General features: G+C 56.3%; 1 long non-coding RNA gene across 7 annotated transcripts; it reads left to right on the top strand.

The window, feature by feature from the left end:
• The first annotated feature begins 45,589 nt into the window (after window positions 1-45,589).
• LOC124234357 (uncharacterized) lies at window positions 45,590-64,387 on the top strand. 7 transcript variants are annotated; one of them, XR_006887282.1, is made up of 7 exons: window positions 46,579-48,116; window positions 58,238-58,974; window positions 60,132-60,272; window positions 60,374-60,474; window positions 60,697-60,814; window positions 61,258-61,621; window positions 61,960-64,387. It is a non-coding gene; the product is annotated as an uncharacterized LOC124234357 (long non-coding RNA). The 7 variants fall into 7 exon arrangements; XR_006887283.1 differs by having other exon boundaries at window positions 60,374-60,814; window positions 61,960-62,153; window positions 62,469-64,387; XR_006887281.1 differs by having other exon boundaries at window positions 60,374-60,814.
• Window positions 64,388-70,683: the final 6,296 nt, after the last annotated feature.

The raw sequence follows: 70,683 nt of genomic DNA, 5'->3' as shown, positions 1-70,683 counted from the left end.
AACGCCGCTATGAACATGCTCACACAACTCTTCCGGCGTACGGAACTGCTCATTTCTGTTGGCTGTGGGCCCAGGAGCAGGGGCCTGGGTCTTTGGATGTTTGTAGGTTTGGCCTCAACATATAGCGGCCAGCCCCGAGAGTCGGTTGTCCCATTACACACTGGTCGACGGTGTGGGGGAGCCCATTTCCCCACGGCCTTTAGATTTTAGCCATTCTGGTGGGGAGGCGGGTGTGGCACCCCCTCATCCTAGTTTTAACTGGCATGTCCCAGACTACATAGGTGTTGAGTAGTTTTTGGATATTTATTGGCCACTTGGACAATCTTTTTGGGGAACTGGTTTTTTAAGTCTTTCACTCATTTATTTAAACTTGGGTTCTCAGGCTTTTTTCTTCTTGGTTGGTGGGAATCTATTATTCTGGATGTAAGACTTTCGTTGGGTGTGACCTGGAGTTGGCCAAACTCAGGCTTAAGGGTGCCATTCTCAATGACTTCCCCCACTTCAGACACCAGCTCGGGGTCTCCAGGGCCACCCTCGCTTTTGAGCTGCTGGCTACAGATTCGGGGGTCCCCACGGACTCTCTCAGGTTCCATCATTCACCACAACAGCTCATGGGACTAGAGAAAGTGCTGTACTGATGATCACAGCAGAAAGTTAGTACAACAAAAGCTTACACATCAGGACAGCACAAGGGAGAGAGGCACGAGGTGAGGCTGGGAGGGTCCCACACTGGAAGCTCCTGTTGTCCTCCGATGCACGTCCCTCCCAGCTCACCTGTGCATGACCGTGCTCTGAGGACTGCCGAGCGGGGAGGCCTGCCGGGTTCCAGGGTCCGGGGTTTTCATCAGGGTTTCGTTACAGAGCCGTGATTGATGGAATCACCGCTGCGAGCTTCACCCCAGCCTCCAGCCCTGCCCCTCTCCAGAGGGCGAGTGCTACCAGCTCGGCTCAAAGCCCCAACTGCCCCTCTAATCCCGTGGTTGGTCTTCTGTGACCAGTCCCCAACCTGAGTCACCTTGTTAGCACAAACTAGCAGATGTGGTTGGTACCCAGCACTGTGGGACCCCCTCAGCATCCCTGCTGCTTCCGGAGGCTCTGGTGGCCTCTCCTCCAACCCTACCCTGAGGCCAGAGAACACCATCAGCCATGGGGGTGGGGGGCACAGACAGGAGGCTGCCAGTAGGGGCACCACCCTGGTCCTGGCAGCCAGCATCCTTCTCCTGATGCATCGACGGCCTGTGCCTGCTGCCCCTGAGCTGACTGCATGAGTCGCTGAACTGAACCCTATGTATTTGGGAGGCGGGGTGGGGTTGGAAGGGTGTGATGTGCTGGAACTCGCCCCGTTAATCCTAAAATGCTCCTTCCCCTTCCGCCTGTTTTTAGCGCCTGCACTCATGTCCCTGACGAGCACACCCGTGGAGAGGCCCCGCTAACTGGTCAGCGCACAGATTTCCTGCAGGTGCGGCCGTCCCTCCCCATCCTGGCCGTGACCGGCCACAGCCACCCACCTGCTCCCACTGTGGGGATCTGCAACGCAGAGACTGTGGCTTCGCTCTGCCAGAGCCTGGGGCAGCCTGGGGCGGCAGGCTTGACCCCAGGGGGATTTGGGCTCTCATACCCGCTCTGCCCCGGACCTCTAGCCCACGATGATGACTTCTGGGAGGGAGAGGCCCCCAGACACCTCGGGGTGGGGCTGAGAGGTGGGCGCCCTGGACCTGGGCTCAGTGCCCCAGCAGAGGCGTGGGTGGGCTCTGCCTTTGGTACATGGCCCCTGGCTCCCTTCATCCTGATGACAGACCCCCTCGGGCTAGCTCTGGACTGTGTGGTGAGGGGACAGGGCTGAGGGCTCCAGAGGCACCTGGGAGAAGCTGGCCTGGCTTCCCCACCATGTGCCTGCTGGCTGACCCCGCCTCCTCTCTAGTGTAGACGCACACAGTGGTCAGACGTGGTGGAGGAGGGACTGTGTGGGGACTGACAGAGGCAGGAGGGATCCCTGTACACAGGGGCTCGGGGTCCCTCCCTGTGAGTTGCCATCAGGCCTTGCTGTTCCTCAGGAACCTGGGCTTGGCCAGCCACCAAGGGCTGGAAATTCTCCCCGTGGGGGTTTTGGGGACACTGCCAATTCTCTTTGGAAAAGCACAAGAAATACCCGTTGGCAGAGTTGGAATGGGAGAGTTTTTGTTCAATGGCCAGCTCTGGTCTTGGGCCATGGACGACAGGCCTTGTGTGCCACGAGGGGCTTTGAGGGCATGACCCAAAGTCCTGGGGTGGGAGGTGTGGAGCCAGGCTGCTGTGGCAGCTGACCATAGGTCAGCTGGCCAGAGGGCCAGCTGGGCTGCCGGTCGGCCTCCATTTCTGGGGAGAAGCATGCAGACACACACCCACACACGCTCTGGCTCCTGTGCATACCTGTGCACACCCCCTCCCACACTCATGCATATCTGCCATACACACCAGTACCCACACCCACACTCTTCCCAGTGAGGGGTCTCTCAGACTCGCTCCCAGCCCTGCTCCGGCCACAGCCAACAGCACCAGGACAGCAGGTGCACCCGACCTCTCCCAGAAGTACCTGTGGGGAGGGGGCTTCTTCAGTGGGCTCTGTCTGCCCTTCATTCCGACTGAGATCAGGCACCAAGGTGGGCATTGAGAGCTCCCAGCCGGGAGGGCTACTGGAACATGAGTAAACAGGTCTTGTCATCAGCTTTGGCTGAGGCCTCCTGCCTCTCCTGGGGTCCCCAGAGCTGCACATGAGGAGGGCGGGTCTCATGTCCACAGGGACAGCACCCGAGGCTCACCGGCTATCCTCACATTCTGCACTTTAAGCCCACAGAACCTGCTAGAAGGACCCTCAGTGCACACCCTGAAAGTTTGGGTCCCCTGGGAGCGCTGGGGAGGAACGTGGCCCTGACTGAACCCCCATCAACATGTGGACCCCTTTCCTTCCTCTCGCGCTCCACTCACCCGGGACCCTGAGGCTGCACCCACTTAACGTTTGTTTATTATTATTATTCGTAAAAGCACTTCTTTCCAATAATTCTACTGCACTGGAAGATGTTTTGATTTAAACTCTTGAAATATATTTACTTTTGGCCCGAGTTCAGGTGGATGACAGTTTCACATCGGAAGTGAGATCCTGAGGCTCTGAGTCAGGGGAAGCAGGCCTTGCTCAGCGTTTGCACACACACCTCCGGGCACGTGGGCGGCGACAGCCCTGCGGGAAGCGGCCGGAGGCCGAGCACAGCCCACGGCCCAGCTGCTTGGGGAAGTGTCTATGAGCTGGCTGCGCGAGGGGCCCCGGGCATGTGCCGACGAGAAGCTCAGACCCAACGTCAGGGAGCTGACAGCCTAGAAAAACATTCTTTAAAAAGAACTAGATAAGAAGTTTATTGTTCTCTCACATGAAAGAAATTTGGAAGCAGGCAGTCCCAGCCTGGTGGGCCTTCAATGCTATGGGGGCCTGGTTTCTTGCATCTTACTGTATCTCCATCCTAGTTCATGACTAAGATGTCATCCAAATGGCTCTGGGACTCCGGTCTTCCAAAGTCTGGGGCTATGTGGGTGGCTGGAGCTGGCCGCCACTGCACTCTCCTTGCCTCATGGTCCCCTCCTTAATTCACGGGTTCCATATGCCCTGGCCTCCAGACCAGTTTGTTCACCGTGGTGAACTCGGGGGCTGGCCCTGCCCTTTGCTTCTCTCCAATCGCCACCCAGTCCTCCCGGAGCCCATCAGGCCCATCTTAGACGCCAGTAGACAAGCAGCATCCTGTCCTGGGGTGAGATTTCGGGGGAGGGGTGTCTCCCCTCCCCATCGTTGCCCCCCAACAGGCAGCTGGTGGTTAACAGACAGCAAGCATTTGGTGCTAGGATAAGGGAGAGGTTTGCATGTTAAATGCCCCGAGAGAGGCATTTACTGACAACCTCCTACCTGCCCGGCACTTGGCCCGATTTCCTGACTTCCTTTCGTGAAGTCTTGGAGGGGTGGTGGAATGATCCCACTCTACAGGTGCAGAAACTGAGGCCCCCAGGGCCTGTGGATTCTCATGGCTGGTCAGGAAGGGTCAGGAGAGCTCAAAGCCCGTCAGGGCATAGGTGACAGGAGGGTGACCCTTTCCTGAAGGTAAACAGAGAGGGTGCCCTTGCCCCTGAAGGAGCTTAGCTCCTGGTCCCCTCCTGGCACAGCCTGCCTGAGCCTCCTCACGTATCCAGGGCCCCATGTGCCCCTGCAGAGCTATTGCAACACGAGAGAAACGCCTGCCCTCCTTGTCAGCATTCCAGTTCAGAGGCCCGTCATCCCCGGGGAGAGGAGTGCCTGCCAGTGCGGGTCCCACAGGAAGCCCGGCCGTCACTGCCCTGCGGATGGCGCATTCCAGAGGCCCCTTGGGGTGCTCCCCAGATCTCCCAGGCACGGCCGCCTTTGCACAAGGGCTTGGCGTCTCTGTGCCGCTACGTGACTGCCCGCGTGTGCACACGCCAGGCCTCGTGTGGGTGTGTGCCTGGGGGCCTGGAGGGAACAGCAGCGCTGCGCGGACTTGTCATCTGAAACAAACCAGCAGGCAGAGACGTCAAAGCCGGCAGCGGCGCCTGCCCGGTGTGGGCTGGACGCTGCTGCTTTTTTTAGCCTGACAACCTGTAAGCACAGGAGTGGGGAGAGGTGACGAAGGTGACGGTACTGCTCGTGCTGCCAGTCGGGGAAGGAGCTGGGGGCCCAGAGCAAAGCATGCTGATGGCTACTGTGCACGACCCCACCCTTGGAGCCTGGTCAGGGGTCATGAGGGGCAGGGGCAGCAGGGAAGAGCCACCCCCAGGAGGGCCTGCCACTCAGCCATCTGATTTTCAGCGGCTGGTATTGTTTTCAGTCTTGGGGTTTCAGTGACAGCCACGACATAGGAAAGCCTTGTCTTGACTTGAGGCACGTTAAGGTAAATGCATTAAACGTGGTGACGTTTGCCTCAGGGACTCACCAGGAAGTGGATAGGCACTTGTCGCTGGGGAAATAAAAACCAAGTGGGAAAACCACAGATGGCACCGACTCCACCCGAGACGTTTCTCATAGCGAGTGATCCTCAGCCTGAGAGCCCCTCTGGAGCAAACGGGGTGGGGTCCCTCAGAGCCTCCAGCCACTTGGGGGACGTGGGGCCACGCAGGAGGGATGGGATGGGTGACACTTGGTGACCTGGACACAAGCCCGTCGGTTAGCTGTCGTCAGGATGATGCTGGATAACCACGTACGCTGGGATTTGCCCCAGGGCCGGGCTCCTCCTGGGAGGGGCCCCTGGGAAGCTGTGCTGTGTCAGAGCGGAGATCTCGTCCTTGGTCCGGCCGGGCTTCCACATCCCGTTCACGGGGAGATGGTGTTATATCAGCAGGAAGCATGTTCTACAAGGTGCTAGCTTTGCGGGGGGCGGGGGTCCCTCGCCTGGTTCTGGTTTGGACGTGGAGCAATTGATGACCTGAGTCATCTTCGCGATGGATTTGGGAATCTGACCACGCCCAGCCTTCCTACTCCTCCACCAATGGCTTTGACCCTACAGCCTCCGCCTCCTGGAGCCTTTTGTGCAAACACAGATTGACACCTGGCCCCGAGGGCTGGGGAGGGTGGCACCCTCGTAGGTGCTCCTGCGGCTCAGTGGATGTGAATGCCCCTTGATGTCATGGTGTTCACGCACCTGCCAGGGCCTGCTCACCCCTGCAGCCCCAGCAACCCCGCCCTGGGCAGTGGTTGGAGTGTGGCCTCCGCCCCAGCGTGCCTGCTGGGTGGTTCTGCTGCCCTGGCTCTGAGCCTAGCCAGCACTGCTTGGGACGCTGGGCACTTCCCCTTGGAGGGTGCCCCGCAGCCTGCCTGGGCCTTACTGGCCTTAGCCTGCCGGCCGTAAGGACCCTGAGAACCCACTGTCTCCACGGTGGTGACAGGATCTGTCCAGTGTCTGTGGCTCACACTCAAATCAGGCATCCAAGTGGCTGGGTGGGCAGGGTGTGTGCGTGCATGTGTGTGCAAGTGTGAGTGTGTAGTGTATGCCTGTGTGCACAGGTGTGTCTCTGACTGTATGAACCCCCAAATACACATTATTGTATTTAATCTGGTTTTGATCATTTCCTGCAGCAGTGTTTTGTGGAGACTGTTTGTGGCCGTTGACTATCACCGGTGTGTGCATGACATTTCCCGAGCTACCGCTCGTGTTCCTCGGGCTGCTCAGTGTGGGGGACGCTGGTGTAGACCAAACTTTGAAGAGATCAAACTCTTTCTGATTTTGCCAACCAACTTGTCATTCCTGACCCCCACTGGGTACCCAAACAAGAGAGCATTTCGTTCAGAGAGTTCTGAAACTCACACTGAAGTTTCTATTAACGCTGTTGGGTTGGGGGGGGGGGGGCTGTGCTCCCGGAAACCGGGCTGAAAGACCCTGGGACTGTGGAACACAGGGCATCCTGCTCAGGACGCTCCTGCACAGACTCACTCCTGGGCGGCTTCTGCGTGTTGGGATCCGATGCAGGGGACAGGCCCAACGTAGGATTTGTCCTCCCCTGACTCAAGGGGAGTGAGTCCGCACAGGGGCCAGGTTTCACAGGCGACCTGTCTTGAATGGTGTTGCAGAGATGCGTCAGTGGTGAGGCGAGATTCCTATTATGGGGCGGTGGTCTTCGGACAAAGACTTGCAGTAACTCAGCCTTCGGTCAGAAAAGCTGATTAGTGCCCACAGCCTCAGTTTCTTCCTCTGTAAATGTGGGTTCTGATATTTCCCACTCCGAAGGGCACAGGCTGATGCGAGCAAAGCTTTGGCCCCGCAGAGCACAGAGGGGGTCTGAATTGTGTCCCCCAATTCTTGTGTTGAAGTCCTGAACCCCAGACCTCAGAATGCGACTATAGTTTGAGACAGGGCCTTTAAAGAGCGATGAAGGTTAGATGATGTCATTGGGGTGGGCCCTAATCCTATAGGACTGGTGTCCTTATGAGAAGAAAGATTAAGACACAGACACAAAGGGCCAGCCATGCGAGGACACAGGGAGAAGATGGCGTCCACACGCCAAGGAGAGAGGCCTCTGAGGAACCAGCCCTGAGAGACGTGGATCTCGGACTTCTGTCCTCCAGGCTGTGAGAGAATCGTTGTCTGTTGTTCGGGGCCCCAGCCTGTGGCACTTTGTCATGGTGGCCCCAGCAGATGGAGACAGTGGGGGCTGCACAGTGAGAGAGGCTCCCCGGACTTTCTGGTGTTTGTTTGAGGTGTGGCACTTCCTTGCTTAAGAGCACCTGGGACACGTTTCTGCGGGCCTAGAACTCTTCCTACGCATATTTAGAAATGTATTTTAGGAAGATAAATGCCCGCACATCTTGCTGCTGTTGAGAAGCACCGTGGCATCCGTTTGGAAAGCACGTGTGGACCTGTCCCATGGAGCGCTGGCATCGCTGGTCCATGCCATTGCCCTGGCGAGTGGGGTGAGCAGACCCCTGAGTCCCACGGTCAGAGATTCAGCATCAGGTGACGCCGTGGGGTCCTGCCTCCCAAGTTGCCCCTGTGTGTTGTCGGTTGGCTTGTTTTGGGGGCAGAATGAACTCAGTGCCTTTGTGAGTGGATTTTATTTGGCTTCGTCAAGAGTCATTTACAAAGTGCAAACATCAACGATGATACATTTTGGGGCCTTGATTGCCAAAGAGCAGACAGAGGGTCTTGTTTGGTTCTGCCAGGGTGTGTGTCCCAGTGGCTGCTGCCTTTGCCTGTGAGGCTGTGACATCCACGTGGCCTGGTCGCTTAGCTCCCCTGGCTTGCAGGCCCTCAGAGAAGCCATGTACTTTCTCCATCAGCTGCTGAATGGAACAGGATTCATGCTCCCGGAGGGGAGAGGGAGGTCCCTGCTGCGGGGCCCCATGGTGAGAGTCTGCAGGCAACACTGGGTACTCGTGAGTCCTGCCCCCACCGTGTCTGCAGAGGCCCCACCATTGCCTGGGAGAACCAGAAGGACAGATCGATGGCACTCTGGGTCCCACATCTGCCAGCTCACGGGGCCCTGCTTTGTTCCCCATCACACTCACTGTAGCCAGATGGGGGACAGAGACCAAGAGCAGGCCCTGCCGCTAAGAGGTAGGAGAGAAACCACAGCAGGAAAAGAGAGACAATAGCTGGGCCCCCGAAGAAATTGCTGTCCAGCCCTCAGCTGGAACTCAGCCGCAGGAGCTGCTCTCCTTTCTGGGAGATGGATGACACTGAAAAAGTGGTTAAGAACACGTGTAATAGGATTGCATTCCTGCTGGCAGCCTTTCAGAAGAATCAGGAAAGATAAGCAGTGAAAAACGAAGGCGTGACGTAAAACCGAGGTCATGGTACAGATGCCCACGTGGGGGCCGGTCCGTGAGGCATGTGCCTGGATAACGAGCCGCTCTGGGCCGGGTGGAGGGAAAGGCCGGCTAGAATCAGCAAAAGCCCAGTGACAGAAAGTTAAAAACAAAGCCGGCTTTAGGACTTCTAGAGGGTCTGAGAGGTCACCCTGGGCAGTGGCTTCGTCCGGCACCAGGCACCAGGGCATACAGAAACACGATTCGTGATGGGCGTATTGGCTGGAGTAGTGCCTGTTTCCGAGGAGCTGTAGAAAACACGTTCTCAGGGCTGTTGTGTGTCTCATTATTTATCTGGTGGCCGGTGTCCCCCAGGCCACCTTAGTTTGGTGGGGAGGTGGGAGTGGCAGGCGTTACAGGTGTGGCTCCTCCACGGCCTCAGAGGGCATCTCTCTTCACTATCGCTCTGCAAAAGTATCTATTATCTCCTCATCCGGAGAGGAGAGGAGGGTCCGTGGGAGTTGATGGGCATCCCGTGACTGGCAGTTTTAAATGGAGGCTGATTCACTCATTCATTCGTGCATCCATTCGTTCGTTTGTCCACTGGACAAGTTTTGACTGAGGACTCCTGCGTGCCGGCCCTGGGGCTGCACAAGGGACCTTGACCGTCTGCAACCCCATGGGACTTGGATCCCGGTGAGGGAGACCATCAGCCAGGGTGAATAGTCAGGTGACAGAAGGGGAGGGTGAGAGCAGGCTCGGGGAGAGCGAGAGACCCGGCGGGGAGGGTGGCACCTGAGCTGGGCTGTCAGGATGGCCTGGGAAGGCATGTGAGAGAGATGAATTATGTGGTGCTCGGGACTGCCCCCCACACCCTCCCCCCCAGCAGAAGGCAGGGCAGGTGCCCAACTGGACAGGAGTTGGGGCAGTGCGGCTGCAAGAGCGTGAACGAGGGGGGAGGGCAGGTGATGTGTGGGGGTGTCGATCATGTATGGCCCGGAAGGTGCACTGAGAGCACCCGGGCTCCTCTGCTGGGGGCGCTCAGCTCGGGGGTCAGGGCCGGGGGTGTCAGACATGACCACATCCTCAGGAGCCTGCTGCAGGCGTGCAGTATGCAGAGAAGAGCCTGCCAGGCAGGCAGCTCCCCTGGGAGTCCGGGGGTGTCTGCAACTCCTCTTCAACCCGGGGACCCTCCCATCCCCTTCCCCCAGCCCCAAGAACATCCTTTGCCCAGCAACTGGATGGCAATTCCCCCCAGGCAAGGGGAAGAGGACGCCTTCCCCTGGCCTCTCCCTCCCACCTCCCAAGTGGGTGTTCTTACTCTCCTCCCTCATCCGCCTGCTCTTGGTGACGCACGCGGGCACTCAGCAGCCGTCAGGACTCTGCTCTCACATCCGTTGTCATTGTCGCGCTGTCCAGCTCCTCTGAGGCTGGGCTCCTCCCGGCTAACCACCGCCCCGCCCCCGCCCCCACCCCCCGCCGCGTCTTTTTTCTCTCTCAAGAAGTCCTGACCCTTTTAGTGCCACGGGTGGCAGGAGATGCTTACAAAGCGCAGCCCCCACCTCCCTTCATAAGAAAAGAAATTCAACATCCATTTCGCCCGGAATCCAGGTGTCCCCTGCTGGGACGTCCCCCCAGGGAGGGCAGCCCCGGGGCTCCTCTCTGACAGACCTAGACCGGCTCTTGCCTCTTGCCCCGGAATGTGGCATCCTCCCCTCCCCCACTCCATGGTTTTGCGGCACTTGCTGCATGGCTTTGCAGCCTGGTTGGTCCCTTCAGAGAACCAGTGCCTCCAGGTGTCTCCTTTGATCTCCTTGAGATGCACACATTTACTCCAGGTCCCAAGTGACGGTGTCGGTGTCAACATGTGTGACTTCAGCAGGGATCTGAGAGCTGGCAGGAAAGGAAAGCAACTCATCCCAGACATGGGCAGGCCAGTGATGTTTCCCCAGCATCTTTAAGTCCAGGGAATGCTGTGGTCCAGGGGAGTGGTGGCCCTGGGATGGGGGTGGGAGTGGGGGAGGCGGCCCTCCTGCCACATCCATAAGCTGGCTGCCACCTCCTGATGCCCACCTGGGCCACCACACAGCGCACAGTCGCTCCCTGTCCCACGGATGCCTGGGGGCACCTGGTCAGGGTGAGAGAGGAGAGGTGAGGTTGGCATCCTGGGAGCAGAGAGGAGGGAGGTTCAGCTGTGGCAGGAAGGGTCAGAGAAGGCAGCCCTGGGCAGTGACCTGGAAAGGGTCTCTGTGGTGAATTCCCCCAGGGGACCAGCAAGCGGAGGGGGAGGAGGCAGTCTGGGACAGAGCTGCTCCAAGGCCAGGGCCCAGCTCCCCCGTGTCCTGGCTTGGACCCCTGTTGCTGCCTGCTGTTGTAGAGTCTTTGGGGGTCTCTTCCAGGTCTTGAGGTCCAGGACGAGGGCAGGCTGAGGAGGTGGGGCTGGGTCTGTGCTCCCAGCTCCAGGATGGTAGGGGCTCAGAAGGTCTCCATGAGTGAGCTGATGGACGGTGGAGGACCTAAGACCCATTGGGAAGTTTGGGAGAATCTCTATGGCAGGGAAGAACAGGGGTCCTGAGCCTTCCTGAGGCCTCCCCCCAGGGCCACAATTATGCCCATCCGTGTACTGGGCATAGGTGATGGCTAGTTCATTTCCCAGAGCTGCTGTAACAAAGTACCATGCAGTGCATGGCTTACAACAACGGAAATTTATTCTCTCACCATTCCGGGGCCAGAAGCTCTATATCAAGGTGTCAGCAGGGCTGCGCTCCCTCCTTAAGATCTGGGGGACAACCTACTCCATGTCTCTCAGCTTCTGGCGTCACCGACAGTCCTCAGTGTCCCTTGGCTTGTAGACGGATCCCTCCAGCGCCTGCCTTCACCACCCGCGGCTGTCTTCTCCCTGTGTCTCTCTGTCTCTTCTCTTCTTCTAAGGATACCAGTCATCGGACTTAGGGCCCACCCTGCTCCAGTCTGACCTCATCTTAACTAATTACATCTGCAATGACCCTATTTCCAAATAAGGTCACAGTCACAGGTACCAGGGGTTAGGATGTAGACATACTTCTTTGGGGGGATACAATTCAACCCACAACAGATGCCAAGGGGGTCCCTCCCTCTAGGAGCCACAGAGGGTGGGCCATGGGGATGAGGCCTGTGGCTCAGTCCTCACTGACCGGCTACCCGGGCCTGGCCTGTGCCGGCTGCTTCTCACCAGCATCCCAGCAGAATGTCGGCACCCCAAGGGCTCACCAGGGCTGCCCATCTCTGTGCCTTCCTGAGGACAAGGGGCATTGTTTGTGTGATGTGGGGACCGAGGAATGTCTGCTGTGCGGGCTGCTCTCCACGGAGACCTGAGAGATGAGCAGGTGGACCCTCGGCCCCACTCGCTGCAGCCCCTGCAAGGAGAGACACTGAGACTCAAGCGGTCCCGGCGTGTTGGGGCCTGTCCAGTCCAGGCGAGGGTGGCACCGAGTGCCCAGGGAAGCTGTCAAAATGCAATGGTGTAAACCTGGCATCAGACCACTGCCCCGGGGGAATGCCGATCGAAACTTCTGAGGGGCCCGTGGCTTGGCCCGATTGAACAGAATTAGGACTTTTCTTGCAGAAGAGGAAGAGGAGACCCTGGAGGGGGGTATGGGGGAGGCACAGCCCAGGGCCACACATTCCTGTCATCCCTCCACGGACTGATGGATGAGCACTGCCCGCAGGAGTGTGGATGGGGCCCAGGCACTGTCCGCTGTGGGGGCTCTGCCGGAAAGCATGCTGCCGATTCACGGAGGAGACCTGTGCTGGCCCCCACAGGGAAGGCTGGACCCAGGTCACTGCTGCCAGGCGGCCACATCTCCTGAGGGTGTTTTCGTTAGCCGGGCAGTCAGGAGCAGCCTGGTGGGTGCACATGGGGAGTGGAAACAAACCGCCTCCCCGAGGAGCGCTGCATCACCCAGGACGGGGCAAGGGCACCTTCCTCCTCCCTTCCACTGCTAAGCCCCACCGTGAAGACCCTTCAAGGCAGACTCAAGTGGGCACCTGAGGATAAGCTCAGCTGCCACATGCCCAGCGGCAACAGCTTGGTTTTCCAGAAGGATCTCCAGGCCCCAAGAAGCTCCGACAGCGTCCTGGGAGCCCCCAACACAGACACCAGCCCCAGCATCACCCAACGGGGACATCTCCATGCAGATGCACCCCTGGGAAACTACAGGCAAGTGTGAGAGGCTCCCAGGTGGAGGACATGTAAATCACTTCCTCATCTTTAAAATGGGAGCAAGGATACCTGCTCCCAGGGAGTGCCTGGCGCAGAGGAGGAGCCTGATAAGTGCATATTATCAATACTAATAAAAGTGTGTATGGCAGCTGGGTGTGCAGGGCTGCATCTCACATCCAAGGTGACCTTGAACCGAGGCTCTGCAGGAAACTGACAGTCGGGCCTCCTCTCCCAGGGAGAGGATAGGGGCGTTTGCTGAGCCCTTGGATGGGTGGACCGGCACTGCCAAGGATCTGGGGCCCCCGGTTCTCTGCTGTTCTCCTTAGCCAGCAACTTCCCCCGGGCTCCCTGGGACTGGCTGTCACAGACCAGACCGCACCCTCCGGAACTGGTTCTGAGTACAGGGCCGGGCGGGACAGACACGGAACAGGCTGTACCCAGGAATGCAAATGACCCTGCCTGAGAAAAGGGAAGGGCGTCCAGCCATGACATGGAACTGGCAACCCCTGCGCATGGACGCAGCTGGCATGGAAAATTCCCCTGCCCCAGGGCCAGCCGCTTCGGAGCTTATTTCTGGAGGTGGGTGAGGAGGGGATGTCCCTAATTAACGAGACCCAGGGTCTAACTGTCTACCCCAAACCCTACAGACCTCTCTTGCCCGTCCAGCCATGGCAAAATGGGGAGTCCCCCCATAGTGACCCTCTTTTTCCATCCCAAATTTGGGGCCCAGAGTTGGTTAAGCCAGTTGGCAGAGGGGCAACACCAAGCCACTCCACCAGGGCCCACATTGCTCTGATGTATGTGCTGGGACCAGAGGCCACGGCAGCCCTGGCAGGGCTGGGAGAGGAGAAGCGAGGACGGAGGCAGAGAGCAGACATCCCTGAGGGAGAAGCACTGCTCTGTGCACCTCCAGCCTCCAGGACAAGCGAACTTCCTTCGGGGGAAGCCGTGGGCAGCTGGCCTTGGAAGGACCATTGCTCAATGCAGGAAGGGGAGGCCTGTGGCATTTCCGAGGAGGAGGGCCTGGAGGCAGAGGCCTCAGCCCGGCTGGTGGGGGAGCCCTGGGACAAGCCCTGTGCCACCCCAGGTCTTGCCATTGGGCCTGGACACCCAGAGGCTCCTGCCCAGGGGCGAGTTTCACAGCGGCCACCGGGCAGCAATGGGCAGAGGCCCTGGAAGGAAGCAGCCGTTGGACAGAGCAGCTGGAGTTCGAGCCTGTCAGGCTTGAGCCCCACCTTACAGGAGGCTGTCCATTGGCCTGGGGGGCCTGCTGGCCAGTGGATGCTAATAATGCTGAAAGCACACAGCGGTAATAACCCAGGCCTAGGAGCCAGCCAGTCGTCCCTCCACTTGCCAATAAATATATATTAATGCAAGGGAGGACAGGAGGCCGTGAAATAGTTGTGTTCAGAATGCGCCTCAGAGGCTCCAGCAGTCCAGCTGAGACCTTAATGCCTTATCTTAACAGAGCTCTCCTCCCGCCCCGACCCTGCAAATAGTCATCTTAGCCACCGATGATGGTTACAGACGTCGTCACGCACGTTCGAATCAGGAGATGGGATTAAAATGCTACAGATTTTGAAACGCCCACGCATCTTTATTTCCACCTCCGATGTATTATTCACAATATTTAAACGAGACTTTGAAGATGTGCTTTGAAATTAAGCCCACTGTGATAGGAAGCCATCTCTGCTGTGATCAATAGTACTCACCGAGCACACCCCCTTGTCTTCCAGCTGTAAGAAAACCCTACAAAGGAAATACCGCATCAGATCTTTTCCATCTCACATGCTGGATTCTTCCACAGTGAGTTAGCGCCTTAGGATGCTCTTCTGGGCTCTATAAATGTTGACGTCTGCCCTGGGCCTTTATCTCTCCATCCCTGAGCTGGGGGAACAGCTGCTTCAGGGATGCAGTTTATGAAATGAAGAATGAAACTCGGCAGGTTGGACTGGGGAATGGAGGCATTGCTTTTTGTAGAGTGTCTGCATTCTTCAGACAGCTGTGCAAGCTCCCTGTCATTGCACCCAGACAATCCATCTTACCCCCTGACTGGGGGGAGGTGACACACGCATAAGTGCATGTAGGACGGTGTGAGTGGTACCGAGGCTCTGTGCTGACCTCCCGCTGATCCAGGCCCCCCCCCCCTCTCGCTTTGGGAATGAGACGGCCTCTCCCTGTAGGTGGGAGCTCAGGCCTAAGAGAGGGGCTGCCCGACAGCTTGCGGGCCCTTCCAGGGACTGTCCAGGGCCACCCCTGACCGGAAAGAATTCCCTGGGATGGCCACACCTCCTCTCGCAGAGGAGCTCACATCCAGTGCAGAAGGCTCCCCTTTTCTCAGGGCTTCTCACCGCAGAGGGACCCCAGGGCTCCGCGAGAGAAACTCATGAGTTTATGAAATAAGGCCAAAGCTTAAGCTTCTGATACGACCGTGTTGGTGGGAAGGTCGAAAAGGAGGAGGTCAGCTTAGCAGCACACGGGGGAAGAGCAACTTATTGAGACACACCACGGATGCAGTAAAGCTGGAAGCCCCCTCCCAACTCCCCTGGTTGGACTCTGGTGGGGGGTGTGTGCGGGGAGTGATGGGGGGGCAGACGGGGATGGCATCTGAGTCACAGAGAGCGCACTGGTGGCAGATCCCAACAGCCAGCGCCATTACCTCGGTTCTGTCTCCTCTCCTCTTTGAAAGAAAGTTTTTTTCTAACAATGATTTTTCTGTTTAGTTTAATAGGAACTTTTTACTTTTTGTTTTATTTATTTACTTAATTGTGGTCAAATGCACATAACACAAAATTTGCCATCTTAACCATTTTTAAATGTAAATTCAGTGGTACCCAGTACATTCACATTGTTGTGCGACCATCACCACCACCCATCTCCAGAGCTCTTTTCATCTTGTGAAACTGAGACTCTGTCCCCATTAGACAAGAACTCTCCACTCGCCCCTCCCTCAGCCGGTGACACCCACTGTTCTACTTCCTGTCTCTGTGAATCTGACTCTTCTGGAGACCTCATATAAGTGCGATCATACAGTATTTGTCCTTTTGTGACTGGCTTATTTCACTCAGCATAACATCCTCAAGGTTCATCCACGTCACAGCAGGTGTCAGAATTTCCTTCCTTTTTCAGGCTGAATAATATTCCACTGAGTGGATGAACCACTTTGTTTATCCATTCATCTGTTGATGGCCACTTGGGTTGCTTCCACCCCTGGGTTATTGTGAATAATGCTGCTCTGAACATCGATGTGCAAAGATCTGTTTGAGTGCCTGCTTTCAATTCCTTTGGGTACACGCCCAGGAGTGGAACTGCTGGATCATATGGTCATTCTATTTTAATGTTTGGAGGAACTGCCATGTTTAATTTTTTTGAAGGTTTGGGGTTTCTTTGGAAGTTTCCCTGCTATTTTTATGATAATGTCTCACAACAAATATGACAAAAAAAATTCTTGTTCTCTATCTTCTCATTCTTGGGGGATAAATTAGTACAGTTTGAATATGATGTAAATGCTTACCAACCAAACTGTAAGAACAGGCCCGGGGCGCAGGCAGAGGCTCAGGGTTCGTGTTGGCCGAGGACAGAGCGTTCCTGTGAGATCCCAGTGGTGGTTGCCAAGGGGCTTACTCGAGAGGGTGTGTATTCTTTCACTGACCATTTAGAATTGACAGTACATGGTAATAATAGTTGGTTTTACTATTAGTTTTAAGTTCCCTAGAGACAATGCACCCCCTTATTGCCCACATGTGGGTGGGCTCCTACGTCACTACCCACCCACTCTTCTACTGACCATGGACCTGTGGACTCCTCGGGCTGTCATGTTGGAGCAATGACAAAGCTGCAGATGGCTCCAGGCCCAGGTGGCTTCACAGGTGATTCCAACACACCCGTAAGGAATGGACTCCACCACGGCTGCTTAAGTGGCTGCAGTAGACAAGCAAGAACAATTCCCAAATTCTTTATATGAAGCTTTTTTGTGAGGAATACCAAAACCCAATGAGATAAGCACAGAGAGAAAACCACTGCCCTATTTCACATATGAATATCAACACAAAAATATGAATTAAATTGTGCAAAATCTAATAAGCCACCACTCAGGGGATGCAAAGATCGCTGGATATCAAGAAACCTCTTAAAAAATCTCTATGTTCATAGAACAAAGAGAAAACTCACGTGGTTACCTCCACAGATGTTAACAAGGCATTTGATAGAATCAACACCTACTCAGGTTTAAAAGAACAGTCTGAATGATAAAGATATGGGTTGCTCAAATGATGAATAAAAGCTTATTTAACAGATCTCAGCTGAAGCGCCAGAGTTGCACCGAGTGAACACTCAAATGAAAGCCAGAATCACCCTGTTGTTTAACATGCTTCTGGGGGACCAGCCAGCACAGTTGGACACGAGGAAGAGAGGACTGTTTGCAGATGATAGGATTCACACCTGGACCCAAGAGAATCCGCGGAAAGACCGTCACATGGAGTAAGAGAACTCAGCCAAGTGCAGTGCAGAATCGACAAGGACCCATGAGCTTCTCCAGGTGCAAACGGCATCGAGAGAGAAAGTGTAACGGGGAAGAATTCCTATTGACAACAGCAACAAAACAGATAAATGCTAGTAACAAATTAAGAAGAATTGTACGGGAGCTGTGTGAAGAAAGTGCCACCACACGTTTTCTCGAAATGAATGACTAGAAATGAAAACGAAATCTGTTCTTGGCTAGAAAGATTCCGCAGGATAAAGAGGTCAGATTTCCTGAAATCAGTCTGTGAATTTACTGCAATACCAATAAGACACCGACAGGCTTTTTTCCTTAGAACTAGCCAAGCTGATCACAGGGAGAGAGAAGCAGGCAACAGTAGCTGGGAGTTCAGACCACGACCCTGCCCGATATTTAAAATGCTTATACAGTTGCAGTAATTGAAACATAGACTGGCTGGCTAGATGGAGCAGAGGACCCGAAAATGGATCCAAACACACAGAGGTATGTAGAGCAAGGAAGAGAAAACATTGACTATCGAAGTGAAAAAGTCTCATCTTTCAGTAGGTCCTGCTGAGACAACTAGATAGTTCTCCGGAGAAAAAGAAAATAACACCCCTACCTCACTATCTAAATCCCCAGTATGTTACAGACATAACAAAGGTTTAGTTGTAAAATTTGAAACCATAAACATACTGGGAGAAACCAGAGTAGTTTCCTTGAATAGTTTCGGAATGAGAAGATCTTCCAAAGTATAATACAAACTCGGAAGCTGTGTGAAAAATTGATAAAAATCAACAATAATAAAATAGAAAATATTTGTCCGGCCAAAACAGAAAAACAGCATAAACACAGACAAGAGACTAGTGAGAAATGAAACAGAATCTGCAGCATATGCCACAGGAAAAGCTCTGATTTTGTTCATATGTAAAGAGGTTCTATAAATCAATGTGATGAAGACCAATGAAATAATAGAAAATGGGCAAAGCACAAAAACAGCTTGCAAGAAAAGAAATACAAAGGCTCTTAAACATACGAAAGATGTAAGGATGCACTAAGCAACGACAAAAAAGACAGAAAGAATGCAAGTTAGAATTAGACTGTAATACCTTTTTAAATGATCAGATTGGCAAAGACAAAATGTGTGGAAACCCATTATTGGCGAGGGTACGGGAGAAAGCCACTCCCACAGATGACTGCTGGAGGGCAACTGGAGACAACTTCTGTTGGGGCGCTTTGCAATAGGTACAAGAATTTATGGTGCACGTGCCCGGCAGCTCTATTTGCAGATATAAGCACGTGTGCTAAATAACATTTGCACGAAGATGTGGATGGCAGCTTTACATGCCATCGTCAAAGGCTGGAAACAGCCCCGCTGTCTGCCAACAGGAGCCTGGACAAAGAAATCACCCACATCGAGAGAGTACACTTCGGATTAGGCAGCTCTGTGCAGCCAGCCCCACAAGTGACCGCCACGCGCAAAAAGTGAGGTCTAGAGCAGGGTGTGCAGTGTGCTACCTGGGGACATGGGAAACCCGGCACCAGAAGCAGCTCTGGAGACGGTCGGTGTGTTAGCGTCCTGGGGCTGTCCCACCACAATCTGCGTAGCCTAAGACAACAGAAATGTATTCTCCAATGGTCTGGAGCCCAGAAGTCCAACATCAAGGTGTCAGCAGGGCCACACTCCCTCTGGGGCTCGGGGGAGGGTCCTTTTGGTCCTCTGCCAGCTTCTGGGGGCTCCAGGCGCTCCTTGGCTGTGGCGGCCTTGCTCCTCTCTCTCCTCCATCGTCACACGGCCTCCTCCCTGGGTCTGTCTTCTGCCCTTTCTTCTCGGCTAAGGACGCTTCCAGCGGATTTAGGGCCCATCCACCTCCCCAAGCCAGGGCGATCTCGTCTAGTTGTCTGCAAAGACCCTTTTTCCATGAGGCCATAGGCTCTGAGCGGGCCTATCTTTTGGGGCCACCATTCAACCCACTACAGTTGGAAACTGAGGTCAGGAAGACATCATAGCACCCTCTTTGGGATTTCATACCGTGTCTTAGAATTCCCTATTATCAGGGCCGGCCCCGTGGCCGAGTGGTTAAATTCACGCGCTCCGCTGTGGTGGCCCAGTGTTTCATTGGTTCGAATCCTGGGTGCGGACATGGCACCACTCATCCAGCCACGCTGAAGTGGCGTCCCACATGCCACAACTAGAAGGACCCACAACTAAGAATATACAACTATGTACTGGGGGGCTTTGGGGAGAAAAAGGAAAAAAATTAAAAAAATAAAAATCTTTAAAATATATATATATTTAAATTAAATCTCTGTTTTTAACAGTGAAAATACTCTCCATTAATTCAACCACTTTTCCGTTTTGTTTACACACTCATTTCTTATTTTAACTGAACTCCCCAGCTCCAAACACACACACACACACACACACACACGCGTACCGAAGCTGCCAGGTGGGGAAGTGGCAGAAGGGAGGACATGGATGACCCGTGGGGAGGGAGCCTCCCGCCCCAGGTGGTTCCAGGAACAGCCTTGTCCTTTTCCGGCTCTGGACTCAGCTCCCCACCCACAGCTGTGCCTCACAATCGGTTTCTTTTAGACCTGGGACTCAAAGAGTTTGCACGTCCCCAAAGCTGGGCTTATTCAAATGCAAACCGCTCTATGCAAATGCTTTGAGAGTTGCTCAACTTTCTTCTCCTTCCGGAAGGATGCTCATCCCTCTGTCCTTCCCTCTTCATCTGCCCTGAGGACAAACCCCGGCTGCTACTCCCCCCCAACCCCCCCAGCCCCTCCCTCCTGGTGGAGTCCAGGTGCTTCTGCACACAAGCTCCTCTCTGTGTCCAGCACCCACAGGCTTGGGGCTGGGAGGGCCGGGAAGGTTTACGGCTTCCTCTGCAGCCAGGACCTTCTGTATCAGTGGCAGTGTCTGCAGACATTCACTTGTCACAACTTGGGGGAGGGGCACACTTACCACCTGGTGGGTGGGGGCCAGGGAAGGTGCTCAGCGCCCTCCAATGTGCCAGACGGCCCCTCAATAAAGAATATCTGACCCCAAATGTTGACAGTGCAGGGCTGGGAAACCCCGATCTAAACCGAGCCAGACACGTGAGTAGGAGGGCAGGTGTCGAAGACATCGAGGAGGGACTGTGACGCCTGTCCAAAGACAAGCCCTTCTGGAGGAATCCACTCGGCTCCCGCGACTTTGTGGGGAACGCGTCCCCCTGCCGGCGAACCCCCCACAAGGAGAACCTGGGTCCGTTTTGATTGTGGGTCGTCTCCCAGAGATGGAGAGCAGTGGTTTCCCTGGAGGCTGGCTTGCGTGTGTGTCTGCATTCAACCCCGGCCTGGAGTCTACCCTGCTGCCCGAGGGAAGGTGGCACTGCCTGGGAGGTCCAGGTTCCCTGCCCCAAACACTCTTCCCCTCGAGTGGCCCCATCTGCATCTTCCTCGTCCTTCTCTGAGCTCTGAGGCCTGTTTCCCACCTGCTGTGGTTCTGCAGCTCCTCTCTCCTGCTCAAAGATTTACAGAGCAAGCAGCAGGGCGGCCCTACCCAATAGGGCCGAGTATTCATTGTAATAGTAAGAAAGCTGACTAATGATGGCCAAGTACTAACAGTAACAGTAATAGGGCCGATCCTAATGGTGGTTGAGTATTAATAGTAATATAATAAGGCTCATCCTAATATTGGCCAAGTACTAGTAATAGGGCTGTAATAACGGTGGCTGAGTATTAATGGTAATAGAGTTGATCCTAATCATGGCAGGAACCAGTAGGTGGATGGAATCACCAGGCATGGTGTGGTGGGTAACCGCACGTTGCATGACTCTATGCTCGACTCTTGCTCCAAAGGGAGTCCTGGAGCTGGCCTGGCCATGGCCAGTGACCCCGGGCTGCACATGGCCACACCTAGCTGCAGGAGAGGATGGGAATATACCCCGCTAGAACTGAGGAGTTCATATTACAATGTGCTGATAGGAGTGGGATTCAGACTTCTACACTGCTCTTCCTTCGTCCTGATTGTGCCACCTTGTGGTCCAAAATGGCTGCTTGAGTGGCAGTCATCACCCCTGCATTCCAGCCAAGACAATGTTCTTCACTTAGTCACAATGTTGTGTGGGGAATGTAGTCTTTTATCTGAACGCAATTCAACTAAAAGTTGGGGTTTTATTACTGAGGGAGAAGGCTGGAATGGATGTTGGGGTAACTAGCAGTCTTTTCTACGTCCACCCTCGTGGTTGCCTCAAGGCTCTTAGATACAGTCTGATGTATAATGGCACCTTCCTGTTCGAACATAACCTGCTCAGACTCCATCTCTGCTCAGTCTACACCACTACCTTCCCAGGTGCCTGAGTCACAACTCCTCTCCTTAGTCCTCCCAGAGTCTCGGTGCCAGCTCACAAACAGCAGGCGACCGATTGCTTCACATTGGTTTGTTGAGCTGAAGTTGAGGAGGACCAGGCGTGGAGTTGGGCAGCAGGGGCTGGTGGGTGTTTTCTGACCCCAAGGAAACCTACCAGCTCCACTAAGGCCCGCCCCCTCCCCCGGGTCCCCTCTAGTTTCAGAGTTTTATGAGTCTGGTTCCCTGATGAGACACTGTTCCCTCCACATCCCTCCCTGAGGTTCCAGGACTCTTTCTAATAAATCCCAGATGGAGAGAGCCCTTAGCCCAGCAGTAAGGTTCCCTCCCTGGCGTTCCTGAGACATTTAACAGCCAAGGACTGTCCAGAGGTGGGAGAAGGCCATAAAGGACAGACACACCGCCTCAGGAGGTGACAAGAAATATGGAGTGAGGAGGGACCATGGCTCTGAGCCATTTCTCTGCAGCCAGGAGTCTCCAGCCGGCTCAGCCTGCTCCGTGGGTCCACCTCCCCGGGTCTCTAAGATCGCACACCAGAGCAGGTGGGGGCCCAGGTCTTTACCTGCACCGGGCTAGGCGGTGTGACTCAGTCAGGCAAGGATGACTCTGTCCCAGGCATGACAGGACGGTAACATTGTCCTTGCTCCCCACGGCCTGCAAATGCTAGAAATGCATCTGAAATTCGAATGCGGGCAGACATCGTTAGCAGACATATTACACGTGAGCCGTAAACGCTGAAGCCTACCAGGGTCACCCTTGAGCGGAGCCGTGCCGTCGTCACCGCCCTCAGCCCCGCAGCGTCTGGATCTGGAGGGAAAGCCCTGCGGTTAGAACATGCTGTTTCCTGATGCGCCTCGGGAGGAGTTAGAAATGTCATTTTTCAGGCACTTGCAAAATATTAAGTAATTAGAGCTCATGCATATAAAAGGGGAGCACTGTGAGATCTGTGGCTCATTTTTTTTTAGAAGAACCAATTTATATATTAAAACAATAAACTATGTCCAGGGGAGCACAGGCCCCACGATATTTTCCGTGACTCCTCTACGTAATTCCAGAAATCTCTACCGCCGGAGGAAACCAAGGAGAACGTGCCCCTTGGCTCCTCGTCAGAACCTTCGGGCTGTGTGTGGCCAGATGGAGGAGGATGCAGAATTATGATGCATGCTCCCGAGGCACGGAGAAGTCTCCCTCTTCGTGCTCACCCTGGCAATGCGCCCGCTCGAATCAGCTCAGCGTGAAACCGGGAAGCACACTTGTACTCCCAGGTCCTGATGTAGACGTTGAAGGAAGGACTTGGTGTTAAATTTCCAGCTCGTAAAATGAGATGCAAGTTCGTGCTTGCGTGTGGCTGTGGGAGGGGAGAGAGGCGGGGGAGTGGGGGGAGGCAGTCACAGCGTAGTGGACCCGTGCCATGAGGGGCAAGACTCACTTCCCCCCCAGGTGGCCCTGCAGCCTCTCCCTGGGTGATGGGTTGAATTGCATCCTCCACAAAGGATGCTGTAGTCCTAACCCCAGCGCCTGGGACTGTGACCTTAACAGGAAACAGGGTCTTTGCAGATGATCAGGTTAAGAAGAGCTCACTAGGGTGGCCCTAATCCACTGGGCCTGGGGTCCTTATGAGAAGAGGAGATTAGGACACAGACACAGAGGGACGACCGCGGGGGGACACAGGGAGAAGACGCAGGGAGCCCCTGAGGCCACCAGAAGCTAGGAGAGAATGGGACCGGTCCCCCTCTGGAGCCCTTAGAGGGAACCAGTCCTGCTCAGGCCTGGATCTCAGACTTCTGGCCTCCAGGACTGTGAGACTGAACTCTGTTGTTCCAGCTGCCCAGGCTGCGGGGTTTTGTCACGGCCGCCCCAGGACCCTCACCCACCAGCTGATGGAATGCAGAGTTACCAGTGTTAGTCTGATCTGGCCGCCTGGCTCCAAGAGAGCCCACCCCAGGGTCCTGCTCATGCCCAGGGCTCCTGGGCCACCGACGAGGGGCACGGTCACCTCCTCAGCCCGACCCTGGGGCCGGGCACCATTCAGTGTTCCTATTGTCCCCACAGTGTCCCCCGACCCTTGTTAGGGTCACTCTGCAGCCCAGGCAGAGTTGTTGTCCTGCAGTGTTTCTGACTCCAGAGAACCTCTGTCCAGGACATGCAGCCTGGGGTCTTCTGAAGCTCCCAGCACCCCCATCCCGGCCGCGGCCCCCTGGCCTTGTCTTCTGAGCGCACATCTCTGGGGCGGGGGTGGGGGACAGAGGCCAGGAGGCCCTTGGAGGCCCAGGGGCGTGTTTGCAGACACCTCCAGCCCTTCTGACGCTCAGTGGTGAGTCACTGGAGGATGACGCGCGGCTGGGCGCTGGTTCGCTGACCCGCAGGGCGAGGTTGTCCTGAAGTCAGCTCACCCTGCAGCTGACAGGTCATCCTTCCCTGTGATCCCCTTACAGAAGACGGAGGCTCCCAGGCCTCCACAGCCCCTGAAAGCCATCACCGTGGCCCCTTCCTCAAAGCCAGTGCAGACCCGTCCTCCCCACAGGCCAGGTGGATCCCCAGAGGGACCCTGGCCTCCTTCCCTGCCCTGACCACATCCTGGTCTCTGCTCCACATGTGCAGGCCTGCCCCGGCCCCTCCCGGTCTGCCCCCCTGCTCTGGGGACCGGTGGGTGGAGGGCAGTGTGCCAGCAGGTGCAAGAGCCCTGGGGCAGGAGGTGGAGCTGGCTGGGCTGAGAAGGGGGCTGTGGGCCTAGCTTCACCTGCCCCCCTGCCTCCAGCCCGAAGTCCCTGCACAGAAACCCTGGGCGGTTTGGGGTTCTCACGCTTAGGGACAATCCCATGCCTGACTTTTGTCCTCTCAGGGACCAGCCCTTGAGGCCAGCTCAAAGCTGCAGCTGGCCCCCCTGGGCCTGCCCCCTCCAGGCCCCCACCCTGGGCAGTGACCCTGGGCCTGGCCGCCTGACCAGAGATGCTCTAGGGCACCTGGGAGAAGGGCTGGGCATTCTGCAGGCGGTGAACTGGCCAGCCGGGCTCCGAAGCTGGACCTTCCCGGCCCAAATAGGACAAGTGAACTCTGGGCCAGCAGAATGACCGGTGGCCTCAGAGGTCCAGCCTGGGGACCAGCTGGCAGCTTTTGTGGGAGAGTCAACAGTGGGACAGAGGGCAGAACGACTGAGACTGGACAGTCCTGGAGACTCCAGTGTGAGGACATGTGTCTGGGCGCCCCGAGGACAGCTGTTGTCCTGGGGGCTATGGAGTCGGGGTTGGGGTAGAGGGACTAGGAGGGTGGGGATGGGATGGGTGTCGCTGCAGACAGAGGGACCTGCTGGGCTCGCACGTTGTGTAGCAGAGTCCAGAGCATTTGAACCAGACACTAGAGATCCCACGGGCAGGAGGGAGGGGGAGAGAGTGGCGGCAGCTCCGGGGGGCCAGGGGCGGCCATGTGTCCTCTGACCTGCTGAGCCCCCTTTTTCTCCTCATTGAGAAAGCAGTGAACCCACGGAGCCCCCTCCAGATGAAGCCCTGGGGTTGGCCCCACCACCCGGGCTCCCCAAGACCCCTCCTCCCTCTGGCTGCTGCTCCTGGGCACAGGCGTGTCCCCCCTTCCCCAGCATGAGGGCCCCGCCCCCAATGCCCAAGGGGCTCCCGGATGAGAACAGTGTGAACATGGGGGTGTGAACTGACCTAAGCCGGTTTGATCAGGCGCAGTTTGATCAGGCGCAACTCTCGAGGGGACAGCGGCCCCAGAAGTTCGAGCAGCTGAGGCTTAGCAGCCTGCACAATCTCACCGCTGGACCAGAGACATTTCAGAAATTGGCTCATGTTGGTGAGCAGACACCAAACAGCAGCAGCCTCCCTGTAGCCCAGACGCCCAGCACTCCGTCTGGCGGATGCTCCAGCCACCACGGGGGCGGGGCTGTGGCTTCCCGGGGCAGGAGCACCAGCGGCCAGGACATCCTGAGCTGTGCTGGATGCAGGACCGGGGTGGAGGGGACAGGCCCCCCGGACATTCCCTCGGGCCCGAGCCCGGCACTAGGGCGGCACCAGCTCTGAGCCCTTGGAGCTCACCCACACTTCTTGGATACAATGAATTGTTAATTCACCCTCCGGAGCCCCTTTCGAAGTTCCTATGCTAATTAAAAAGCTGGGATTTCTCCAGGAGAACCTGCTGGCAGCCCCGTGCTCACAGCGCGGCCACAGGCTGAAGGTGGGGGTACGGACCCCCGTCCTGCAGGGTTGTGCTCTTGACTGTCACCCCGCCCGCCTCCCGGGGTGGATTCTGGCTCTGGGCAGTTGACGGCCCTGGTATGAAGGAAGCACACACTTAAAGTAAATTACACCCATTCAGAGCAGCAGGAAGATTCCAGAGACGTCCACAGAGTCCTGGCAGTCGTCATCACTGGTCTCTGTTTCCAGAGCAGAGCCCAGGGGATGCTCCTCTGCCCCCGTCTTTCTCTCTGTCCATAGCTCCTTCCCCTGGGAAGGCCCCTCTCCAGAGGTGTGGACCGCAGGTTCAAGGACGGCCGCACAAGCGCACAGCTGTCAACCTCCCTGGGCTGACGGCTGCTGGAGTTCCAGAAGCTCCAGGAGCTGATGGAGATAACCAGAAGGGGCTTCCATGTCTGCTCCCCCCAGGCCAAACGTAGGGGCAGCAGGACCCCCCACCCCCACCCCGTGCAGGTCTAGCCTGAGGTTGATGTCCTGGGGTGGGACAATGGAAGCGAGATTCCCTTGGTTGTGCTAGGGGGAGATGCCATGTGGGAGAAGCTTTCCAGGAAAGGTCACTAGGGGGGCACCTGTTGATGAGGAGGCCGGTGGGGCTGGAACAGAAGAGGGGTGGGCAGGAGCCAGGGAGGAAGGGAGGTGAAGGTGAGTGACAGGCAGACCGAGGGGCCCTTTGCTCTCCTCGACATGGCCCGGGAGGTGGGGGTGGGGGGTGGGGGGTGGTGGGAGTTGAGCCAGGTTGAGATCTGATTCCTTTGTTAAAGGACATCTTTACTGTGCTGACAGTAAGCTGGCCTCCGGGAAGCGAGGGTGGAACAGGGAGCCCCCTGTGACGGCCCAGGGAGGTGACAGCAGCTCAGAGCAGGGCAGGGACAGAGGTGAGGAGGGCAGACGCCCCTGTGTGCCAGAATGGGCAGCCAGAGGGCTTCCTGGCCACCGGACAGCATGTGGGGCACGAGGCAGAGGCCTCGGGGTGTGGGCGGAATCACGGGGTTGCAGGGATGGTGCTGTCAGGGGCTGCAGGCTGGGGGGGGTCAGAGTCCTTAGGACACGTTGGGGTGACCACGTCCACGAGGGATCCAGGTGGGAGGCCGAGCAGGCATTCGGAGAGGATCCTGCGGGATGGCGGGGGCCCAGTTCACAGCGGGGAGAGGCTGTCGCCCGGGTCGCAGGGAGAGGTGCCTGCGGGCAGCAGGGGTGCGGGGCCGGGAAGCTGCGGAGCAAACAGACCAGGTCTTGGTGGCCAGGAGGCCACTCTGCAAGCCGTCTGGAGACAGGGGCTTGGGGCTGTCCATCCTTGGGGTCCGGAGGGGATCTGGTCGTTGTTTAAAGCCTCCAATCCTCCTAAATCTCAAGTGGAACCTTCGCTCCTAAGCCCACACCCCTGCATTTTGGTCTGGCGGCACTCATGGCATCCACCCCAGCTTTATCTTTAAGGCCCCACAGTCCTCCTTACTTGAGGGACCGGCCAGGCCCTGGGGGAGAAGATTCATTACCAAGCGGCAGGTGCCCAGGGCCCCGGGGCCCCAGAAAGACTCTTTCCAGGAACAGGGTTTCTCATCTCTGAGATGGACCAAGGTGAGTAGTCACTGATCAACACGCGGAGAGCCCCGGGCACGACCCCCAGGACACAGTGACAATGTATACCATGTGCTGGGCTGAGGGCTGCTTTGTGCCGACCTGCTGGTCCTCGCAGCTGGACGTGAGGCACTGCTGTCACCCCTTCTGACAGACAAAGAAACCGAGGCACAGAGATTACCAGCCAGGAGTCGCTGCAGTGGAGTCCAGCCCAGGACTCCCAGCACAGGACCCACACCCGACCCCCGCGCGCCCCCGTGCGCACCAGGCACCCTCTCAGGTGACGTTCGCTGCTGGTGGCCTACTCTCGTGTTAATTTTCAGATACTTTTCCCATCCAGACGACTGTGCTGAAGGTGGGCAGCGTCTTCCAGCAAACGTGCAGTTTTCCCCCAAGAACTGTTTTTGACGTTGGCAGTTCACGTCACACTGGCGGTGTCTCGGAACCAAGGGAGCAGGAAATTATTACTCGTGGGTCTAGTTACCCCGACTGTACAGGTGGAAGCCAAGGCTTAGGGAGATGTCACACAGCAAGCAGGGATGGTCATTGCTTGTCCCCAACCCAGGGCCAGCGATGAGTCAGCGCTGGAGTCTGTATGAAGTTCAGTCTCACGGACTTAATTTATGTTAAAACGAGATTTGAGTGAGAGACGCTCCCAAGGAGGAGGGGAGCCCCCATGTGTCAGTGGGGTGGACACCACAGCTGCCTCATTCACAGTGCTCTTCCATCGACACACTCTGGCAGTGAGACCTAAGGAAAGTCTATTAGGAGGTCCCTGGCAAGTAGTGGATTCCTTGATGTGGCTGGTGCCGCAGCAGCCGTCTTGCATTAGTGAGGTAAAGGTCAAGAATATGGCAGAGACTTTAGCAATGACGGCATTGAGCTCTTGAACCGCACACAACAATTGTCTGTTTCTGGATTCTCACAATGTGATTTTTTTTAAAAAACTCCGTTTGCTTAAGCTATTCCGGGTTCCTCTGCACCACTAACTCGCAGCAGAGCACGTTTCTCTCTGATACCCACAGAAACCAGACAGGAAGCAGCTCCCCTCCGCCGGCTCTGCTAGAGATCACAGCACACTTCAGAGACAGTCTTCTCTTGACTACTTCCCGGGAGTCAAAAAATATCAAGTTTTCCAAGAGAAGGACAGACAGGCGGGGTCTCAAAGTCGCAGGACACAGACACCTCAGAGTCTTTTCTTGCTGGACTCAACCTATAGCACTTTCCCCTAACAGTGCCCCACGTAGGCTCAGATGGTACAGCTGGAGGTGACAGCCCTGGGCGGGCAGGTGAGCAGTGTGCAGGGAGCCCACTCACATGGGAGCCCCTCCCGACCTTGCTTCTGCGTGTGGCTCAACGCTGCAGGCCAGAAACCAGAGCAGAGGTCAAGCAACGCCGAGGGCCAGATGTTCTCAGCAGAACGTCTGGTCCAGCTTCCCCCTTTTCTCCGGAAAACTAGGCCCAGAGATGGGCCCAGGGTGGTCCACAAAGCTGGTTAAGGGAAGGGCCGGCCCCAAGCCTGGGTCTCCTGGTGCCCAGACCAGCGACCTTTTCAGTCCACCCCTTCACCCCATCAGGAAGCTGCAGACTCTGGTGTGAGCCGGGCCCGCGTCCACTGCCCGGGGCAGGGTGGGTGTGAGTGTGGTCATCGAGAAGCAGACACGGAGCCGGGGTTCTGTGAGGGAGACCCCTGTGTGAGAGGACGAGGGCGGGAGCTGGGGGCCGGGAGAGCCGGGCAAGGCAGTGTGGGTCTGACCCCGAGGGAAGGAGAGGGGGAGAGAGGAGAGGAAAGATTCGGCCAGGCCCCGGGCAGGCCTCGAGTGGCACTTGGCAGCCTGATGAGTCCCTGTCTTCCAGGGGCCTTGGTGTCCCCGCCACACTGGGTCAGGGGAGCCGCCCTGGGAATGCCCTCTTGGCCCAGGCCTCAGTGCAGCTCGCTCCCTGGAGCTGGAGGCCTACCCTGCAGCCTCTAAGATCCGCGTTCCGGGCCTGCCCCGGGCTCTGTGCTTCTAGGTCTCGGTCGCATGGTGCATGAACACACGCATGTCGACGCACACGCAGACTTACACGCGTGTGTGTTTTCTCTCTACCAGCCCCCGGTCATTTCACTGCCTTGCTGGGTCCTGACGTTGGGAGCCACGGCCCTCGAGGGGCACAGCCGGGCCTGCAGGTCACTGTCATGCACCCTCCTGTCCTCACGTTGTTTCTCTCATACACCGGTCCGCTGCCTGACCTGCGTCTCTGCCTGGCTCCTGTGGCCTCTGGGTTTCCAGTCTCCGCTCTGACTGTCCTCTGCGTGGGGGTGGGGCCTGCGGTTGGTTCTCCGCTGTGTCCCCAGAACCTCAGACAGCACCCGGCACACAGTAAATGCTCGCTGACCATTCGATGAATGAGTGAATGAATGAATGAGTGAATGAATGAATGAACGAATGGGGCTGTAGAGGAGAGGGGAGGGAGTTGACTGTGGGAAGGATTCTCGGAGACTTCTTCCAAGTGGAGGGGACCCCGAGGACAGTGTCGGCCACCTGCTTTCTCCTCAGCTTGCGCCCTCTCATGTGCTGTGACTCAGTCCCGTCTGCTCCCCGCCCGTCAGGCCCCACACATCCAGTTGGGGCGGCAGCCTGCTGACAAGGACCTGAGGCCTGAGTGTCCCGCCCACGGTGTGACCCCCCTGGTCCCGCCCTGCAGACGCCTCCTGTGTTGCTCCTTAATGGTCCGCTCGGTTCACCTGGTTCCGTGCTCGCCGCGAGCTGGCTTGGCTGCTGAGCGGCTGCACGTCGGTCCTTAAGACCGCAGGTCACCCGTGGAGCTGGACGGTTTCCTGCCACCCCGGGGGAGCTGGCCTGAGACGGCCGCCCTCCTTTCTGGGAAACACGGAAGCGTCGTCCGCTGACTTCAGCGGCTTCCCTTGGGGTTCTCCTCATTGCAAATCCGAGCCAACTGCACCCACACCCTGGTGGCCCGGGATCCCCAGGGTGTTGTTGTGTCCGTGATGCAGACCCAGATGGAGCGGGTGGACGGTGGGCTGGAGGATGGGCCCTGCCCATCTGTGCATGGCATGCCTGCTCCCCACCCGCAGCGTCCTGACACGGCCCCTCCCCAGCGATTTCATGGGGAGGCTCGGGCATGTGTCCCCACGGCCAGAGCCGGGCCGCCGTCTGCGTCTGCAGGCATGTCACAAGGGCGGGGGCCCTGAAACGCTAGCGCCCGAGGAGTGGGCAGTGATTTTGCCCAAACGTCAGTCAGGCGGGAGCTGCTAAATGCACAGATTCGGGGCCCTGTCCCGAGACCCTGCAGCTGCCTGGAGGGCTGCGTTTTCTTCGACTCCCAGGGCGACTGATGCGTCGTGGGGCTGGGAGTCAGCGGACCGGACCTCCATCCGTTCACACACGCCTCCAAGCAGCAGCTTCCAGCTGGGTGCCAGGGTCCAACCGTCCTTGCTGTCCTGAGTCCACGGTCCAGCGCAGAGGCAAACCTTGCTCTGAGGGTGACAGCACCTGCCCGCCGCTCTTCCTTTGGCTGGTGCTATTCTGAGCTCCTTAGCTCTCTAGACCGCCCCATGGAGCAGGGACCACCACCATCCAGAGGCACAGGGAAGTTAGGCAACTTTCCCAAGGTCACACAGGAACCGGATTCAAAGCCCAGCACCCTGGACCCCAAGCACATGCCCTGACCACTGCACCACACTGCCCGCCAACCTGCACTGGACAGAGCATCTCAGGAGTGTGATATGACAGGCAGGGATGGGGCAGCTTCGGATGGGATGGTCAGGAGGACTGCAGGGTGGGGTGAGACTCAGGAAGGAGGAGGCCAGAGGGAAGAGCCCTCTAGCTGTGGCCCAGGCGTGACCTCTAACCTATGGTCCAGGAGAGCATGCTGGACAGCTCACCAGGGGCCGGGTCCACAAAGGGCTCCCAGCCCATCTGAGCTGGAAGAGCCTGCAGACATCCCGCTCCCTCATAGGCCGGGCTGGGCCTCCGGTCGCACCACAGGGGCAGGGGATAGTCTCAGGATGGGGGAGCCCCAGGACACGAGCTGAGCCTGGGACCCCATCCTGGACGTCCCCGTCCCAAGGACAAGCTGGCCACAGCCCCTGTTGGCTGTCCCTGGCCTGGTCCTGCTGGGGCCGCGCTGTTCCACCCCAGGGTCAGGAGCTTGAGCCCCGCAGAGCAGAAGTCCTGGGGCCCCGCCACTGACAAAAGATGCACCTCTCCCCTAAAACCCCTGTGTGCCAAGGGGGCAGATGGCGCTCGCTGAGTCCCCACAAACAACAACAAAAACCCACCTCTTGTTGCCCTCTGCTCCCGAATGACCAGCGTCCATTCCTCTTGTATTAGCTTAGGAGTCACTCAAGCCACTGAGCCTCCAGCCCCGAGCTTGTGCGAGTGTCCTGGGGCTGCCACAACACAGCGCCACAAACTGGGCGGCTCACAGAGCCTGGGAGCTGTCTGAGGCTGGAGGCTGGAGTCCGGAATCAAGGTGCTGGCAGGGCCGAGCTCCTCCGGAGGGTCCCTCCCCGCCTCCTCCAGCCTGCCCTGGCTTGTGGCCGCCCGGCTCCTTCTCCTCTCTGGCCCCCTCTCTGTGGTGGTGTGGCCCCTCCTTGTGGCTGTTAAAGCTCCGAGCCTGCCCTGAGGGCACGTGCGATGGCATGCAGGGCCCGGCAGCCCCTCGAGCTGCCCCACTAGAGTCCGAGGCCGCTGGGACTCGACCCTCTGACCCCCAGCCCCTCCTGCCCCCAGAGGAGGACCCTGGTGACCCTACCCCCTGGCCTGCAGAAATGAGGCTGGCCTGAGACACAGCATCCCGTCCACGAGAGTGTGCCGTAGGCCCTACTGGGTGCTTGACTCAGGCAGCGGGTTCACCCCTCGGCACAGGGATATGACAGGCTGGTGGGGGCCAGGAAGTGGACCGATGGGAGCCGATGGGATGGAATGCCCCGTTCCTGCTGCTCTGTGAGGCCTCAGGTCACTCACCCCTCCTGTGCCCCCGTCCACCCACCTCAGACAAGCAGGTGGAACAGGCTCCACTCCACTCCAGTGCCTCTCCTCCTGAGGGCATGGCCATGTGTGTGCACGTGTGTGCACATGTGTGCGTGTGTGCATGTGTGTGTGCAGGACATGGCTGCCCAAGCCCATCAGTCCCCACACAGATCTGCCCTCTTGGCCCAGGCAGTGCTGCATGGCTCCGGGGACGCCCATCCACCTGGGAGGGCCGGTGTGCACACCACACACAGATCATGTACACACACACACACACGCATTACATACACACGTATCACAGACAACACACAGCACAGACACACACACATTACATACACATCACATACACACACAGATACGCACATCATGTACATACACACATCACACACATCACATACACAGAGATACACACATCACAGACACACACATCATGTACACACACAGACACACACAAAGACACACACCACATACACACAGAGACACACAGACACACATCACATACACACAGAGACACACAGACACACATCACAGATGCACACACGGACACACATCACATACACACTGAGACATACATCCATACACACACATCGCAAGCACATTCACACACCACACATGCTCATGCACACCCCACACACATTCACACGCATATAACATACACACACGGTACATATGCACACATACTTGCACAACGCCTCCACCCACACTCACACACATATAACATGCAGACATACACATCCACATTCACGAACCACATACACACACTCACATCTCACACTCACATCTGGAACCTGGCTGGGTGACAGCAGACAGCTTTCCTTGACAGGGGCTCCAGACAGGGACAGGAACCCTGTGGTCCCCACTGAGGGTGGCTCTGGGCAGGTGACTGTGACATGTGTGCTGGGCCATGATGTATTGGGGGCCTCAGAATCCTCTGCGCACTGGCAAGCAGGTGCTCGGCTGGGAGCCGCTGGGTTTCAGTCTCACTTCGCCCTGAGCCGGCCGCCCCCTGGACAGAAGGAGGCAGGGAGGTGGGCATCTGTTCTCCAGCAGGCTGGGCCTCCATGGGGAGGAGGGCAGGAACGTCCCTTTGCTCCTCTGTCTATGCTCTGCTCCTCTGTGCCCTGCTCCTCTGTCTGTTACAGGCGTGGCTGCTTCCCGGGCTGCAGGCCCTTTGGTTTGTAATGACTTCTTACCCTGCGGACTGAAGCCCAGGGGAGCAGGAGGGTAGCTGGCTGCAGAGGAGCTGGAGGTGGGATGTGAACAGGAGGGTGGAGAGGTTGGGAGGGCAGTGGCCACCCTGGGTCCTGGACGTCCAGCGGTGCCAAGCTGCCAGCTTCCACCCCAGAGCACGCACCCTGCTGGCCGGCTGGCTTCCCATTTGGGGCCTGGAAGCTTCCTTTTCTCCTGAGATTTTTGGTTTCAGCTTTCTCTCCTAGGACTTGCCAGGACAGTACCAGGTGTGGGCCGGGGGACCCAGGTGTGCCCGTGTGGTCCCGGGTCCAGGACTCGCCCAGGGGCAGGGGACAGGTTCCCAGCACCGTCGGCTCTGGATCGGCCCCTGCCCCCACAAGGCCAGGACAGGGTGCGTCCCCACAGGGCCTGACGTCAGCCCGGCCTTCCTGACAGGAAACCTGGAGCCAGCATCGAGAGAATCTGTCCATGGGCCACCACGGCTGGCACCAGGACGCTGCAGCTCTGAACAAGAAGGCTGAAATTGCTCTCAGGGTGCGTCACAGGGTGGCCCCACTCCTGCCCTCCCCTGATGGGCAGTAAACACTCTGGTCCAGCCAAGGGGCCCACCTCCCAACAAGGGAAGAGCAGGCATGGCCTTGGGTGACCTGCCATCCCTACACCCAGAGACCAAAACTGGCTCAGCGTCAGGCCGTGCAGGGCAAGGAGCTACCCCATCCATCCTCCAACTTCGAGTCAGGCTCCGTGTAGGTGCTCAGCCAAGACCCGGGTCCCCATGGAAACTTCTGGAATCTGACACCTCCATGCGTGGACCAGTCCTCCTGCTGGCCCATCCCTTGGTCTCTGAGCTCCTTTGCCTCCTGGTTCCCTTGTTCTTGGGAATTCACAGGACTGCCAGGGATGGACCTGCTTTCTGATCCCGCCCCCTCCTCCTGGGCACATCCCCGCGCCCCCCTCCCCCCACCCCCAAGCCCGGGCCTCCTCATCTGGAAAACAGGGCCAGAGAAGGTCAGGGAGAGCACCGGTGTGAACGCCCTCTCCAGGGCGGTTCATATGCACAGACACCAAGGTCAGGAAGCGGCTGCTTAACCAGCCGAGTGAGTTCCGGCGGTGGGGATGGTTCAGGCCCCGGACGTTCCAGCCCCTTCCAGGCCCCTCCAGGGCAGAAGCAGGCCTGCAGCTGCTCCAGCCAGGAGCTTGCCCTGGCCGTGCCTCCCTGCCCCAACACCGGGCACTCCTGGCCCTGTCTGACCTTGATGCTCCCCGTATGCCCTAAATCCCAGTTCCCTGCTCACCCCAGTTCTGGTCCACAGCAGCGTGCACTGGGCTGGAGGCTAAGATCCCTGATGTCCACCCGCCTCTCCTGGGCCTGCTGAGGCTGGGGGCCAGGTGGAACTCCCAGGCTGGGACTGTCAGAGCCTGAGGGAGTTCAGAGCTCTTCCCTCAGAGTACTCCTGCCTCTGTGACAGCCGGCGATCGAGGAGCTCAGCAGAACCCCATCACCCGGGAGCTGGTCAATGCGGATTCCTGGGCCCTGCCCAGACACAGCCCATTGGAAGCCCCGGGTCAGGGCCCGGGAAGCTGCATTTTTAACCAGGCCCCGGGAGTGCGGTGCGTCTGGGGTCTGGCTTGCAGTCCTGGGTTTTGGTCCCGGCTCAGCTGCTCACGAGCTGGGTCACCTCGATGTTTTTGAACTTCAGTCTCCTCTTCTGCGAAGTGTCAATAACACTCCCAACTTGCACATAGGGCCTCAGGTACGATGTTGGGGTGTCAACAGGTATCAAATAAATAACACTCTGGCCGCAGTAAATACAGGAAATCCTACAGAACAGGAAGAAACAGCACCATCAGTGCCACCCTCCATCAGCTCTCAGAGCTGAAAAACTATAGTGTGTTTTCCTCCATTTTATAATATAATATAATATTAGTATAATATAATATAATACAGGTACCATACCATATCTCTACTGCCCTTTTTAACTGTCCTTTAGGAAACTTGGTTCGTTTTCCATTTTTCTCCCTCGTAGATTGTAACACTTGTGGTTAACAATTGTTTTAAAGGAATCTGGGCATTTGCAAGGTTATTTCCTAAGGCAAAACTTCCGAGTGAAATCCACAGTTGCCTAGTGTCCCCCTGCTGCTCTCAGACGCTGATCTGTGCCCTGCCACAGGCCTGCAGGTCAGGTGGGATCCAGGCGAGGCGAGGCTGTGTCACTGTAGAGTGCAGCGCCAAGCTGGGAGAGGCAAAGCCTAGGAGACGCCTTTTGGCCTTGTCTTCTCCACACGCCAGTTTGCTAGTCCCCGACTGCCTGCCCGCTGTGCCATCCGTGATTGGAGAATGGCTGTCTTGGACACTGGGGTGGGGGTGGCAGGGGGCTGCATCAGAAGACAAGGCGGGGTTCCAGGCTCACGCAGCAGGGAGAGAGGGGCGGGAGGCAGGAGCTCGGAGCCCCGCGGCCCTGGGCACAGTCCTGGTCCTTGGGAGTTGTACCCAGAGCCCAGAAGCACCTCGGGTCACTGACGCTGCACAGCTGGCAGGGGCGGCAGGAGGAGGGTGCAATTAGGGGCAGGTGACTTTGTTTTCGTAAACGGAGGGAGACTCTCGGGACCGGGCTTCCTTATGCTCTCACCAGAACAACACAGGAACACCGGCCGCTATGCGGAGGGGGGCCTTTCCTCCCTCAGCGTCTTAAATCCTTTTTATTATGGAAACGTTCAAACCAACAGGAAGTGGGATAGTATGACATCCCTGTCTCTCCATCAACAGATGAGCAGTTACTGGTCTTTCTCTAATTTGCTTTCTTATTTGAGTGTGTGTGAAATACGCTAAAGGAAACCACACACAGTGTGCCATTGCATCTCTAAAGATTCAGCGTAAATCTTGGACAGACACAGCTGGCCTCTTCCTCGGCCCCTCTACCATCACCACAGGCTGTTTCCTCAACGCCGGCCAATTCTAGTCCACACGTGAGCTCTCACGGGCCCCAGGTTTTATTCCACCGTTGGTTTGCTTGAACACTGATACGGAGTCCCTTTGCTGCATTTGCTTGTTATCCTAAATTTCTTTTAATCTAGAAGAGTCCCTCCCTTTTTTCCTTTCATGCCAAGGCTTGTTCAAGAAACCAGGTCAGAAGTCCCTCATTCAGGATGTTCTGCTTGTGGGGGTGACGTCTGACTGTGCTCCCCCCGCTTTCCCTGTGATTTCCTGTGACTGAGAATTTAGACCGAAGGGCTCCGTTGGATTCCGGCTCACTGTTTTGGCAAGAAAGCTCACAGGCATTGCGTTCCTCAGAAGGCGCTAGGACTGACCAGAGACGCCTGGAGAGGGAGCCTCGTCCCTCCACTGGAGCTGCCATTTCCCCTCCGACCAGCAAGGGCCTGTGGGCACCCTGAGCATCCAGGTTCCTGGTGGCTTTTTCCTTCAAAGCTTTGGAATCGCTGGTGATGGTTGCCTGAGTTGTCACTTTGTCAGGGCTTGCAAAACGGCGGTTTCCCGCGTTCCAATGTTCATTCTGCACATATCGTCTGGGATTCTTGTAAAGAAGACCTTTCCACTCTGTCGACTAGGGCTATTTGGTTGCCCCAAATATAGGTTGTATAGGAAAGATGCAACACATGCTTGATTCTTTCCACTTTCCCTTTTAGGTTCCCAATTTTCAGTACAAAAATTACCTCCAACAGTAACAAGGGAGGTTAAAAAATTTTTTTTTTTTTTTAGGATCATCAGGAACAAATGGATTTTTATATATTAAATGTGTTTCAGCCAATTGTAGTCATTGCTCTCTCCGATGCTTTGGCCAGTGAAAGACCCTTCTGCTGTCCTTTGTGTCGTTCTGGCAACACCCTACTAGTCTCTGACGGCTTCCTTGGTTTCTGGCGCAGGAGGAGTCCCAGGCCCGCCTTGCATGGTGCCTGCCTCTGATGGAGACTCAACTGTTTTACACATTTGTAAAAGCAGAGAAAGGAGTTTAGAGACCAAAATCTAGATGTTGTTGGTGTTAGATTTTGTGGTCATTTCTTCCCATCCTTCTCTATGGCAACAGCTAGAAAATCCACGTTTTGCTTTTAAAGGTGATTGCGTTAACATTTCCAATTCAAGTTTAAGATTGCGGTGTTCTACTTAACCCGTCTGATTCCATATTTGTTTATTTTTTCTCTCACATTAATAGCTTTGGCTCCTCACAACGTCCACATGATTGCTTATTGTATCCCAGAAAGTACAAAAATCACTTCATATGATGCCAGATTCAATACTAACAATAAGACTTACTGAACGATATTTATGGTTTCTTTGTTGCTCTTTTTGTCCTTAAAATACACCTCACTGAAAACAAGCAATCTAAATATTGTGCTCTAAAGCCCTTTGAAATAAATCTTTTTCTTTGCTTATATTACAGACTTTATATGAATTCATACTTTTGTTGTTGTTTTTTTTTTTTGTAAGGATACTTACTTTTCTAATTTAAGTTTTTGGGGTTTTTTGGTGAGGAAGATTGGCCCTGAGCTAACATCGGCGCCAATCTTCCTCTGTTTTGTATGTGGGACACCAGCACAACATGGCTTGATGAGTGGTGTGTAGGTCTGTGCCTGGGATCTGAACCTGCAAACCCCAGGCTGCTGGAGCAGAGAGTGTGAACTTAACCAATATCCCACGGGCCGGCCCCTTAAGTTTATTTTTTGAAGATGGGAAACATTTACATTGGTCTGATGTCAAACACTGTGAGATAATAGAAAATGTGCATATTGGTCTCTGCCTCCGGTTCCTAACACAGGGCTCCTGAAACCCTTGTAAATTCCTAAGTGATAAGGAGCATCTTTCGTTCTATTTAAGTGGCCCTCCGTGGGCTCCCGGATGGGGGCTGGTCTCCAGAAAGAACAAGCTGTGATTAGAAGCTTGGAACTTTCAGTCCTGCCCCCACCTTCTCCAGAGGGAAGAGAGGGCAGGAAACAGAGGTAAGGACTGATTGTGCCCACGTGAGGAGGCCTCCACGAAATCCCGACAGCATGGGGTTCGGGGAGCTTCCGGGCTGGCGAACACGTCCGTGCACCGGGAGGTGACACACCCCAGCTCCATGGGGACGGAAGCTCCCGCACTCGGGACCCTCCCAGACCTCGCCCTGTGTGTCTCTTCTTCTGGCTGCTCACCAGCACCCTTTATCATTTCCTTTACTAAACTCTTCAACGTAAGTCAGTGTTCCCTTGAGTTCTGTGAGCTGTTCCAGCAAATTAATCGAACCTGGGGAGGGGTCGTGGGGACCTCCGATTTGTAGCCACATTGGATAAAAGTTGTGGGGAACCTGGGACCGCCTCCTCGAGACTGGCATCTGAAGGGGAGGAAGCAGTCTTGGGGGACTGATGCTCCAACCTGTAGGATCTGACGCTAACTCCAGGTGCGTAGTGTCCGAACTGAGTAAAACTGTGGGACATCTGGCTGGTGTTGCAGAATTGCTTGGCGTGCAGGAAAAACCCCACACATTTGGTGACCAGAAGTGTCAGAAGTGAAGTGTTCTGTGTGCGGGTAAAAGAGACACACGGAGAAGGACTGGGCGGTTTTTCTAACACGAACATTCTAGCAAAGCGTATGCAGAGAAGTTTAGCTGCCCTCCCTCTCTGACCCCTTAAAGTCATTGTTTTTATTAGTTTCTGATTTATCCTGCCTGTACTTTTAGTTTTTGCAAATATAAATAAACGTGCACATATTCATATTTTTTACCCGTTATTACACAAAAAAAACAGCACACCACATGCTGCCCCCATTTTATCCACTTAGAGCTGAATCTGGAAACTGCTCTCTAGCAATCCCTGGAGGAGGAGGGAGGGCCCAGAATGGGGGACCCTGCAGGAGGCAGGCAGCATATTTTCTGCAGGCCCTGGGAAGCGTTGAAGGTGCGGTGTGATTAACGTGGCATTTCTAGCAATAGGTGCTTGTTGGAATGCTGGAAAGATGACTGGGTAGGATGTGGGCACTGAGTGATGGTCCAGGCTGTGTTCCTAACCAGCCCGGTGAACCTCACAGTTTAGATCAGTTTAGACTACACATCCATCGTGTGGGATGGCAGGATGGTGTAGCGGGTTGAAGAGGGTTCCCCCCAAATTCATGTTCACCTGGAACATCCCAATGTGACCTTGTTTGGAAATAGGGCCTTTGCAGGTGTAATCAAGCTAAGATGAGGTCGTAATGGATTAGAGTGGGCCAAACATCCAAGGACTGGTGTGCTTGTAAGAAGAGGGCACACACAGACAGAGGGGGGAGGACCTGTGATGATGGAGGCAGAGGCGGGGGTGATGCTGCCACAAACTGAGGATTCCTGGGAGCCACCAGAAGCTGGAATAGGCAGGAAGGACTCTCCCCGGAGCCTTCAGAGGGAGCACGGCCCTGCTGACACCTTGATCTTGGACTTCTGGCCTCAGGACTGTGAGAGGATGACTCTTGGGTAAGCTGCCCACTTTGTGGTGCTCCGTTACGGCAGCCCCAGGACATTGGGAGAGATGGGCTCATCTCTGAGGTCACTTTCCGTTCTGGCCCCGGGGGACTACCCCAAATTATGCAGCACTCGATTCGCAGAAACAGGCACCCGGAGCCTGGCGCCGACGGAGACCAGCTGCAATCAACTCCCACGATGCCGCAATCACGCCAGCGAGGATAGCGGCTGTAAACAGACATTAAAAGATCCTCAATTACACATGCTTGTCCCGGGGAAAATTACGTTTCCATAAACACTGCAGAGACGACTCAGAATCTGATCAGTGGGGCCAGGCTGGAAACCAGTATAAAAGCAGAAGCATCCTGAGTCCCCACCAGACTCAGGCCCCCCTCTCTGAACCCCTGGCCCCCTCCCAAATTCCAGGTGCATCTCCACTGATCTGGTGGGATGTTCCTTCCCGGAGCCCCCGACACCCGAGGCTTGGCACGTTCAAAACCAGACTCACCCTCTCTCCACGAGCTCACGTCGCTACCCCCCTCAAACTTCCTCTGGATTTGTGCATCCCCCTGCGTCTGCCCTTGGGAGCCGGCTCAGACGCCCTGCCTTCTGCTCCTCTAGGCTCCAGCATCTCCGTCAGAGCGTCGCTTGCTGCTCCCACTAGTCTGGGCCTTTATCACACACCTGCACCATCTGTCGGCTCTTTACACAGGTTTGGTCCGTCTGTCCCTGGCCTGTGACCATGTGCTGTGACTCATCCACGAGTGGCCATGTGTCCACGGGAAGTCACAGAATCAGGATGGACAAAGTCGGCGGCAAGCAGCCTACGGGCCCATCTGACCACCGTGGACAGAGGAGCTGGAGAGAGGAGAGGGTCTCCTCTGTGCACTGGACACTGCCCCGTGCTTGATGGCTCCTGTCAGGTCCCAGAGGAGGCTGGCTGCCCAGGTGAGTCCTAAAACCTGCAGGGCCATGCTCTGAGCTACCCCGGCATGGACATCCAGCAGCTCCACCTCCCGTCAGCCAGGCCGGTGGTCCATAGCCCCCCCCGCCACCCCGTTGCCCCCCGCCACCAGGAAGACCCTGATGGACAGCTGTGCTGTTTGCCCACACGAGCAGAGTCTGCCCACTTGTGGGACCCCCATCTCTTGGCCAGGAAGCCAGAACATTCCTTTCAAGCATTTCTGCAATCTGCCTGCCCAGGGTCTGGGCACAGGCCTGCCTCTGCTTCGCTGCCTCCCCCAGAATGTTAGGCTCTCAGGGCAGGAGTGTATGCCTCTTTTATCCCACTGCCCACAAGGCAGTCAATGCCAGGACGGCCCCCCGCCCCCCGCCCAGTGACTGGGTGGTAGGTGGCCTGGAGCAGCAGCCGTGGCATTGGTCCCTTCAGTCTCCTGGGCATTAGGTTCCAAACAGGTCGTGTCTGCCTCTGGGGGTGCGAAGGGTGGTGAGATGGGCCGGGGTTCACCTCTCTGCAGTCGAAGCCTGATTTCATCTGTGTTGCTCCCTGACGTCAGCAGGCCCTGCCTTGGGTCTCTCTGCCGTGTGTGCTGTGGGCCCTCCATGCACCCATCACTGGGCCCTGCGGGGCTGGCCCTCGGGGAGGGGTGGTATGTGTATGCAGGGAGGGTGGGGGGCCTGGGAGGCTCAGACGGAGACCACCTGACTGCCACTGCACCTACAGAACAGTCTGTCTACTGTGCTCTGTGATGGGGGTGAGCGGCCACAGAGGAAAGAAAGAAGACATGGATGCCATCAACGCAGGCGCCCCAGCGCCAAGCCCATCAGCAAGAAGGCTCTGATTGGTGGAAGCCCAGGCTGCGTGGGCAGGTTTAGAGAGCAGCCCAGGGACAATGTGGGTCTGTACACGTATCTGCTCAAACCTGAGACCGCCCCCTCCCAACTTTTAAGAGCCAGGAAATCTTTTTATCTTACCACCACCCTGGTTTGCTTCCCCATGAAAGTTTAGAGGGCCCATTTCAATACAGAACTGCACTGTTTGGTGGCAAGTGACAGAACCCCAACCCAAGATCATTTCAGAAAAGAAGCAAATTTGCTGGTTGACTTAACTAGAAAGTATGGGGTGCAGCTGGCTTCAGGGACAGCTGGATCCAGGAGCTCAAAAGATGTCCCTGGGCACCATCTTACTCAGACTAGACTTGATTTCACCTGTGTTGGCTTCATTCTCAGGCAAAGATGACCCAAGAGCACTAGGCTTAGGGGTCCCTGGAACTCCTAACTTGGAGGATCGGGGTCATTCTGTCTTCATGTTTCCAGGACTTGGGTCACATGCCTGTCGTCCTGGAACTGATTTCTGTGGGGGGAAATGGGGTCCTCTCATTGGCTGGCCCTCACTGGGCCATGTGACCTCAGCCAGATCATGTGATCATCCCGGGGCTGGTGGACCCTGTAAAAACAACAAAAGCCACTGTGCTCGGTGAGAGCGGGTGAAGCGGTTCCCCCAAAAGCAAAGCAAAGAGGACTTTTGTTACCAGAAAAAGAGGAAACTGTATCTGGGAAGGTGGAAACCGCCCGCGCCTGACAGTCCCGTGAACGGCTTCTGACGTCACTCCTAGAGGAACCCTCTTGCTCTTCAGGCCCTTCCAGCTCATGCTGGGAGCGCCTCCTGCTTCCTCACGCCGGGAGGACCCACAGGGCACACACAGTGCTAGGAAGTACACAGTAGGCACTCAATAAATGTTTGGAGTGCGAAGTACACAGTAGGCAGATGAATCATTGAATCCTCCTGTCTTGTGCCATCCAGGTCGGACTGCTCACCCCCGTGGGGGGGCCGAGTGTGAGAGAGACAGACAGATGGACAGAGGGGGAGGGATGCGCACAAGTGCAAGGTCTACGCCCAAAGGCCCGTTCCCACCCCGCCTACTGGGGTTTTGTGCCGTTTCGGGGTCCGGCCCCAGTGTGACCCCCCCAGGTATGCACATTGTCTAAAACCGTCTTCTTCCCTTCTGCCCCCATCGGCTCCAGGTCAAGATCCACATGCTCTTGACGCTAACGGAAAATCTGCCTTGTGAGTGGAGTGGCCTGAGCGAGCAGGCGTGTGACAGCGATGGGGGCAGGCTGGGCTGCCTCTCCCTGGGGGGCGGGGCTGGGAGAGGGCACGCTCCGGGGGGCCGCCACACCACAAGGTCGGCCTCGGGGCTCCGGGGCCAGGACCCACGCTCTCAGGAGAACGCTGAAGCCCCGGCAGGCAGGCCCTCCTGGCTGCCAGCTCTGCGGGGGGCAGCCCTTGGCAGGGCCTGGCTCGGCCGGGTGGGAACAGTTCCAGAATTCCAGGCATTTGGAAATGGAGCAGCTGCAGGCACGGGGGGCAGGGGGGCCTCGGCCCTCTACCCACATCCCAGAGCCCTCTCTCCTCACTCAGCCTGTCAGATCAGCTGCTCATGAAACCTGCCGCCCAGGAGGCCAGCAAGAGGCTGTGGAGAGATTTGAGGAGGAAAAAAGTGTTTCTCAGCCAGCACTGCAAACGGAAACCCTTCTCAAGTCCTCACAGCCAGGGCTTTCTTCTCCTCTGCAGATCTGCCTGCGTTTCTGGGTTTCTGGGGGACTGGCCAGGGCTGGAAATAGACCTGCATTCCGTGCATTCATTCAGTTAGCAAATATTTACTCAGCGCCTCCTATGGGCCGGGCTGGGCCAGGCCTCCCGCCGCCTCCTCCTCCTCCTCCTCCTCCTCCTCTTCCTCCTCACCATATGTCGGCGAGCAAGACAGACGGACCCGAGCCTTTACGGAGCCTGTGCCCAAGGGCGGGAAGACAGAAGAGAAGCAGAAAGAGAGTAAAGCGGTAGACTAGCAGGTTAGGAGGTGCTGAGTGCTAAGAAGAAAGCAGAGCAGGCAGCACGGGGGCTGCCTGGAGCCGGCGGTCACACTTTTAGTTAAACTGGTCAGGGGGCGAGGCAAGCCTGGGGCTCTGAGCAGAGCGGCAATGTCTCCCACGCGTGTTCTTGGGCTCGCTCGGCTGCCACGTGGAGGACAGATGGTGGCGAGGGTGGCAGGGAAATGAGTGGGAGTCCATTTCGATAGGAGTGATCCAGCAGGGCGGTGGAGTGGGCAGACTCCGGATGTGTTCTGAGGGCAGAGCCAACGGGGTTTCCTGGGAACGAGAACAGATTCCACCTGAACGACTGCAAGGACGTGGGGGCTGCTGCAGCGTGGCAGGCGGGGAGGGCCGTCACGGGGCCCAGCAGAGTCCAGGCCGAGGAAGCGGGTCCAGCAGCGTCCAGGTCAAGGGAGTGGGTCTACCAGCCTGGTGTCCAGGACAGAGGGCTGTGTTGGAGCGAGGCCTCCAGGAGTCACAGAGACAGTTTACTGCCGTGAAAAATCTCTTTAATTCAGGGACCCATGCCAAAGTTGTGCAGACGTTTGTCTGTCCCCTCCACTCTGCCCCCTGGAGAAGCAAGGTCAGGACTCAGGGCAATTTGGAGTATCCCTGAGGGTATACACTGGCCCTCAGGTGGGGACAGCGTGCATCCCCTGACACCCTCCATGGGCTCGGCTCTGCCCCTCCAGGAGCCCCAACTGCTATGTGGGGACAGGGGAAGAGATGCTGCTCCTGTGGTCGAGGTCCTGTAAGGCAGCAAAATTTGAGAAGGCGAGAGGCCCTCCCACACCTCCCTATGGGGCTGCACCAAGACCTCAGGGGGCGAAAGGAAGCTGCTGAGGGCGTGGCATGGGCGTGGGTATGTGTGTGTGTGTCACATGAGTGTGTAAGTGTTCTGTGTGTGTGCACATGAGCATGTTACACACATGTGAGCATTTGTGAGTGTGTGCACTGAGTGTGTGTGTGTTGTGTTATATGAGTGTGTGTGTGCTATGTGTATTGTATATCAACATGTTACATACACGCATTTGTATTTGTGTGTGTGTCACAGGTATGTGTTTGCGTGTATCTGTGTGTGTGTGTGAGTGTGTTTGTACTTAAGCTGCTTTAAAAAGTGACCAAGAGAACTCAAGCAGAAAGAATCCGGGGTCAGAGGGCTCTGCCGTGTAGACATGGAATGAGCATGCCTGGGGCCTCAGGGAGAGGGAGGGAGTGCGCGCTGCAGTGGGGTGGAGTGGACCCCAAGCGGGTAGCTGGCACGGTCCTCCCTGGAACTCACATTCCCGTGTCCCCCACAGTGGACGGAGAAGGTACTCATTGCCCGAGAGGAGGGTGGAGAAGGCAGCTGTGAGGGGTGAAAGGCAAGAAAAAGTAAACACCATCTGGGTGGGTGGGCTTCTGGGCAAGAGGGTGGCACCCCCACCGCTAGAGGCCACTTCCTGTGAGCAGTCTGTTGGGACCCTGGAAAATAAGTATCCCAAATGAGAAGGGGTCAGCTACAGACACTGGAGGCTCCAGAGGAAATGTGACCTGTACGCAGTATTTCAGGGAGGGACAAGGACACATTGATGGTCAGAGTGAACGGTGGCTAGGTGGTGGGTTCACAGCTGACAGGACTATCCTGGACAGCAGTAATTCCCTGTAGTCAGGTGGCCCTCTTGGTAAGCAGGCAGCCAGCCTGGATGGGAGCTGGTAGGAGTGGGGAGTGGTTTGTGCAGTGTTTCAAAAGGAAAACAGGAGCTTAGGATGGTGGCCTGAAAGCAGGTGGATAGCTCCAGATGCTCTAGAAAAGGGCTGGCCTCATTTCCAGCACTGGGGACATAATAACCACCACCATTGCCACCACCACCACCACCACCACTGTCATCAACATCACCACCATCACCACCACCACCACCACCACCACTATCATCAATATCACCACCATCACTATCATCATCATCATCACCACCATTCCCACTATCACCACCACTATACCATCACCACCACCACCACCATCACCATCACCACCATCACCACAACCACCATCACCATCACCACCACCACCATCAACACCACCATCAACACCACTACCATCACCACTACCACCACCACCACCACCACCACCATAACCATCACCACCACCACCCACCACCACCACCACCATCACCATCACCACCATCACCATCATCACCACTACCACCATCATTGTTATCACCGTCTAGTCACTACTATTTGGGGGTGATGACTGGACACTTCTGCTTGCCCCACATACTTTCTCCATCCCTCTCTGCCCTGCCTATGCTGTGCTCTGGGAAGCGGCCCACCAGGTGGGTGACTTTGCCCACCTGGCTCCTTCACCTTCTGACTTCCAGCTGGCGCTTGGCCTATTGGAGGCTGAGGCAGGACATCAATTGGAGGAAGGCAGAGGGGCGGGGCATTTGTTCTTCACCAGCCTTGCTCTGCCGCATTCCCGCAGTGGCCTGTCTCTACAGGAGAACTGCCAGGTGGCCCTTCCCGGGGCCCCGCCCATAGTTCTGGTGACAACATTCCTTCCTGTGCCCCTTCAGCCCTGCAGGTGGTCATGGCCTTCCTCTCCCAGGTCCCTTGATGCCTCAGCAGCTCTGGTTGTTTCTCCCAACCCTGCCAACACCTCTCAAAATGCTCTTTTCATTAACAAATCTTTTCAACCCCGCGTGAGTGGGCCATCTGTTTCCTGCCTCATTCTAGAGATGCCAGTCCCTCGGTGTGCCAGGCACGGCGCCCACATCCTGGAGAGTCCTAGCAGCGTGTGCAGCAGGCCCCATCCCAGCATCCAGCAGGACCTAGGCCTGGGCTGTCCAGGCTGAACGGAGGGACGCCGCCTGCCCTGAAGGCCCCGGGGGCTCGTGGAGAGCAAGGGTCTCTGTCGGATAGAGCAGGGTCCACTCCAGGAGCTGAGGTGGTGACCAAGCATGAAGGAGCCTGTTGCAGTCAGGCCCGGGTGCAGCGGGGAATCGCCCATGACTGGGGGGGGGGGGGGGGGGGCACAAAGGGGGGGTGTGGGGGGCCCCCGCCCCCCCCCCGGGCCCCCCCGGGGGGGGGGGGGGGGGGGGGGGGCAGTCCAAATGCAGAGGTTTCGGGATCCCTGACACCTGCCCTGGCCGCCCTGGGCTTGGGGAGGCGGGCTGTGAGCTCTGGTGGCCTTGGGCCTTGGGGAGAGGAAGGCAGGCAGACTCTCAGAGCGGGGAGCACCACGCCCTCTCCAAACCTCGCTGGGTGGGGAAGCACAAAGCTGCTTCTTTTCCTGCTGGGCCATAGCTCTGCCCTCCCTGCCAGCCCCTCTCGCCTTCCCTCCCTCCCTGTCTTCCTCCTCGGCCCCAGGCCCCCACTCAGTTCTGTGTTTACAAAAGCCAGTCCTCTCCCCCTCCCTCCCGCTCACCGCCTGGTCCAGTTTCCCCATCTGGAAGGCTCTGCTCGGATCTCAGGGCCCGGGCCCTGCTGTCAGCCAGTCATGACCTTCCAAAGAGAGCAAGCCTCGGCGCAGGGTCACCGAGCCCAGTCCTCAGTCTTCCCCATCCTGCGTGCTCCGGACGCACGGAGTGCAAGGGGCTGCCCAGCCCATCCGGAGGGGCTGCGGGAGCAGGACATGCCATTTCCACGAGTAGGGCTTCATCATGTTTCTGGGCCTTGCTCTGTCCCAAAGTGTCCCCATCCCTGAGCCTTGGGGGCACTGGATTGATCAGAGCCGGGCCTCTGGCTCCTGGAGTGGGCACAGTCCCAGAGCAGGTCAGAAACTGGCCCGTTTGGACAAGCGCTGCTGGAAATTTCTGGTGCAGAACCCATGCAGGTGGGGAGAGGGGCTGGCTCAAGGGTGAGACTCCGCTTCACGTCCTCTGGGCTCCTGGCCTCTTCCCAGGCCTGTGGGTCCCCATTTCCTTCCAGGTCCAACCCTTGGTATGACCGCAGCCTCCATCATCTTACTCTCCTGCAGCCCCTGCCAATGCGTCTCACCTCCCCCTCCTTCCTCTTTCTCTCCTTGGTGACAGTAGTGACAATAACAGCCACCATGCCCCTGCACCTGCTGGGCACCAGGCCGATGTGGGGGCGGCTCGCCCTTTCCTCAAGCATACCCTTCACCGTGGAGGCTGTGAACTGCACCCCCAGAAATCCGGGAGAGGTCCCAAGTACCCACGACAAAGCCCCCATTTCTTTGGAATCTCATATTTTTACTTAAAGGAAAATTCATTCACGAGTCGCATCCTCCTCCCTACCAGTCGATGCTCTGCAGTGAATGCTCTCCAGCCTGAGTCTCTGCTCGCCCCTCCCCGGGCCTCTGGATCCCAACCTCGTGCTGTCGGCTGCTGGTGACGGCTCATGGCACTGACGACGGTTAGGGTGACTACATGACAGCACACTCATCTGGCGGGCGGGCAGCAGAGCCAGACTCAAAGCCCGGTCTTGGCTGGTGTAGGGCAGGGCGGGGACCCAGCTGCCCAGACAAAGGCCCATTTACCAGGGCAGGAGGACGCCAGCCGCAGGCCTGCCAGGCCCGAGGGGACCCACCCACAGCATCACAATGGGCAGCTTGTGCCCTGGGCATCCGATCCTCCCAGGCTACCCTGGGCCTGGCACCATAGACAAGGTGAGCGGAGGGGAGGAGCATTGTGTCCTCGGCAAGGCCAGAGTCCCAGAGGTCAGCCGAGACGCGTGGGCAGAGTAACAGAGTGACCGAGTGTGGTGGGCAGAAGCGCACGGTGACCTGTCCACATCCTGATCCTGGAACCTGGGACTGTGTCACCTGCGGGGCAAAGGGGAATGAGGTTGCTAATCCCCTGCCCCAAGGTGGGAAGCTATCCTAGATGCTCTGGGCAGGCCCAGGGACTCCCAGGGGGCCCCTAAGTGCTGGAGAGGGAGGAAGGCGATCTCACATGAGGGCGAGGCAACATGAGAGAAATGTGACAGCGCATCGCTGGCTTTGAATGGAGGGGGCCCCCGAGACAAGGAACACGGGCGTCTCTAGAAGCCGGAAAAAGAAGGGGAATGGATTTTCCCCTGGCGCCTCCAGAGGGAGCCACCGGGAGGGCTGGTGCTTAGTCTGCAGCTGGACCCCTTCCCCAGGCCCAGCCTGACCAGGGAGGGGAATCCCCAGGTGGAGGCAGCTGGTCCCTCGGACCTTTCCACCTGTATCAGTGTCCTGGGGCTGCCATACAAAGCACCACGCTATAGAGGGTCTTAAACCCCAGCGCTTCATCCTCGCAAGGTCTGGAGGCCAAAGTCTGGAATCCAGCTGTGGGCAGGGCCCCTCTCTCTGGAGGCCCCAGGAGAGAGTCTGTCCCCTTCTCTCTCCCAGCTTCTGGTGTTGCTGGCAATTCTTGGGGTTCCTTGGCTTGTAGAGGCATCACCCCAATCTCTGCCTCCGTCTTCACACAGCCTTCTCTTCTCTGTGTCTCAGTGTTCTTTTCTGTCTCTTATAAGGACACTCTCCTTGGGTTTAGGGCCCACCCTAATCCAGTCTGATCTCATCTTACTTGATGACATCTGCAAAGACCCTACTTCCAAATAAGGTCATATGCACACTTTCCGGAATTAGGACGTGGACATATCTCTTTGGGGGACAATGTTCAACCACAACATCATCCACACCACAAACGGCATCTGGTCATCAAGGATGACCCAGGAGCACAAAGTGGCTGAGGGCCCGCCCAGAGTCCACACGCGGGGTGCTGGGAGGGTCCTGGTTTGTGAGCCCATGCCCTCCTCTGTGGACTGAGGCTGCCCTGAAGGCCTTCTGTCTCATCCCACCATCGGCGCCGAGCCAGCCCACAGCCTGCGGTTCTCCCCCAACCAGGAGGGTGGGCTGGACACACAAGGGGGTCCCTGGCTGCCCCTTCCTGGGCCTGAGCTGGAGGGAAGAAGAACCAAGTCCTGAGGAGCTTCGAGGGGAAGCCCATCAGTGACACCCCCACAACCTTCAGCCTGCGAGCAACCAGCCCTCGGCCTGCATGCAGCAGGCAGGAGAGCCTGGTGGGCAGGGCAGGGCAGGTCACGGGGGCATGCCTGACTGTGGGGGGCGGGGGACAAACCCCTCAAGGGCTGAACTCCTCACCTGCAGGACACACACAAGCGTCCAGGAGTAAATTGCAGATACAGCACAGAGCCCACGGTAGGGCGGGGCCGACAAGGATCCGGGAGGAGGTGGGAATCCTTGACCAGGCCAGCGAGGCAGGAGGAGGCCCGGGGCTAGAGGCAGGGGTCTCTGAGAGCTGCCGTGGCTATGGGGACCGCTGCCCCCAACAGTCCTGCCAGGCCATCGGGGCCCTCCCACGCAGAGCCGCTGGTCGCAGCGGGCCCCACTGGTTCTCTTGGGTAGGCCTGATGGTCGCCCTGTGTGGGGGATTTTAAACATGAGCCTATGGCCCCGGAAGGCCAGGCACAGGGTCTGACCCCCAGACCTGTTGGGCCGGAGCCCTGTCCCTCTACAGCCCCCACCCCCATGGAAAAGGCCCCTTGTGCGTCTTTCTATCAGGGGAACATGACTCTGGAAGCTGACGCATCCCGTAGAGTTGCCCCTGGAGCCAGGGTCCCCAGTGGAAACTATTCCTGGGATGAGGCCCGAGGCTCAGACTTGTGGATGGGGCCGCAAGAGCCAAGAACGGGTCTGCGCAGTGTCTTAGCCCAGAGAACCTGCTGCCAGAAGGAAGAAGGGCATCGGACGCAGAAGCTGCCGTGATGGATGTCCCCTGACAGGAGCAGGGCCCTGGCTGTGGGCCCTCAGTCCGGGGCTTCTCTTGGGGAGAAGCTGTCTCAGAATTCAGCAAGCAGCAGGCAGGTGGAACAGAACAACCCACTGGGGAAACCACCCAGACCCACGGCCCTGCGTGTCCCAGAGCGGCAGGCAGGGAGACAGGCACTTCTGTCCCATAGAGACCCAGGCTCCAGGTGGGCACAGGTGTGGCAAATCCGTGAGCCCCAGACCCCGGCCCGGGAGGCCATGTCACCACCCTGCTCACTGGAGATCAGAAATGTGCAGCCGGCTTTCGGGGCCCTCGGGGGGAGAAGGGCTGCCCCTCACCCCAGCTGGAGACTGAGCCACCCCTCTGCCACCAGGCGGAAGTCCAGGCTGACGGTCGGAGGAAGGACCCAGCACTTCCAGACACACCTGCCTTGTCTCTCGTCCCTTGGGTCCCTGCTCCAGCTCCCCCTCTGCCTCTCCCAGGGGTGCCTGGGGCTCCTGGTGCTGAGACCTACTCCCTAGGCACCCAGAGGCCTGCGGTGAGCATATGTCCATCTGTCCATCTGTCCCTTTACCCAAAGCCCCAGGGACGGCCCTGTTTGTTCTGCCAATGGCGCCAAGGCTTGGTTGGGAGGTCTCCAGCCCTACACTGCCTTACGGGTGGGAGGGAAGGGACCCCCAGAGAGCCACATCCCGGTGTCTCTTGAGTGGTGAGTGTCCCAGTCTGGTCTCCTGCAGCCAGCCTGGGCTCCTCGATACCCAGCCAGGCGCCAGGGTGTGGCCCCAACCCCAAGGCCCTCCCCACCCACTGTACCGTAGGGGCTGGAAACTCAGCACGTGCGCCTCTATTTCTAGCCAGACGCTCCTCCCGCCGCCTCTCAGCCCAGGGACCTCTGCCCTCCCAGGAGGCCTCGACCATGAGTCACTGTCTCCTCTCTGGGGTCGGGCAGAAGCAGCCTTACTTGTTCAAGACTCCAGAAGCCACACCCTCGAGAAGTGGGGCATCAACCAAAAGGCGGCCTGGAGTGGGGTCAGCGAGAAAAGGGGTCTGACCTGCCCCAGGGCCCTGCCCCTGCCCCGAGTCCTCCAGGCTGCCACCCTCACACAGCAGACCAGCTCGAAGTCTCTTGCTCAGCCAGCCCTGCTGGCTCTAGGCGGGTCACGGTGACAGTGCATCGTCTGTCAAGGCCTCCTTGACATCGTGATGTGTGGCTCTGTTCTAAGTGGCCCAGAGGTCACATTCTATGCCTGGGGTGGCCACCCCCAGACCCCTGATGGCCAGGAAGAGCCAGGACAGCCACTGGCCCTTAGCAAGCGAGATCGCCATGAGGTAGACCCTCCCAGAGATCACAGTGCAGGCTGCGGGTCGGCAGGGAGAGGGAGGCCTCCCAGGGTCTGAGCTGCTTGATGGGCCCAGGAGACACCCGCAAAGCCACACACAAGCATCTGGGATGAGGAGAAGCTGCCCACATTCTTGTCCTGGCCCTGCCCCGATGGACCCCTCATCCTCTGCCCTCAGTGTCCTGATCTGGTCCCCAAGGCACTGGGCTGGGCCAATTAGATGAGCTCATATTTAAGACAGGGGACTATTCTTCCTGCTAACTGGGTACAGTGGGCTGAACAGGGGCCCCAAAGAGACGCCTACCCAGACCCGCAAATGTGGCCTCATTAGGAATACGGTCCTTTGCAGATGTACTTAAAGTAAGGATGGAGACGAGGTCATCCTGGATCAGGGTGGGCCCTAAATCCAATGACAGAAAAGGAGAAGCCCCAGATGTACAGGGAGAAGGCCGTGTGAAGACCGAGGCAGAGATGGGGGTGAGGCGTCCGTAAGCCCAGGAACACCGAGGGCCACCGCCACCACCAGGACACGGGGAGACCCGGGGTGGATCCTCCCCTAGAGCCTTCAGAGGGAGCCAAGGCTGCCGACAGCTCGACTTCGGGCTTCTGGCCTCCACAACTGCGAGAATGAATGTCTGCAGCTTAACGCACCCAGTTTGCAGTGATTTGTTATGCCCGGGGGATGGATACACCCAGGATGCTCAGAGTTAGGGACACAGCCGTGACTCAGCTCAGAGCCCAACAAGCCATGGAGTGGGGGTTGGGGTGTGGGGGTGGAGAGGGAAGGCCCTCAGACACTTGGTCTCCGGGCCTGAGTGACGGCACAGCGGGGGTGGCGGGGAGCAGAACGCAGCCCTGCCGTTCGTCAGCTCCACTCAGACCCTGTCTGGCAGGTGTCTGTCTCTCCAGGGCTTCTCAGCAACACAGCAGATGCAGAACAGGCTTCTCCTTCTTCTTGCCCCTGTCCTCACAGGGCACAAACACCACCTCCTCAGGATGCCCTGCCCATGCTGGCCCCCCAGGGGGTGGCCCCTTGGCCTGAGTGTGTCAGTGGGTGGAGCTAGGGAAGTCCTGGATCCCCCCACTCCGAGTTCAGGGCCAGGTGCTGGGCCCCAGGGAAGCAAAGACGATGGGGCCCCGAGGTCGATGGACCCCTGAGGAAAGAGTCTGGACATCCTGTTGGGGAGTGAGGCCCCATAACCTCTTCCCTGCTGGCCCTGGGTGGTCACTGGGTGGGGGGGTTGGGGTGGGACCCCCGAGAAGCCCTCCCACCAGGATTCTTGGAATCTCAGAAGAGAGGAGACAGGCACCGCCTCTCCTTGGGAGCAAGGACAAGGCGGGGCCACAGAGCGGACGAGTGTTAGGAGAGGGACACACGAAGCTGCTGGCCTGTGTGTCTTCTTGCCGGGCGGCCAGCCTGGGGCTCTGCAGTGGCCACAGCACCGAAGCCTGACCTCCAGGCCGCTACAGCGTGGCTGGGGAGACAGCCTCCCACCCCAGGGCCGAGGGCACAGGGCAGTGCATGCCGGGGAGCAAGTGGTGGCAGTGTGGTCCCCCCGGGCTTGCTGTTTGGAGGAGGAGGCCATCTGAGTAGGTAAACTGAGGCACACATGGGATGTCGGGCCGAGGAGCAGAGGGTGTGTGCAAACATGAGCAGAGCAAGGTGGGGTTCAGGCTGTGGAAGGCGATCTCTGCCAGGAGGGGTTAGGGGTATCCTGTTGTCGGGGGGCGCCCTGCAAGGTGCTGGGCTGGGTGAACACAAGGACACCCCAACTTGGTCCAGGTCGTTTGCTTCAGGGTTGAGGGGAGTTGGGGGCGGCTTCCCAGAAGGCCTTTGCAAGGATAAAATGTTGAATCTCCGGGGTGACTCACACTGGCTCCTGCCCCAGAGCCGACAGGTCAGTGACGAGGGGACGGCTGCGAGGGTCACACAAGGGGGGCCGGGAGGCATCGGGCCACACGCTCCACTCAAACCCAGCGCTCTCCACCCAGGAAAATGCTCGGCTCACGTGGGGCGTCGACGGAGCACCGTGGAAAAGATCTCCCTCAGCGAGTGTTCTTTCCATGCTTCTCTAGCAGCTGTGTTTTTCATTAGGGCCCTCTGAGGATCCTGTCGTCTCAGTGAAATTGCATGTTTGCCGTAGTGGCCAGAGCCCCTGCCAAGTCCCTCAATTAGCTGGAGTCCTCCCGTGGCCACAGGATGGCAAGCCACTGCTCCTGGGAGCGGTCTCCCAGCCCACTCCGGGGGGAGAGAATCCAGAATGCAGCTTCCGCTCCCTCTTCTCGGGGCCTGACCCCGGCATGTTAGCATCATGGAAACTGCTTTTAGAAACCCCATTGCCTGAGCCGCCCGGCTCGCAGGGAGACAGGGACGTGGCCTCAGCAGGCAGCCTTCGGGGAACGTGCAGCCTGTCTCTCCCCCGGGACGCCCCTGGGCCGGCAGGCCCGGTGCTGGAGAGCTGTGATGTCACTGTGACTCCATGTGGCTGCCAAGCGCTTGGCGTGAAGGCCCCTCCTGGCCAGCCCGGCACTGACGCAAATCACAAGCTTCCAGCCCTCGGAGCAGCTGCCCCGCTCCTCGGCCGGCAGCCCTGTGGTCCCAGCAGGAGGGCGGGTGGCGGCGGGCCTGGCATTTGCGATGATCAGCTGCTCTTTAAAGGGCGGCCAGCGTGGCGTATGGGGCTCCTCGGAGGTCAGGGAGAGCCGGCCACTCTCACAGCTCCTGGCGAGGTCAGCCGCCCCATGTTCCACTGAAGAGTCTGGTTCTCGCCACCGCAGCCCCGCCACAGGCCAACGCGTGGGGTGCAGGAGGCCGTGGGCTGCGTGGCGTGCAGAGAAAAGTCCTGTCTGCACAGCCCACACTCACCCTGGGGGTCACGCTGGTTGAAGGTGGGAGGATGCAGCAGCCCCTGACCTCTAGGCCACTGCGGATGCCTCTGGTGTGGGCAGCCCGCTGAGGGTCAGGACTTCTCCCCAGGGAAGTGCCTGCTGGGGGATGTGGTCTCCATCGTGCTGCCTTGAGACCAGAAATGTCCGGCACCCAGTGCCGTCTACATGGGGCCAGCTGGGGCTGCTGGGTGACTGGCCTCCCCTCTTCTCATCTGGGGGCTCTGTCCTGGCCTCGCCCCAAGAAGGAGACACTGCCACTGCACTGTGCAGACACTCGGGACCCCTGGGTCTGTGGCCTGTTCACAGCCTCCAGCCCTGCCTGTGAATCGGGGCCGAGGGACCCGGGTTACCCGCAAGGTCAAGGGCTGGTGAACCCTCTGACTCTGAAAACCAAACTTGTCTGTCTGTCTGTCTGTCTGTCTGCTTGTTGTCCTGGATGTGTTCCTTCCTAACCGCCCCCTGCAATCCTGCTGCACTGTTCTGGATGTTTCCACCACAATCCCAGGCAGCTCAGGGCCCTTTTTCCCACGGATAGTCAGGTGCGGGCCCAGGACTGATGAGGATTGCCGTTGGAAACATCCGGAACAGTGCCGTAGGATCGCAGTGGGGGTAGGAAGGAAAACATCCATGGCAACAGACAGACAACAGGTGGGGTCTTGCAGGAGACCCCCAGGCTGGCGGGCGTTTCTCGGAGTGTGGGTTGAGGTCCCCCGAACTGGATCTCCTGCACGCTTCCGGGCAGCCCGTGTCCTCAGGCTGTAGCCGCCCAGGGTAGGGCCAGCCCAGCCTCCTACACGGCAGGCCACCTGGGTGGCCGGCGCCTGAAGCTCCTCAGGCAGGAGCTGTTTTCTGTGGGCACAGCATCCCCTCCTGCGGCCTCCCTCCCGCTTCCCTCTTTATGCTCTCCGGGCTGAAATTGGCTTTAGTTCTGTTTTGTTTTCATAACCTAAACAATTGGCACAGGCTGCATCAGCTGGCGGGCAGTCGGCCCATGGTCACGCTCTTCACATGGCCGGGCTGGCAGCCGTCACGTGCAAGTGGGGACGGAGCCTGGCTGGGGGAGGAACCGAGGCTCCCCTAGGTGAAGGATGCCTCCCTCCCCAGCCCACCTCTAGATTCCCAGGCAGGAAAGGGGTCGGGAGGGGTTGAGCCCCTGCCGGCCACCCCTCCCTCGCTCCACAGGCGGACAGATGCGGCCGCCCAGCCAGCGCCCCGACAGCGGAGTTTCTGCTGCTCCTGCGAGCTGAGCCAGGCCGAACGCAGCCAACAGTTTCTGTTTTCCTGCCCACTCCCTGTCAAGCCGCGGGTGGCAGCGCCCCAAAGTCAGTATTCCCACATGTTCCAACCTGCCCTTCAGTTTGGAAGATGCAAATATTTGCTCTTCCATTAAGAAAATAATCAGAAGTTATCCTTTAAGTGGAGTGTACACATCGGGGCCCTTGCAAAGCCCAGGTTTCTCCTTCTAAATGGTGGACGGAGAAAGCCCAGCTGGGTGGCTCCCGGGCGTGGAAACCAGTCCTCCCCACACTGCCCCAGCCTGCCTGAATGTTCTGGAAGGCCAGGGCACCTGGGGAGGGGAGGACTGTGGGAGCCGTTGGCCTGAGACGAGGCGGGAGCGTAGCCTGGTGGCTCCAGGGCCACACGCCCCACCCCGGAGGCAGGTCCCATGCCCCCGCCCGAAGCATGCAGGGCCTTCTGTCTACACCGGGGCGTTTCCAGCCCCAGCTTCTCACAGGGCCCTGCCAGAGACGCAGCGAGCAACGAGGATTGGGGAGACCCTGCCTTGGCGTGGAAGGTCTGGGATTCAGTCACAGTCCACCATGTGCTTGACATGTGCCCGTGGGCAGCCTGCTTCCCCTCTCCGGGCCCCAGTTCTCTGCGTGTGAGACGAGGGGCCCCACGTCCTGGCGCTGCAGTCCCCTCCCCGGTGAGCACAGCTGCGGCTGGCGGCCCAGACTGTGTTGCGGAGGCCACGGTGAACACTGCTTTCAGTGCTGCATGCCGTGGCCTCGGCATTCAGGGCCTGTGGTGGGAGTCCTCACGCCACGGGGCTCGGCAACTGCTAAGACGGGGCTGTCCGTCGGAGAGCCAGTGTCCCAGTGCGCCGCGGCCCTGCTCTCCCACAGCCCCTCTCGCGTCTCAACCCGAATTAGGGGCTGAATTACGGGCTAGCAAGACTGTACATGAAACGCCAGCACACACAGCAAGCCCTTCTTAAAAGATGTGCATAGGGGATCGGCCCCGTGGTCGGGTGGTTAAGTTTACACACCCCCATTCGGCAGCCCAGGACTCACCAGTTCGGATCCTGGAGGCAGGCCTGCACACCACTCATCAAGCCATGCTGTGGCCGCATTTCACACAGAAGAACTAGAAGGACCTACAACTAGAATATACAGCTACGTACTGGGGCTTTGGGGAGAGAAAAAAAAGAAAAAAGAGGAAGATTAGCAACATTTAGCTCAGGGCCAATCTTCTTCACCGAAAAAAGAAAAGCACACCTATAAAAAAATTTACTTAAAAAAAACAAGACGTGCATACACACACTCTCCAGTCAACACCGGGCCCCTTTCCTGGGTGCAGGCGGGCTCCTGCGGCACCAGCAGGCTGCCCAGCTCCCCGTCGGCATCTCCCTCATCTGTGGGCTCCCGGAAGTACTAAAAGTGGCTGCACCAAGGAGCATGGCACACATGTCCGCCTTGCTTTCTAATTGCCGTTCTTCAGCCGTTTACGGAGAAGCCTGGAGCCCTGCAGACCTAGGTGTGCCCTGAGGCACCCAGTCTCGCGGAGCCTGCCCCCACCATCTCCCGGGGGCTCCGCGGGACGTGCTCTCCCTGGGACCCGGCTGAGGGAGCCCTGCCATGCGCTCTCGGGTTGGGAGCATCAGGGTTTGGGACTGAACGCGCAGGAACCCCACATACGTGGGTCGGTTCCCTTCTTGGGGCAGGGGGCTGGGGGAAGGTGCCCTGTAGCCCGGACCCCTGCGATCACATTCGGGCCCATTGTGTCTCCCCTCGGAGCCCAGGTTCCCTGTTTCTGAGACAACGTCTGTGGCAGGGTCTGCTGCCTGGCGGGGGCCCAGCCAGGACGAGCTCTGTCTGCTTCGTTCTGACGACGTCTCTCTGCACACCTGTGCCTTTGGCAGGAGATTCCCTGAGCCTGGGTGGGTGATGGTGGGTGCCTGTTTCTCTTCCGGACGCAGAAGCAAAAGACAGGGCAACAGACCACGGGAAGCAGGGCATGTGGACATGCGGTCAAACCCGTGTCAACCCTGTGGCCCCACAGGAACCGCCAAGTGGCGGCCGTGTGGACGACTGGGACATGTCAATAAGCAAGCACGGAGTCTGATCACACGCCCGTGAGTGTGCTGGGCCTGCCCTTCTCTCCTCCCCTCCGCCCCCTGCCAAAAGCCCTCCTCCACCTGGGGGCCCTCCAGGGCTCCCTTCTCGTTTCTGCTGCCTCCATCCTTCTGGAAGCAGCCCTGCCCTGAGCCTGTCCTAGCACTGTCTCAACCGTCTGGGCTCCCTTCTAATGCGACCAGCCCAGAGTGGGAGCCCGGGAGCCCAGTTGGGGCTCTCCTTGGACATGGGAGGCAGGGGGTCTCCTTCCTCTGGGGTCTCTAAGCTGGGCCACCAGTCAGGCCTTGGGGTGCTGAGGCCAGGACCCCGTCCCCAGGCCCCTGAAGGAGTCCCATGTATGGGAGGAAAGAAGCCCGCCACACAGAGGAATGAGGAGAGAGCAGAGAGGAGGCGAGACTCTCGGGCTGCTGGCGGAATCCCAATAAACTCTCTTTTTTGCTTTAGGTTATTGCGAGTTGGGGTTTTGTTTTCTGCAACCCCGCAAGTCCTGGAGCTCCCTACCTGGAGCTTCCCCCTTGACATCACCTGAAGCAGAACCACGTGGAGGACGCTGGGCCCAGAGGTCACTGTAAAGCAGCTCCATGGAGCTCCCGGCCGTATCGCCAGTGCCCAGAGGGTCAGGGACCACACAAGGGACGTGAGCAAAGCTGTCAGTGCCCGGGGACTCTGGATGGATGGCGCCTCACACCCGGGAAGCAGAGGGCACACGGGTTAAGCCAGCACCCTCCTTAGAGCCGGCCCGGCAGGCCCAGGCACACATGCTGGCCCCGGGCGGCCTTGCCTCCCTCTGGCGGTCCGGCCTTGCAGGCGCGATTCCACCCACGCAGAAGTCCTCCTCTCTACGCACCTGCGACTCGAGGCCCTGATCTGCCCTGACCCCTCTGGGGGCTGCCGCAGCCTTGCACAGCAACCTGTGGCCGTCCCAAGACGAGTCCCAGGAGCTGGCAACCGCACCGGAATATTCCAAAGGCCCAGGAGACTGTCAGAAACTGTGATGTGTGATAAAAACCCCCAAATGTTCCAGGACAGGAAACCGGTTCAACCATCAGCGTTTCCCGCGCCGACGGCGGCTTCAGACCTAACCGGCTCACAGCCATGCACCTGCGGGAGCCGTCGATTGATCCGACAAGGGGCTGAAACATGTCTTGGCAAGTGGCAGTTGGCAGAGATGTGAGCGAAAGGTCAGTCTCTTAGATTAAGGCACCCCTTCTCTGAGGCAGCGGGGTTCTGCCCCTGGAGGGAGCCGGGAGGGAGGGGGGAGCCGCCAGGGAGAGGCACCTTCAGAGTGAGGGGGATCACCCGGCGTGGACGCTGCAGCCTTGTCGATGGCCCAGGAAGCTGGGCCTCCTGCGCCTGCACGGAGCCCTCGGCCTCAGGGTTTGGTTACGGGGGGCTCCGGTGGGGAAGGGCTGGCTGAGTGGGGAGCTGGCCGTGCTTGTCACATTGATGGGATGCTGGCCTTGATGAAGGCAGATGTGTGCCAGTGAAGAAGAGGTAAGAGGGCGGCCTCCCTCATGCTGTCTGGGGAAACCGAGGCTGGGAGGGCAAGCCCCAGATGCTACCTGGCGCTGCTGAGATGCAAACTCCCTCCTTCCGCTTCCGGGGAGGCCTCATTCTATGCCCTGGGGGAGGCCGGAAATCGATCGCTGTGGAATGTGAGCTGTGTAACCCCTGCTGGCACACTCAGGGCGCTGTGCACACACAAAGGACAAGTCCCAAAGGACAGGTGCTGGGCGGCTGGTGCCAAGGAGGGGAACTGGAGCAGTTTCTGGGAACTGTCGATACTAATGGAGAAGTCCCACCCTACCAGGTTCCTTCTTCCCGCATTCCTGCTTGATTTGTGCAATATTTGCAATATTCGGAAGGTCAGGGTTCCTTCTTCCCACATTCCTGCTTGATTTGCGCAATATTCGCAATATTCGGAAGGGCACTGGCTGGGCAGGAAGCCATCAGCCTGATGAGTGGCTGAGCCTGCCTGTGCGTGAGGCCCCCAGCCTGCTCTGAGCTGCCCCCAAAACGCCACAGAGCGAAGGGCGGCTGTTAGATTCTTGGTTCCTTCCATTCTAAAGTAGCATTGTCCAGCCTTGTAGTTTGTATTACATATGAAACGGCCTCTCCTCCCTTCCCCTCCTCCCTTCCCCTCCCCTTCCTCTCTTCCCACTCTTAACCGGGTCCCTCCTCTCTTCTCCTCCACCCGCCCCCCTCCTCCCCACCCTTCTCCCCTCTCTCTTTCTCTCTCTCTCACTGGCTGTCCCTACACACTTCCTGCCACACATTCACCATTCTGATCCCTCTTCCTGACAGAGCCAACAGTGACAGGCCCTCCCCTCCATTACAGGTGGCCATGCAGGTGAGCCCTCTGACATCCCCCAGCGTTCCTGCCAACCCCAGAGGTGGCAGGCTACGGATCCCCTTGAACCAGGGTTATCCAAGACCTTTGGGGCCATGGGATGGACACCCACTCAGGCCTGGCTCAGGGGTGAGGCAGGGCATGGATGTGTGGGGGGCCTTGGTGGCTCGGGGGCCTGGGGGAGGACTGGGCCACTGGGGATAGGTGACCAACCATTCCTATTTGTCCAGGACTGAGGGGACACAGGCTTTTCTGAAATCAGGAAAGGCCCAGGCAGACCAGGACAGTTGGCCTCCCAGGCCAGGAGTGGACCCTGGGAAAGTCACTGGAGGTGACCACCTTAGTGTGGCGTTTTGATGAAGGAGCTTGGACTCTGAGACCCCCCTTTCCTGACTGCCCTCCACCCTGCCCCACCCCATGGCTGAGGGTGCTGTGTCGAGTCCTGGCTCCATCCTCCTGCCCCAGGCACTGTGGGCAGTTGGAGAGGGACCCTGAGGATACCTGGTCCCTGGTGAGCATCGAGCCTGCCGTCCTTTGTGCTTGCTCCGAACAGCTGATGATTCATCCCCACCGTGATCTGGGCGTGTGCTCCTCGCGTCCAGCTGGATGCTAGCGTCTCCACCACACACTCCTTAGACACTGCCCTCCTGGGGGCTGTGAGACTCCAGCAGGTGAATCTCAGTTGCTTGAGCGACCGCAGGATTGGCCAGGGCCGCGGCAGGTGAAGGGTGGGGGCCTGGGGGGCGGTGGGGAAGGTCAGGGCCCACAGAGGCCGATGGTGCTGGGAGCCACAAACACAGTTTAAACCCTTTAATCCAGACTGTAAAAATAACACACATTCATTCAAAGAGAATTCAAAAATTAAGACTATTATAAGAAACAGAAGGAAACAAAGCACCATCAACGCAACACCCAGAAAGAACATTTTCAACATTTTTGGAATGTTTCTTTCCAGCCCTGCCTGTTTCTATGCATTTTAAACACAGAGTTAAATATCTCATGTGTGAGTGTTCTGTGTTTTCCCAGAGTTTGGATTTGTCTGTTCACATCCTTTCATCACAGGGCCAACGGCTTTAACCATATTTTCTTATTTTCTGTATTCTTGATGCTCTAGCGCTGTGGCCTTCCTGACTGGGGACACTCTGCCCCTCCCGGCGCAGCCGCCTCTTGGAGACAGCATGCCTTGCTGGACACATCCCTTGTGTGCCAACTGACCATCTAGCGTCCATGGCCCTGTCGCCTTCCATCTGACTCTCACACCGTGCCGGTGTTGCCCCCACCCTGAATCAGCAACCAGAGATGACCTCAGCTCCGAGCCGGCTGGAATTAAAAAGCTGCCCTGCCTTTCCTGCAGAAACTCCAATAAGGCTCCCACCTTGGGCTTCCCCTCGCTCGCTCCTGCTTCTGCCCCCTGACCCAAACCTGGTGCTCCCCTTGTGGGCCTGCACAGTGTGGCGTGTCCCCTCCTCTCGGGAAATGTAAGTGACAAAGATCTCCTTTCAATGGCCTTGGCCTCTCCGGGTCATCGCTCTTACTCTTATAAGTTAAACCCCAGATACAATTTTAATACAGTGTGTGTGTGTATGTGGCTCACTTTTGTCACTTAAATTGTGACATGGGTATTTTCCAGCGTCATTAATGTTCTTTTAAAATGTAATTCTGAATGAGTGTATAATATCCTCTCCTATGGATATACCCGAACCTCTCTCTCTCTCTCTCTCACTGTATTTGGTTTGCTTCCATTTATTTTTTAATCACCCTGAGATGAATACTTTTGTGCATCCGTATTTTCCCATGTTTTGGGATCTTTCCTCAGGTGGACGATCAGAAATAGAAGCCCTAGATGGAAGGGACATTTTCAGGTGGGGTGTTCGTGTTGACAATGTCCTCCAGAGTCTGTGTGCGTTTATGCTGCCACCACGGCCAGTGCTGAGCATCCTCGGTTACGTGAAGCGTCACCAACTGGACAGGGAGGACGCAGTGTTGTGACCTGCGTCCCTCTGGCTCCTGGTAAAGTTGAACTCTGCTCCTGTGTTCCGTGGTCGCTGACATTTACTTTCTTGGGAATTCCCTAGTTCTAGCCTTGGCTTGTCCTTCAAATTGTGTCACTGAGACTTTCATTTTCAACTTGGAGAAGTTCTTTGCACCTTAAGGGGATTGTTATGAGTTGATTTATGTCCCCCATATTCTTATGTTGATGCCCTAATGCCCAATATCTCAGAACGTGACCTTTTTTTGGAAATAGAGTCCTTGCCGATGTAATCGTTAAGATAGGTCCTATGAAGAAGGGTGGGCCCCTAATCCAATAGGACTGTGTCCTTATAGAAAGGCGACATTTGGGCAAAGACACACACACAGGGAGAAGGCCATGCGGAGATGGAGGCAGAGACTGGGGAGTGCTTCTACAAGCCAACGAACGCCAAAGATTGCCTGCAAAGCATGTGAAGCCGGGAGAAACGTGGGACAGATCCTCTCCCAGGCCCTAGAAGGGACCAGCCCTGCCCACCCCCGATCTCGGGCTTCTGGCCTCCAGACCAAGACAGTCCACTTCTGCTGTTTCAGCCACAGTTTGTGGTCCTTTGTTACGGCAGGCCCAGCAACCGAATACCAGGATGAAACCCACGTCTGCAGCGCTTGCCCACACGTTCTCCGGTTCTGCCATGTGGAGGAGGAAAGGCATTTCCGGTCCTCTCTCCCCAGGGACCCTGAGGTTCTCAGGGCTGGCCCTGCATGTCTCATGTCACGGAGACACTGGGCTGCCTGCTCCACTTTCCTCCTGGAAAGGAGCCCGAGATGACACGACACAAACAGCCCTCAGTCTCAATCCCTCCTTCCGTGGCCCCCGCTGCGTTTGTCACCCTAGTGACTGTGGAGAGCCACCTGACGGGGACCTCCAGCTACAAGCATTTGATGGTCCCGTCGTTCTCAGAAGTGAATCTTAGATAAGAGATGCATATGCCCAGTTCTAGCAAAGAGTCAAAGATGGAGCTGCTTTTGCCACCAGGTTGGGCTGATTCCATGATGCTGAACAAGGGCCTCAGAACAAGAAGTGGCCGACCCAGCACAGATGTCTAAACTGAGAATGGTGTGGGCACAGAGAACGGCACAGTGTGGACACAGGGTGTTCACACCAGTGCAGACCCAGGAGGCCTCAGGGCCTCGAATGTGCTGGGTCAGAGCCAACGGGCCCATCCACACGCATGCCAGTGTTGACAATGTAGCAAGATGGACGTGGTTTCTACTCCATGCTGTGCTGTGTGTCGCCTGCCTCTGCTCTCCTCCCCATTCCCGCTATGCACCATGTTTCCTAGGGGCCAAGGGGCTGCAAGCTCATGCCACGAGCGCCAGTGCCCATCGGTGGCTCTGCTCTGGGAGAGCCAGAAGAATGTAGGGGAAGGATCCACTCTCCCCGCTTCAAGTTGGCATCAGCAGCCACCAGGATCAGGGCAGACGTCCCTGTCCTGCTCAAGGTGGCCCCTCATCAGTACACCCAGGACCAATGGCATCTCAGCTCCAACAGCTGGAGCAGCGCAGGCTCAGCGGGGCCGAGGGCAGCTCCTGCCACCGGGAGTGCCACCTGCCTTTCCCTCCTCCAAGCCCCCATTCTCCCTCTGCTCCCCCAGCACCCAGGGAGCCAATTCCTGGTGCTGAAGTCCCCTCTGTGGAACACCAGCTGGATTTCCTGACAGCACCCTGACTGTGGGCGTACTGTTCTTAGTGAAGCCACAAACCACTGAGTGAAGGAGCTCCTCCGGGCCAGGGGGAGCCAGAGCCGTGTGCCACAGGGTCATGCCCGAGCACCACCGCCACATCCTCCTGCAAGTACAGATGCAAGCGCCATGCGCCCGCATCGCCCCTCCGGCCTCGCCCTGCAGATCCACGTGCCCATGCGCACCGTGGCATATCGCTGTGTCGCAGTGTCATTTTCAGCAGCAAACTCCCGGATTCAACCTAAATATCTGTGATTGTTAAGAATCGCTTTGCAAAGGAGAAGGGACTCTGGCATTCACTATTCGCTGAAAAAACAAAAACGCAGGAGGGCACTTGTCACTGCCACCATCCCTGAATAAAGGAGGTAAGATCACATGAGTGCCTGTTTGCTTGTCGCTGCCTGGGACACATGCCCATGATGGCCATACTCTCATCCAGGGGGAGGGGGAAGGAGAGGAAGGAGGGCCTTGCTGAATTGGTCCCCTGTTGTGCCTGTAGAACTTTGCAGTGTAGACCGATACACAAAGTGTGCATAAAAATGTGCTGTTTGTTCAAAGAATTAAATGTGAGTAATCGGATTATTTCAGAAAAGATGCTGGCACTTGAGCCAGGCGGTGGTGGGCAGGTAGGCCCCTGGGAGTACACACGTGGGCCCAGCTGACATGGAGTGTCACAAGGACAATTCCCAACCCACAGCAGACCCTTGTAAGCCCAGGGGAGCCAGGCCCTAAGCACCCCAAGCCCCAGGGCCCATGACCCCAAGGGTGCTGGTGAAGGAGGCCCTCCCTGCCCCCGGAGGCCCCAGGAAGGTTGTCTGGGGGCTGGCGAGCGTGCCTGCTTATTTGGCTGTAATGAATGGGTGCTGACAGGAGCGGACGTGCCTAATGACAGGCTTGCGGGGCTGCCCTGCAGAGCTGACCGCGAGAAACCACTTCAAAGCCGCACGCTAGCCGCACGGCAGCGAGGGACGCTGGTGATCAGGGCTGTCCGCACTGCTACTCCCCCCGTGTTTCTGCCACCCCACCCTCAGCCAGCCAGAGGAGTCCAGTGGGAGCCCAGTGGTGCTGCCTGAAGGCAGCGCTGACATCTCAGCCCCTGGGAGACAGGCCACACAGTAGCCAGGAAGCAGATCTGCCCACACCATCAACCGCCAGCAGGAGATGGCTGCGAGTGAGCTGCTGGGACCTTGAGGAGATGAAGTGCAGGCTGGCTTCGGTGCCGGGCAGGCAGCAGGCTCCGCGCTGAGGTTCACAGTCGTAGCCTGACCACTGGGTCCTAAAGAAATATGACTTTTTATCTCAAACAAACAGGCATTGTGACAGTGGATTAATCTGGCTTTAACATTTGTTGAAACCTTTGGTTGAACTTCCTGAGGGCAAAGCTTGAAAGCCCCTTGACACCTCTTTCTGTTGGTCCTGACTTGCTTGTTCTCTGCTCAGAGGCCTCTCCTCTGCCCTCCCATCCTCTAATGCCCCCCGCCCCTCACGGCCAGCACAGCAGGGCAGGAAGCCCCTTCCTCCCAGGTTCTCTCTGACGCTCGGTCGCATGGCCTCTTCCACCAGGGACAGACATCCTACCGCTGACTCTGGGGGCCGGTGGCCCTGCCTCCTGCACTGGGCCTTCCCTGATTCCCAGGCACACACTTCAAAGGGCCAGCTGGGGTTGATGCCACTTCTAGAAATTTACCAACTGCCTGAGAGCCTGGAACCCTTCTGGCTACAGCTCACGGGCGCTTGCCTCTAAGAAGACGAACTCTTACGCTCTGCTCCTTAAACCCAGTAGACGCACATAGCAAACCTTGAGTACTGAGACTCCTCTTCTGGCAGTTTCATCAGCTGCCTGTGTCTTTCCTGGCCCAAATAATAAAGGGCAGGCACTACGGTTCCTCACACCAACGGGAGTCTACCCCCCAAATACACGAGTTGCAACACTACGTAGTCGCTGTTAATTAAACACATGCACGGAGACAGTTTACTCATTAAAAAAGGACCCACTTAAAAGAAATTAGTGAGGTGGCATCAGCAAGATGGCAGAAGAGGAGGTCCCAATGCTCGTCCCCCCACAAAAACAACAAAACAATGAATAAACAGCTATGTACTGAGGAAAATAGCTCTGGGAGAGGTCCAGAGCACAGTAAGGGAGATGCAGAAACCCAGATGAGCACAAAACCCGAGGATAGTTGCACAGAAAAGCATAGCAAGCCTGTTAGCTGCATCCTCCCATCCTCCAGTTGGGTACATCTCAATACCAAGAGGGGTCCCCTTGTCATGACCCCCCGTGAGGGAAAAGGGGAGCAGGGGACTCTGGCAGCCCTCATCACCTCCATGGACACCTGCAGCTTTCACTACCAAGGACCCCAAGGTCTTCCCAATGACGAACCCAGCTGACAGAGCTGCCTGGAGTCTGTGCTGCTGCAACCCACTCCTCACCCCAGACAGGGAATGGGCTGTGGCTGCACCATCCCAGAAAAAGAACCACCACTGTGCCCTGCCACCACTCACCTCCCCCAAGTGTGCACACACCCTGGAACCCTGCTCCACAGCTGCTCTGCATACTCTCATGCCTTGGAGTCAGGCACTGCTGCCACTGTGTGTGCACCCACATGCCAGGCTCAGCAGAAAGTGTGATCCTCTTGGCCACAACTTCTCCCTGTGGGTAAAAGGAGAACAGGAGGATCCCACCAGCCTTCACCATTGAGGACCCAAACAGCGCTCGCTGCTACCATGACACCTGCAGCCTTGGCAGATGCTGACCTCAGCTGGCAGAGCTCCATAGAGGCTATGCCACTGTACCCTCCATGAAGCCAGAATTGCCACTGTGTGGCCCCATCTCCCAGAGCTGAATCCAGCACACTTCACTCAGCTGGCATGCTCACTGCCACCTGTAGGTGAAGGTCTTTCCCCACCAAAGCCAGTCTGGAAAGTCTGGAAGAGGTGACTCCTCCCTCAAATGCACAGACATCAACCCAAGGCTAAAAGAAGCATAAAAAATCAAGGAAACATGACATCACCAAAGGAGCACAATAATTTTCTGGTAACTGACCCAAAAGAAATAGAGATCTATGAATTGCTTGTCAAGGAATTGGGAGCTCTGTGAGCCACAAAAAAACATGGATAACTCAATGAAATCAGGAAAACAGTACACAAGCAAAATGAGAAGTACAACAAAGAGATAGAAATCATAAAAATGAATGAAGCAGGAATTCTGGAGCTGAAGAATGCAATGACTGAAATGAAAAGTGCACTAGAGAGCTTCAATGACAGACTCAATCAAGAAGAAGAAGGAACCTGCAAACTCGAAGACAGGTCATTTGAAATTATCCAGTCAGAGGAGTAAAAAAAAAAAAGAATGAAAAAGAGTGGAGAAAGTTTATGGGATTTATAGGACACAATAAAGGAACTAATATATGTGTTGTGAGTCCAAGCAGGAGAAGATAGAGAAAAAGGGGTAGAAAGCTTATTTAAAGAAATAATGACTGAAAACTTCCCAAATCTTAGGAGGAAAGTGGACATTCAGATTTATGAAGCTCAAAATTTCCCAAATAGGATCGACCCAAAGAAGACCATATCAACATACATTATAATCAAATTGTCAAAAGTGAAGAATAAACAGAGAATTTTGAAAGCAACAAGTGAAAAATGACTCATCACATATGAGGCAATCCTCGTATCAGCAGATTTCTAAGCAGAAACCTTGCAGATCAGGAAGGAGTGGAATGATATCTTCAGATTACTAGGAAAAACATGCCTGCTATCCAAGAATACAATACCCAGAAAAATTATTCTTTGAAAATGAAAGTGAGATAAAAATCTTTCCCAGACAGACAAAAACTGAGGAAGTTTATCACCACTGGACCAGCCTTACAAGAAATGTCTAAGGGGTTCTTCAGATTGAAACGAAAATGCACTAAACAGTAATGTGAAAGCATAGAAAAGCTTAAATCTCACAAGTAAAGGTAAACTTGTAGACATACATAGATTAACATAGCACCGTAAAGATGGTATATTCATCACTTTACCCTAATATAAAGATCAGTACATAAAAATTTGGATACAGAATTGGGTATAGTAATAGATATAGAACATAAAAAAAGAAAAGTCTCTCTATAAGAACACAAAGTGTATATGTGTGTCGGGGGAGCAAAAGGGCAGTCTTTTGTATGTGATTGAAGGTAAATTATCAACTTAACATAGAAGGTTATAACTACAAGATATGTTACGCAAGCCTTGAGCTAACCACATGGAAAAAAATCCATAATGGATACACAAAAGATCAAGAGAAAAAACCCAAAGCAAATCATTATAAAAAAATCACCATATAAGGAAGACAATAAGAAAGGAAGAGGTGGACAGAACGACTACAAGACAGACAGAAAACAATGAACAAAATAACAATAGTAAGTCTTCACTGGTCAATAAGTACCTTAACTATAAATAGATTAAACTCACCAGTCAAAAGATACATAGTGGCTGCATGGATAAAAACCATATCCAGTGATATGCTGGCTACGAGAGACTCACTTGAGAATTAAAGACATCTGTAAGCTGAAAGTGAAGGGATGGAACAGATATTTCGTGCAAATGGTAACCAAAAGAAAGTTGAGGTGGCTACACTTATGTCAGATGAAACAGACTTTAAGTCTAAAACTGTCTCTAGAGACAAAGAAGGTCATCATATAATGATAAAAGAGTCAATTCAACAGGAAGATATAACAATTATAAATATATATGCACCTAACATCAGAGCACCTAAACATATAAAGCAAATCTTGACAAATCTGAAGCCAGAAATAGACAGCAATACAATAATCATAGGGGGCTTCCATACCACAATTGCAATAACAGACAGAATATCCAGACAGAAAAATCAGTGAAGAAACAGCTGACTTGAACAACAGTGTGGACCAAATGGATCAAACTGACACACAGAGAATTTTCCACCCAACAGCAGAAGAATAGACATTTTTCTCTAGCACACACAGAACATTCTCCAGGATAAATCACACGTTAGTTCACAGAACAAGTATCAACAAATTTAAGAAAATCAAATCATTCCAAGTGTCTTTCCTGACCACAATGGATGAAAGTAGAAATCAATAACAGCAGGAAAATGAGAAAAATTTACAAATATGTGGAAACTAAACAACATATTTTTGAACAGCCATTGGGTCAAAGTGGAAATCAAAAAGGAACTTTAAAAGAGAATCAAACAAAATGAAACCACAACGTATCAAAATGTATGGGATGCAGTGAAAGCAGTAATAAGAGGCAAGTTTACAGAGATAAACACATACATTTAAAAAAGGAAGAAATATCCCAAATAAACATCCTACCTTTACACTTCAATTGAGCAGAAAAAGAAGAACAAACAGAGATCAAAATGTTAGCAGAAGGAAAGAAATAAGATTAGAGCATAAATAAATGAAATAGACAACAAAAAAATGGGAAAAAAATCAACAAACTATGAGTTGATTTTTTAAAAAGAAATGGAATCAACAAACTTTTAGCTAGACTAACTAAGAAAAAGAGAAGATTCAAATAAGTAAAATATGAAATGAAAGAGAATATATTACAACAGATGCCTCAGAAATAAAAAGGATCATGAGAGACTATTGTGAACAATTATATGCCAACAAACTGAATAATCTAGAAGAAACGGATAAACTCCTAGAAATTTACAACCTACCAAAGCTGAATCAGCATGAAATGGAAAGCCTGAACAGACTAATAACAAATAAAGAGATTGCATTAGTAGTCAAAAATCTCCCAACAAAGAAAAGCTCAGGTCCTAAGGTCTTCAGTGATGAATTCTACCAAACATTCAAAGAAGCATTAATACCAATCCTTCTTAAACTTTTCCAAAAGATAGAAGAAAAGAGAACATTTTCAAACCCATTTTATGAGGCCAACATCACCCTGATACCAAAATCAGGCAAAGATGCTACAAGAAAAGAAAACTACAGGTCAAGATCCCTGATAAACACAGATGCAAAAACCCTTAATAAAATACTAGCTAACAAAATTCAGCAGTATCTTAAAAGGATCATCTACCATGTCTAAGTGAGATTTACCCCAGGTATGCAAGGACGGCTGGACAGAGACAAATCGATCAGCGTGACACAACACATTAACAAAATGAGAGGGAAAATCACATGAATCAATAGACGCAGAAAAAGCATTTGACAAAGTTCAACACTCATTCATGATTAAAACTCTAAACAAATAGGTATAGAAGGATCTTACCTCAATACAGTTACGACCCTATATGAAAAGGCCGCAGCTAACATCATAATCAATGGGGGAAACTGAGAGCTTTCCGCTAAGATCTGGTACAAGGCAAAGATGCCCACTGTTGACACTTCTTTTCAACATAGTTCTGGAAGTCCTAGCTAAGGGAATTAGACAATAAAAAAAGAATAAAGGTATCCATACTAGAAAGCAGTAAAATTATCTCTATTTGCAAATAACGAGATCACAAATACAGAAAACCTTAAAGACTCAACAACAGCAAAACCTGTAGGAGCAGTAAATGAATTCAGTGAAGTTGCAGGAGACAAAATTGCATTTTTATACACAATGAACTCTCCAAAAAGGAAATTAAGAAAACAACTCCATTCACGATAGCAACAGAAAGAATAAAACACTCAGGAATAAACTTAACCAAAGAGGTGAAAGACTTGTACACTGAAAATTATGAAATATTGATGAAGGAAATTTAAGAAGACACAGGAAAATGAGACGACATCTTGTGTTCATGGATGAGAAGAATTAGTATTGTTAAAATGTCCACACTACCCAAAGATACACAAATTCAATGCAATCCCCATCAA

The sequence above is a fragment of the Equus quagga genome, unplaced genomic scaffold, assembly GCF_021613505.1.
Source record: "Equus quagga isolate Etosha38 unplaced genomic scaffold, UCLA_HA_Equagga_1.0 73442_RagTag, whole genome shotgun sequence".
NCBI lineage: Eukaryota > Metazoa > Chordata > Mammalia > Perissodactyla > Equidae > Equus > Equus quagga.
Note: the sequence above shows the minus strand (reverse complement) of the source record. Positions and strands in the feature narration are given on the sequence as shown.